Raw genomic sequence first — 72,089 nt, forward strand, 5'->3', positions numbered from 1 at the left:
CTGGAACCTACAGCCATATGGGATGCTGGCACTGCAGGTGGTGGCTTTACCCACTATACCACAGCGCCGGCCCCTGCCACAGCTTTTAAAGCCCAAAGATGGGGCTTGGCAGTGAGGTCTTCAGCAGAGAACTCCAGACACATGAACCTTTCCTTGGCTTTGTTGGAATCGCTTTAAGGAGACATCAATGACTCTGCCAAGTATGAGATGTTTACATTTCAGAATGGAGGTGTTCAAACTTTATGCAAATACCCCGAGATTGTCCTGCAATTCAAAATGCAGCTGCTGACAGGGAGGCAAGTCCTCTGTGACTTCAGGCAGACAAAGGAGAGTGGAAACACGGTGTCCATTAAGGCTCTGAAATTCTGTCAATATCAATTATTCAACAACAGTTTCTTTTTTCCTATATAATTTGGACAGTTCTCATGCCAGCTATTACTTTTGCAAACTATCAATTTTTGACCCTCCTCCTTTTCAAGTAGAGATTCTCAGAGGAGAATATTTGCATATTTAGGAATCACAAGCTCTGTTGCCAGGTGAAGTTCTGGTTACCCATAGGATGTGCAGCTTTTGCAGTAGTCTACATTTTTGAATGCATATTTATTTTTCAGCTTACAAAAGAGAAATATCAATCAAGTGTGCATGACCCAAATAGTGAGTACGTGTTCATAGCAGCAGTGAACACAGCTAAAAAATATGCACTGACAGAACTCTCAGGCACCTGGGCATGGCACACATTGGTCGGGTCCCCTCAACTTGAAGTGAGAGTCCCTTGTTTCCTCGACTAGAGTCTGACTTGACTTGATTGGACCACATCCATCTCCTGCTCATGTTTTGTTCATTCTGTGACTCTAAAAGCCAGCAGGATTTGCACAGATTTCCTTGGTGCTGCTTCTTTCTCAGAACAAACACCTTCTTGCAACTAGCTTTATAGAAAGTCCATCTCATATGCACTCAACAAACAGACCTCACTGGGAAGAAATCCCTTTGTCTAGGCCTACTTTTAGCAATGCAGTAAAACAACCATTTTATTTTTTTCTTTAAAGCAGCCATTTTTTTTCTTTAAAGCACATCCAGCACTGTGCTGTAGCAGATAAAGCCGCCACCTGCAATGCCAGCATCCCATATGGGTTCCGGTTCAAGTCCTGGCTGCTCCATTTCCAGTCCAGCTCTCTGCTATGGCCTGGAAAAGCAGTAGAAACTGGTTCAAGTCCTGAGCCTCTAAACCCATGTAGGAGACCTGGAAGAAGCTCCTGGATCCTGGCTTTGGATCAGCTCAGCTCTGGCCATTGCGGCCATCTGGGGAGAGAACCAGCAGATGGAAGACCTCTCTCTCTTTCTCTCTCTCTCTCTCTCTCTCTTTCCCTCTCTCTCTCTCTGCCTCTGCCTCTCTGTAACTCTGCCTTTCAAATAAGTAAATAAATCTTTCTTAAAAATACTATCAGGAATGTTCAGATACTTAGTAAAAATCTGATCGAGTTTTTAGGTTAATCAATTCTCCTTGATTTTGATTCCGTTACTTGAGCTCTGGGCAAAAACAGAGAGTAGGGAGATATTAAATCAAGTAAAGCTGTAGAAGGGCTTCTAAAGAAGAGAAAAGATTACATGGATAAAATAATCTAATGAAAATGTTCCTGATAACTATGATTTTTGTCTGACTTTAGTACCTTCTCACTGAAGTATGGACAGGGCCAAGAATAAAGCATTGATTTACTGGCCCTAGAGCCAGAGGTAATAATCTGAGGATCAAAAGAAATTAGCAATGTTTTTTCCCAACACCAAACTTTTCTATTCTTTCAAGATCACCATTTTCCAACACACACACACACATACACACACACACACTCATAAGGCTGAAAAAGAAAAACTTCTTTATTATAAAGAAACTTTACTGTTGACATTCAGAATGTCTTTTAATTTATTCTATGGGGCTTCCCATGTCTGTTCTTGAAATTTAGGGTAGAGTTGATGTTTTTCTTCACTAACAGGTAATCAAAATACACCATTGGCACATCTAATCTTAGTAAAATAATAAAAACTTTCAATAATCAAAATTATAGCTACCTTTTTTTCCCAATTCAATCCTAATGTAGGTTGACTATTTACAGGAGAAATAGGATGTGACAGGTACCTGCAGATAATCTGATTTAGTTAAGCTCTCTCTTCACTTATTATGCTAGAAAAGATGGTAATTCACTTGACTTTTGGCATCACTGACACTTTCTAGTCAGGTAGATGGGTCTAAGACAATCTGTATCATCTCTCCTGTGCACATGGACCACCTCTGTTCCATGACATAAACTTAAGCAACAATTGTTCTTACAAACTCTAAGAATACAGGTCACTTAAAAAAGCCATCTCTTTGTCATTCCACTTTCAAAACACGTGGCCAGTCTTGGGCATGAGTCAGATTCAAGTCTGACTCATGAAGCCGGCGCCGCGGCTCACTAGGCTAATCCTCCGCCTAGCGGCGCCGGCACACCGGGTTCTAGTCCCGGTCGGGGCGCCGGATTCTGTCCCGGTTGCCCCTCTTCCAGGCCAGCTCTCTGCTGTGGCCAGGGAGTGCAGTGGAGGATGGCCCAGGTGCTTGGGCCCTGCACCCCATGGGAGACCAGGAAAAGCACCTGGCTCCTGGCTCCTGCCATCGGATCAGCGCGGTGCGCCGGCCGCAGCGCGCCGGCCACGGCGGCCATTGGAGGGTGAAACAACGGCAAAAGGAAGACCTTTCTCTCTGTCTCTCTCTCTCACTGTCCACTCTGCCTGTCAAAAAAAAAAAAAAAAAAAAAAAAAGTCTGACTCATGGCAGGAGTCACTATTTATGCTCCCCAGATAATCTTCTGAAAGCCCCTCTCTCCTGATCATATGAAGGGAGTTGCATCCTGACTCCTTCCCCTTGGAAGTGTGATAGGACACTTAGCACAGTAGCTAGTCTCTGTTTTTGTTTTTGTTTTTATTGATTTTCCATCAAAGTGGCTCCCAGAAAGCCCCAAATAAAGTGACTCTATGTAGAATGAAAATCAGGATCTGATTTTAAATCAATGGTTTTGTAATACGGAGAAACAATCTAAAATAGAGTCTGCTGGGTTTGAAAATCTCTAGAACTCTGAATTGTGCTTAATGAGAATCAGGCTTTGACTTCCACAGCATTTGGGTTTGAAATTCCTCTTGAATATCAGAAATCTTAGTATTTCAACACGACCCATTTCCACGAGCATCAGAAACACACTAGCTACAACACTGTGGAATGTTTTCCCTGTAATTTGCTGTTTTAACATGTTTTTGCTTGGCATTTTCAAATTTTACTATTTCTTTTGCCATTAACTATTTCTAGGGTAGCTTTATGAATTTAAGTTTTGGTATTTGTGCAAGATTTACCTGGTAAGAAAGAATAATTTCTAAAAATTACATTTTAATAAATCTTATCAAAGTTCAGAATATGTTAGGATGAAACCATGCACAGTTTACTTTGTGGGTGATACTTTTCCTTCATACCCACAGAAAGAACTATATAAACTACACAGATTTGCATTCAGAGGGCATGTTAAAACTAAGAGGTAGAATTGACTTAAAATTCTTGGTGGAAGTCAAACCTTTATCATGTAAACATATTTTCCTGTGTAATTTCATGAAAGCTCATTTATTTATCTTGCTAATACTACAGTCCAATATAACTTTATTTCTAAATTCATTTTTACAAGCTATAGCTTTTTGCAAAGATAATAGTAGGAAAGCATTTATAAACCATTGATTTTCATAAATTGGCCCCAATCAGATGTTTAGTAGGCATAGTATTATCTCCAGTTTTTACACTCTTTAAAAAAAAAGCACTGGAAACTTTCATTTTGTTAATATTAAAAAAGGCCAATTTATTAGATTCTGTGTCCTATGGTATTTTGGTTCTAACTTCCCTCCTTGTGTGTGTATATTTGAGTGTGTGTTCATGAGTATAAAGAAATCATTATTTTTTCAGTAAATGAATTTCTGGCCTGAATGCATTTTAGTCCACTTGCTATAATTCAATTTACTTCCTTCTAAAAATAATGCCTCAGTTGCAACCATCTCCTCCTTAAAATCTTCATGCAAGCAAGCTTAGTTAATAAATACAGATTAATATAGCTGAATACCAATTCCCACCTTAAGCCCTCTTTCTTGGAATATTATCATCAGATTGGTTTATGGAGAGAAGAAAACAACAATAAGGTTGGAAGGGTTGGAGACAGTGGTAAAATAGCAATAAAAATAATTATATAAAAATGCTAAAGATATAACATCTGTTTTTTGCTTAGCCCACTGAGCTTGACAGTTCCTGATTTATGCTATAGTCCATGTTTGAACAGATATGAAAAAGGGAAAGGTAAAAGAATGTCTATGTGAGATTATTAAATAGTGCAGGAAAAATAAGAGCCGTTATTACCCTGGCAAGAAAAAGAGAAACTCAGTGAAATTTCTTTCCACAAATTTGCCTTTGTGATCTGCAAGGTGCTGTTCCTCTGCTTACATTCTGTTACTCTGGCAATGCGCTCCTGTGAAATAAAGATTATTAAAGTGCATATGATTATTTTGCTGCTGAGTGAATAAGACAAGCTGCTTCTGAAATGCCTTATCAGAGAAATTCAATTTTAGACCCAATTGTGCTTTTGCCTCCTTCTAGCTTTCTCCTCCCTCCCCTCACTTCAAATAAAGCCATCATCTCCATGGTTACTACATGATATTTTGTTACTCATTGACACCCTGAGTATTTTAAGCTTTCTTTTAATTTCATGAACCCATTTTCCCATTTTATTATAGCTTTAGTCTATTTTTCAGCTATATACTATCTGTTTGGAAATCAGAATGCAATGTGTCTTTGACTTGATTTTTAGTATATAGTAGTAATAAAAGTAATGGGTTCTGAATTAAATATAAATACATATATTACCCATTGGATATGCAATATTTGAGCAAAGGATGAGGCAAAGAGCTTAGATATGGCATAAGGTATATAATGTGTACATATTTTCCTGTGTAACTTTATGAAAGTTCATTTATCTTGCTAATACTACAACCCAATATTACTTTATTTCTAAGTTCATTATCTTTTTTGCAAAGATAATGGTAAGAAAACACTTATAAAACATAGATTTTCATAAATTGGCTCCAATCATATGTTCAGTAGGCATTTTCTTATTGCCAGTTTTCACTCACTTTTAACCAATCTTTAGTCTCTTGGGTGTTCCCCATCCTGTACCACCCTAAGGTGACATTATAGAGATGGGAAGTTCTATAATTACATTGATAGTCACACTTTTGTTGCCTGATACCTCTACATTTCTATTCAGTTATGTAAGATAGTAGAGGAAAGATTCTCGCAAGTCTTAAAATTATTTAATACCAAACTTCATGAGGTTCTCTATTATTAGCCAATTTCCTGAAGAGAGAGTGATAATAGTTTTGCTAGCATTATCTATTGATTTTACAGGAACCTATAGTTTTAGCATGTACACAGTCCAAGCAAAGGCTAAGCAAACACAAATTGGCAATGGTTAGTGTGCATTGTTTTCATGCTATCTGCATGCTGATCTAACTTTCTCACCTAAACTAGTTTACATCATTATTACATCTAGTTGCCTAAGCTGTATTGCACTACATGAAAGGGAAGATAAAAGAGCAGCTGAAAGAGATAGAAGGAAGAATCAAAGAACATAAAACACAAAGTCTTGTATTGAGAAGCTGCACCAATTAACTCCAAATTACTGTGGAAGTCAGAAAAGAGGAGCCTTCAAGGAAAAATATTTGTTGCTGCACTGCATCTTGTTTTAGTGGGTTGTTGTCACTCATGTAACTTGCATTTAAAGCCATCCCTTTTTAAGAACTATGTCTTTTAATCTCTGCTCTTCCCCCTATAGTTTAATTAAAAGACAATGAACCTTTTAAAGTAGTCAAATGGGAAATATAAAATAGCACCATTTTATCAAGTCTTAAGATATTCCTATTCTCAAAGCATGAGAAGACTCCAAAAAATCATACTTGGCACTTTATTATATTCCAGTTACTCTGTGCCATCTCTTCATCAGGGTTCTTGGTTGGAATAGCTAATTGAAATCATAAAGGCAATTCAATCTCAGACTGAGTCCAAAATTTTAAACACAATGGTTAAACTATACCAATCTGATGTATTATCTTGACCATAACGCATGATTCTTAATTTTTAAAATGATATTTTTGTAAATCTGTATTCTTCCTATGTTGAAGTGACACAGTTCTAAAAATTAATGGACTTTCTTTTCAAGGTATTATTTACTCAAATATGTGATAGTTTTAGGGCAAGTCAGCTAAAATAAACTTAGTAAAATGTTAATGGTTGATAAGCAGGCCTAAATGCTTAGCTTTCGTCCAATTCCGTAGCCCAAATCTATTAATTTTGGCAAAGGCACCAAGAAATATCCATGCCATTTGAAATGTTACATGGGAGTCTTTAAAAATGAAGGTCTTGTCTACTCTTTATAGACATTAAAATGCTTCATCCCAAGGACCCCTTTATAGAAAATTGCAACCTGTTCTGTTTTACCTGCTTTGACAGGATGAAGGGCTGAGCTGGCCCTAGAGAAATGGGATACAGAGTCTGAGTAGCTCAAACTTGAGATTTCCAATAAACCCTCTCCACAATTAGAGGAAAGGCATAGAGGAAATTCATTTCATCAAAGAGTTGCAACCCATGAAGAATTATTCTATACTTCCTTACTTATTTCATAACTAAAAATCTAACTAAAATTGTATTCCTTCAATGTTTCACTCCAAGCCAACACAAAAGCTCATTTATAATCAGCCTAGTAAAGCACTGGCATGCACACATGTCCTTTTTATCACCTGACTGTAATACTCACTATCTTAATTCTTGATTTCTTGCAAGCTTAAATAAGCACTACTCTTATACAGTCATTATTATTCTTTAAAATTTATTATTTTATTTGAAAGGCAGAGTTATAAAGAGAGATGAGGAGAGACAGAGAGTGGGAGAGGGAGAGAGATCTTCCATCCTCTGGTTCACTCCCCAGATGGTTGCAAGAGCCAGGACTTAGCCAGGCTGAAGCCAGGAACCAGAAACTTCTGGGTCTCCCATGAGGGTATAGGAACTCATGTACTTGGACCATCTTCCGCTGCTTTCCCAGGCCCATTAGCAGGGAGATGGATTGGAAGTACCACAGCTGGGACTACAACTGGCACCCATATCAGATGCTGGTGCTGCAGGCCAGATATTTAACACATTGAGGTACAGCACTTTCCCCTAGTCATTATTATTCTTCAGCTATAAGTCCAATCACCTAGTATAGGTTGAAAGCTTGCATAGCTTCCTTTTTTTCTTACTGGACTAACAATTGCTACTAAGTAAATAATGGGCATATTTTAGTTAGTTAATAATGCAGGCAAGGCATGAGATTTAAGTTTAATAATTCACCCACAAATTCCTGTATTTGGAATGTTGCTAAAACTTCTCAATATACTACTCAGTTCAGTAATGACAAATCTCACCATCTTTTACCCTTCTGTAAAGTATGTCTGTCTCATTTCTTAGAGTGATTACATGCACAACAGATACCAAGAGTCTGAAATATTAACTTGGAAAAATTGATGCTTTCCCTTAGATTGTAAAAAGTTATTGTGATTAATCTAACATTAAAAAAATATACCAAAGCCACAAAATCACAAGTATGCCTCTTTGTAAGTCATCTACAAATATCATATTAATAAAAATGGAAGAATGGGGAAAAACAAAGTCTCTCATCACCACCTCCTAAACATTAACAATAGCGCAAATGATAATTTATTAGGAAAAATCCCAGCAATTCAGGGAATGTTCCTCAAACACATTCTGAAATCCTATATTACAGTAAACACAAGCTGAATTTCTGACAAATGCGGAAATCATGCAGTCTGTTCCCTTCTCTAATTTCTTATTTTTTGTATGAAAATATAATTAAATTGTACTAATCTGTCAGAAAGGAGATGAGAATATAATGCAAACTTCTCTCAATTAGCATAGAAAAGCATAAAAAAGTGATTTAAAGCTCAGACTCAAATAATATATACCCACATTTGAATACTGATTCTACTGACTACTGACAAGTTCTTCAACAGTCTAAGATTCAAATTATTCTTTTATACAATGACAATCATATAAATTTTGTAGGGTTGCTGTAATTGAATAAAATAGGTAAAATGTTCAGCATAGCAAATGTAATATAGCAAGTAAATATTCAACTGTTAGTTGAAACTGAAAGGGTTTTCCTGTGAGCTGGGGGAAAATCCACTGGAGAAATATTCATTTTTTAAAAAAGTTTTATTTCAAGGGAAGAATAACATACAGAAAGAGAGGGAGAGAGGGAGAGAGGGAGAGAGGCAGAGAGGGAGAGGGGGAGAGAGAGAGAGAATGTCTTTCATCCTCTGGTTGCAAGAGACAGGACTGAGCTAGACTGAAGCCAGGAGCCAGGAGGTTCTTCCAGGTCTCCCATGTGCGCACAGGGATCCAAGCACGTGGGCCATCCTTTGATGCTTTACCAGGCACATTAGCAGAGAGCTGGATCAGAAGTAGAGCAGCTACTCAAAACAGAAAACATTGTATATGAAATATAAAATGGAAAACAAAAAGCATAACCAGGCTCAGAAATAAGATATAAACCTCCATGACCCAACATAGAAAAAGAAATTCAAAGCAGGGTGTAGGGCTGAGGCTACTGGCATGCTGGACCCAAAGAGAAATGATGGTAGCCAGAGGTGGGGCTCCAGTGAGATAAGAACATACGTTTCATAGAAATGGGAAGGAAAGAGTACATGGGATGGCCGGCGCCGTGGCTCAACAGGCTAATCCTCTGCCTAGCGGCGCTGGCACACCAGGTTCTAGTCCCAGTCCGGGTGCCGGATTCTGTCCCAGTTGCCCCTCTTCCAGGCCAGCTCTCTGCTGTGGCCCAGGAGTGCAGTGGAGGATGGCCCAAGTCCTTGGGCCCTGCACCCCATGGGAGACCAGGAGAAGCACCTGGCTCCTGCCTTCGGATCAGCGCGGTGCGCCGGCCACAGTGCGTTGGTCGTGAAAAGAGTACATGGGACATTGAGGCTGGTTCAGGGCTCCTGCTCACCTGAAATAAAATACAGTGGGGGCTGTGGTTGTGGAGCAGTGGATTAAGGCACCCCTTGCAATACTAGCATCTCATATAGGAGTGCTTGGTCAAGTCCCAAATGCTCTGCTCCCAAGTTAGCTTCCTGCCAACAGGCTAGGGTAGCAGTGGAAGATGTTTCAAGCACTTGGGTCCCAGCCACCCATGATGGAAGTCTGGATGGAGTTCCTGGATCCTGGCTTTGGTATAGCCCAAACCTGGCTACTGTGGCCATTTGGGGAATGAATCAAGAAGTGGAAGATCTTTCTCTTCCTGTCTCTGTTACCCTGTATTTCAAACAAACAAACAAAATCTTTAAAAAAGAAAGAAAATGCAGTAGCTGAATGTGTAAACCAATACCCAGTAATACTCTGGGTTGAACATCAAACTGTCATTATAAAACCTATGGACGGGAGTGTTAGGGAATCAGATGCAGGTAATTGAAAAATCATCATAGGGAGTAATGAGCAAAGTCAAATAAAAAGAACACTAAGCTCATAAAACCTCCCACTCAAAATAGGCCTGCAAACCAAAATTCACAAAAATCTAATACAAACAAGGTATCAGGGCAGGTGCTGTGGCATAGTGGGTAAAGTCGCTGCTTGTAGTGCTAGCATCCCATATGGGCACCAGTTCAAGTTCCAGCTGCTCTGCTTCTGATCCAGGTCTTTGCTGTGGCCTGGAAAAGCAATGGAAGATGGCCCAAGTCCTTGGGCCCCTAAAGCCACATAGGAGACCAGGAAGAAGATCCTGGCTCCTGGCTTCAGATTGGTGCAGCTCTGGTCATTGCAGCCAATTAGGGAGTGAACCAGCAAATGGAAGACCTCTCACTCTCTCTGCCTCTCATCTCTCTGTGTAACCCTGACTTTCAAATAAATAAATAAATAAATCTTTAAACAAAAAAAAGCTATCGAACAGAAAGAACAATTGACAGTCAGAAAATTCTATCATTCCATGTAAAATTAGTTTAATTGAAACAGTTTGACAGGGGCCAGTACTGTGGTGCAGTGGGTTAAAGCCCTGGCCTGAAGTGCAGGTATCCCATATAGGTGCTGGTCTAGTTCCCCTGCTCCACTTCTGATCCAGTTCTCCGCTATGACCTAGGAAGGCAGTTGAAGATGGCCCAAGTGCTTGGGCCCCTGCACCCATGTGGGAGACCTGGAAGAAGCTCCTGGCTTGTGACTAAGGATCGGCACAGCTCTGGCTGTTGTGGCCATCTGGGGAGTGAACCATTGGATGGAAGAACTCTCTCTCTCTCTGTCTCTACCTCTCTCTGAAACTCTGTCTTTCAAATAAATAAAATAAATCTTAAAAAAAAAATAAACCATCTGACAAAGATTTAACAGAAGTACATTTACAATGTTTGAAAATATAAATGAAGGAAGAATCTCTGGCCAAAGGCAGAAATTGTAACATCAAAAAGGAAGAATAAAATAAGAACAGGAAGATATGGGTCAAAAGACATGAAGTAGTCAATGAAATTAACTCAATAACATGGATAAACTCTGAACTTGAATTTGAATATACAAAATCCTGAGAAATCAGCCAAAATTGCTATTAGATCTATTAAATGGGGTCAACATATTGTAGAATATGAGACCAATATACTGTACAAAGATCAAATGCATATCAATATGCTACCAATATATGGGCTACAATATTTGAAAATTAAGTAAATAATTCTTTTAAAGTGGCATCAACAAAAATCAATACATAGAAATAAATGTTAAAAGAAAAAGTTATATTTCTATACCTTAAAGTAAAAATGTTAAAAAATCTTAAGAGATCAAAATAAGTGTAAAGATATCTAATGGTTTTCCAGTAAACAGAAAGACCTGTTGACAGCATTGCTCCTCAAATTAATGTATAGATTCAAAAGGATCCCTATTAAAATTCCAGATACTTTCTTTAAAAAACTGACAAACCAATCCTAAAATTTAAGTGGAAATGCAAGGGACCCAGAATACCCCAGGAAATCTTCAGAAAGATGAATAAAGTTGTAGGATTTATAGTTCCTTATTCTAAAACTTACTAAAAAGTTACAGTAATCAAGAATCTGAGGTATTTGCCTAAGGATAAACACATAGTTCAGTAAAGAGAATTTGCCCCAAATGGTGGAGTTAGAATCATGCCAGGGGATCCCAATACAATCCCATCAAGGTGGCATACACCAATGCCATCTCACTAGTCCAAGTGATCAATTTCAGTTCACAATTGATCACACAGATAGGTCTAAGAGTCAAAGGGATCACACAAACAAGACTAGTGTCTGCTAATACTAGCTGATAGAATCAAAAAGGGAGAGAATGATCCATCATGGGAAGTGGGATACACAGCAGACTCATAGAATGGCAGATGTCCTAAATAGCACTCTGGCCTCAGAATCAGCCCTTAAGGCATTTGGATCTGGCTGAAGAGCCCATGAGAGTATTTTAGTCATGGAAAGCCAAGACACCCTGGAAAAAAAAAAAAGACCTAAATGGAAGATCTCTGTGAGTGAGATCCCAGTGGAAAGAATGGGGCCATCAAAGAAGGAGGTACCTTTCTCTGAAGGGAGGAGAGAACTTCCACTTTGACTATGACCCTGTTGGAATAAGATCGAAGTCGGCGAACTCAAAAGGCTTCCATAGCCTTGGCAACTCATGACTAGAGCCTAGGGAGATTACTGACGCCATAAACAAGAGTGTCAAATTGTTAAGTCAACAACAAGAGTCACTGTGTACTTACTTCTCATGTGGGATCTGTCCTTAGTGTGTTGTCCAAAGTGAATTAATTCTATAACTAGTACTCAAATAGTATTTTTCACTTTGTGTTTCTGTGTGAGTGCAAACTGATGAAATCTTTACTTAATACATACTAAATCGATCTTCTGTATATAGAGATAATTGAAAATGAATCTTGATGTGAATGGAATGGGAGAGGGAGTGGGAGATGGGAGGGGTGTGAGTGGGAGGGAAAATAAAAGAAATACACAATTACTCTTAGGTGTTTAATTAATGCTATAACTAGTACTCAAATAGTATTTTACACTTTGTGTTTCTGTGTGTGTGCAAACTGGAAATCTTTACTTAATATATGCTAAAATGATCTTCTGTATATAAAGATAATTGAAAATTAATCTTGATGTGAATGGAAGGGGAGAGGAAGTGGGAGAGGGGAGTGTTGTGGGTGGGAGGGAAGTTATGGGGGAGGAAGCTATTGTAATCCATAAGCTGTACTTTGGAAATTTATGTTCATTAAATAAAATAAAAAAAGAAAAAAAGAGAATTAAGATCCTAAAAGCACACCCATATATTTCTGGTCAATTGAGTGTCAACAAGGGTGCCAAGATAATTTGATGGAGGAAAGAAAAATCTTTTCAACAAATATGCTGTGTTATCCACATACAAATAAATGTTGTAATCCCTTACCTCACAGCATATACAAAATTAAGTCAAAACAGATTAAAGACCTATAAAAATGCTAAAAGAAAACAGAAGGGGGCTGGCGCTGTGGTGTAGTGGGTAAAGCTGCAGCCTGCAATGCCAGCATCCTATATGGGCGCCAGTTCGAGATTCAGATGTTCCACTTCTGATCCAGCTCTCTGCTGGGAAAAGAAGTAGAAGATGGCCCAAGTCCTTGGGCCCTCGCACCCATGTGGGAGACCCAGAAGAAGCTCCTGGCTCCTGGCTTCAGATGGGTTCAGTTCCAGCTGTTGCGGGCATCTGGGGACTGAGTCAGCAGATGGAAGATCTTTCTCTCTCTCTCTCTCTCTCTCTCTCTCTTTCTCTCTATCTCTATCTGCCTCTGCCTCTCTGTAACTCTGCCTTCCAAATAAACAAATCTTAAAAAAAAAGAAAGAAAGAAAACATAGGGATAGTATTCTTCACACTGGCTTAGGGTATGATACCAAAAGCACAAGCAATAAAAGGAAGACTTAATGAACAGGACTTTATCAAAGTTAAAAACTTTTGTTTTTCAAAGGACACCATCAAGCAAGTGAAAAGATAACTGATAGAAACTATTTGAAAATGATATAGCTGAAAAAGAACACATATTCAAAATATGTAAAACACACATAAAAATTAACAATGAAAAGACTAAAAATCCAGTTTTAAAAATGAGTAAAAGATCTGAACAGAATTTTCTCTAAAAAAGATACAGAAATGCCACAAATATATGGAGAGATGTTCATTAGTCATTAATTATTAAGGAGATGGAAACCAAAACTCCAAGATACCACTTCATGTATACAAGGATGTATAATAAAGATACAATAACAGATATTAGAAGGTACACAGAAACTGAAATTTTCAGATATTGCTGGAGTGATTATAAGATAGTGTAGGTATTTTTGCCATTTCCTCAAAATGTTAAATATAGTTGTCTTGATCATCCAGATCAATTCTACTCCCAGACATATACCCAAGAGAAATAAAAATATATCCATAAAAATCCTATCCATCTATATTCATAGTATGATTATTCACTCTCACCGGGAAGCAGAAATAACCCAAATAATCATCAAATGATAACGAATAAATGAAATGTGGTAGTACTATTCCACAAAAGAAAATAATGAAACACAGGCACATGCGACAATATGAACGGACATCAGAAATATTGTGGTAAATGAAAGCAGCCAGTTTCAAGAGACAAAGTACAGCCTGTTGTCTATAATACATACAAATGTTAGGAGAAGGAAATCTATGGAGATAAAAAGTACACCAGTGTACTTCAGATAAATAACCATATAATAATTTCTTAGGAATAAAAAGCACTAACTTAAGGGGCTGGGGCTATGGTATAGTAGGTTAAGCCTCTGCCTACTGTGCCATCATACCACATGGGTGCCAGTTTGAGTTTGGCTGATCCATTTTTTTTTCAAAGATTTTTTTGACAGCAGACTTAGACAGTGAGAGAGAGAGAGACAGAGAGAAAGGTCTTCCTTTTCCGTTGGTTCACCCCCCAAATGGCTGCTATGGCCAGCACACTGCACTGATCCGAAGCCAGGAGCCAAGTGCTTCCTCCTGGTCTCCCATGTGGGAGCAGGGCCCAAGCACTTGGGCCATCCTCCACTGCCTTCCCAGGCCTCAGCAGAGAGCTGGACTGGAAGAGGAGCAACCAGGACAGAATCCGCTGCCCCAACCGGGACTAGAACCTGGGGTGCCGGCGCCACAGGAGGATTAGCCTAGTGAGCCATGGTGCTGGCAATTTTTCAAAGATTTTATTTGTTTATTTGAAAGTCAGAGATACAGAGAGGCAGAGGCAAAGGCAGAGAAAGAGATCTTCCATCTGCTGGTTCACTCCCCACATGGCCGCAAAGGCTGGAGCTGCATGGATCTGAAGCCAGGAGCCAGGAGCCAGGAGCTAGGAGCTTCTTCTGGGTCTCCCATGTGGGTGCATGGGCACAAGGACTTGGGCCATCTTCTACTGCTTTCCCAGGCCATAGAAGAGAGCCAGATTGGAAGTGGAGCAGCCGGGACTCAAACCAGAGCCCATCTGGGATGCTGGCACTGCAAGTGGTGACTTTACCTGCTATGCCACAGTGCTGGCCCCCAGCTGCTCCACTTCTGATCCAGCTCTCTGCTAATGCCTGGGAAGGCAGTGGAGGATGGTCCAAATGTTTGGGCCCCTGCGCACATGTGAGAGACAGGGATGAAGTTCCTAGCTCCTGGCTTCAGTATGCCTCAGCTCTGGCTGTTGCATTTGGGGAGTGTACCAGTGGAAGGAAGTCTCTGTCTCTGTCTATCCCTCTGTAACTGCCTTTCGAATAAAACAAAAGATCTTTAAAAAATACTAAGTTCATGGTGTAACTGCTAAGAAAGGTGATGGGTCTGGTAATGAATTTTATCTACAGTGTAACATTATTATTATCAAAAATTCTGTAGCAATCAGAACAAAATATTAATTTATTAACTTATATAAAAGTCAAATAGGCACTGCTTTGATTAGTCTCCATCTTTCTTTTTAGAGATTAAAATATATTTTAACACACAAAAATGCCATGAACCAATAAATTTAAAGTTTCCCCAAACATCAAAGCTCAAAATGATTTTGTTGTTTTTCAATCAATATATCAAGGGCAAATACTCACTTGAGCCAATATTAGAGTACCAATAAAACTTAAAGGATTCACTTAGTCAAAATGCTACTTTTTTAAAAAAAAGGTGAAATTACTATGCATGAATTCAAGCCCTTCAAAAATCACATGCTCTCTGGCCTTCCCAGTAAAGTGTCACCTGACAAGGTCATTATCAAAGAATGTAGTAATTATTCAGGAATGAGGGAGAACATTCAGTGAGGTATTCTCCCTACTGCTTTCTCTGTTGAAATCACAGAAATGACAACTGTAATTCAATCTTTTTTAAAAGTTACCTATGAGTTTTAAGTTGGGATGGAAATTATTTCTAACTGTATGAACTTTCACATTACACTGTACTAAAAGAAATCCTTCCAGTTTTCTTTTCAATATGACAGTTAAGTAAATAGGAAGTCTTCACTTCTGACCTTTCATAGCTATTCAAAAGAAGCAATTCTGTTTGCCACTATTCCATTTACCAAAGATAAAAATGAAGCAAGTTTAAACACTAATTCATCTCTTTTCCAAGATTTGAATGATTTAAGAAAATTATTATTACAAAAACAAGAGAGAGAGAGGGAGACAGAGGGTAATATTTAGCTCCTAAGCCACAGAAATTAACAGTTTCTTTCCTTCTGGTAACGATGATTTCAATTTCAAAAACAAAATAAAAAGGAGGATTTTTCAGGTTCAAGGGAAACATTATATAAATCTAACCATCCACAACTATTATCATTATATTAAAGTTTAACTTCTTGGCTGGTGCCGCGGCTCACTAGGCTAATCCTCCGCCTGTGGCGCCAGCACTCCGGGTTCTAGTTCCGGTTGGGGTGCTGGTTCTATCCTGGTTACCCCTCTTCCAGTCCAGCTCTCTCCTGTGACCTGGGAAAGCAGTGTAGGATGGCCCAAATGCTTGGACCCTGCACCTGCATGGGAGACCAGGAGGAAGCACCTGGCTCCTGGCTTTGGATCAGTGCAGTGTGCCGGCTGTAGCGGCCATTTGGGGGGTGAACCAATGGAAAAGGAAGACTTTTCTCTCTGTCTCTCTCTCTCACTGTCTATCTCTGCCTATCAAAAAAATACTTTAACTTCTTCGGAAGTTTAAGATTTAACTTTTAATAATATGACAAAATAAACATTAATGTGCAGACTGCATTTCTGTTTGCCAATTTCATTTCCTTTGGGTAAATTCCAAGGAGTGGGATGGCTGGGTTGAATGGTAGGGTTATATTCAGATTTCTGAGGAATCTCCAGACTGACTTCCATAGTGGCTTAACCAGTTTGCATTCCCACCAACAGTGGGTTAGTGTCCCTTTTGCCCCACATCCTCGCCAGCATCTGTTGTTGGTAGATTTCTGAATGTGAGCCATTCTAACTGGGGTGAGGTGGAACCTCATTGTGGTTTTGATTTGCATTTCCCTGATTACTAATGACCTTGAACATTTTTTCATGTGTCTGTTGGCCATTTGGATTTCCTCTTTTGAAAAATGTCTATTGAGGTCTTTGGCCCATCTCTTAAGTGGGTTGTTTGTTTTGATCTTGTGGAGTTTCTTGATTTCTTTGTAGATTCTGGTTATTAACCCTTTATCAGTTGCATAGTTTGCAAATATATTTTCCCATTCTGTCGGTTGCCTCTTCACTCTCCTGACTGTTTCTTTTGCAGTACAGAAGCTTCTCAATTTGATGCAATCCCAAATGCTAATTTTGGCTTTGACTGCCTGTGCTTCTGGGGTGTTTTCCAAGAAGTCATTGCCGGTACCTATATCTTGCAGGGTTTTTCCAATGCTCTCTAACAATTTGATGGTGTCAGGTCATGGATTTAAGTCTTTAATCCATGTTGAGTGGATTAAACCCAGCCATCCCACTCCTTGGAATTTACCCAAAGGAAATGAAATTGGCAAACAAAAAAGTGGTCTGCACATTAATGTTTATTGCAGCTCAATTCACAATAGCCAAGACCTGGAACCAACCCAAATGCCCATCAACAGTAGACTGGATAAAGAAATTATGGGACATGTACTCTATTGAATACTATACAGCAGTCAAAAACAATGAAACCCAGTCATTTGCAACAAGATGGAGGAATTTGGAAAACATCATGCTGAGTGAATTAAGCCAGTCCCAAAGGGACAAATATCATATGTTCTCCCTGATTGGTGACAACTAACTGAGCACCAAAGGGGAAACTTGTTGAAGTGAAATGGACACTATGAGAAACAGTGACTTGATCAGCTCTTGTTCTGACGGTTGATGTGCAATGTAATACTTTATCCATTTTAGTATTTTTTTTTGTTCTAGTACCATTGGTTGAACTCTGTAATTAACACACAATTATTCTTAGGTGTTTAAATTTTAACTGAAAAGTGATCCCTGTTAGGAATTTGGAAAACATTATGTTGAGTGAAATAAGCCAATCCCAAAGGGACAAATACCACTTGTCCTCCTTGATAGGTGACAACTAACTGAGCACCAAAAAGGAAACCTGTTAAAGTGAAATGAACACTATGAGAAATGGTGACTTGATCAGCCCTCACCCTGACTGTTGATGAACAACATAATATGTTATCCCTCTTAGTATTGTTTTTGTTTGTTCTACTTAATACTTTTGGTTGAATACTGTAATCAATACACAATTCTTCTTAAGTGCTGAATCTTAACTGAAAAGTGATTGCTGGTAAATATAAGAGTGGGAATAAGAGAGGGAAGAGATGTGCAACTCGGGACATGCTCAAGCTGACTTGCCCCAAATGGTGGAGTTAGAAACATACCAGGGGATTCGAATTCAATCCCATCGAGGTGGCATGTACCAATGCCATCTCACTAGTCCCAGTGATCAATTTCTGTTCACAATTGACGGTAATGAAAGGACTAAGAGTTGAAGGGATCACATAAACAAGAATAGTGTCTGCAAATACTAGCTGATAGAATCAAAAAGGGAGAGAATGATCCAACATGGGAAGTGAGATACACAGCAGACCCATAGAATGGCAAATGTCCTAACAGCACTCTGGCCTCAGAATCAGCCCTTAAGGCATGCGGATCAGGCTGAAATGCCCATGAGAGTATTTCAGGCATGGAAAGCCAAGACACTCTGGAAAAAAAAAATGACCTAAATGAAAGATCTCTGTGAGTGAGATCCCAGCGTAAAGAACAGGTCATCAAAGAAGGAGGTACCTTTCTCTGAAGGGAGGAAAGAACTTCCACTTTGACCATGGCCTTGTCTAAATATAATCAGTGAACTCAGGGGGCTTCCATAGCCTTGGAAACTCATGACAAGAGCCTAGGGTGATTACTGATGCCATAAACAAGAGTGTCAATTTGTTAAGTCAACAGCAGGAGGCACTGTGCACTTACTGCTCATGTAGGATCTTTGTCCTTAGTGTGCTGTACATTGAGATTTAATGCTATAACTAGTACTTATACAGTATTTTTCACTTTATGTTTCTGTGTGGGAGCAAACTGTTGAAATCTTTACTTAATGTATGCTAAACTGATCTTCTGTATATAAAGAGAATTGAAAATGAATCTTGATGTGAATGGAAGGGGAGAGGGAGTGGATAAGGGGAGGGTTGCGGGTTGGAGGGATGTTATGGGGGGGAAGCCATTGTAATCCATATTCTGTACTTTGGCAATTTATATTCATTAAATAAAAGTTAAAAAAATAATATAACAAAATAAATTGCCTTTTATTGACATGCTCTCCAAGAGATATAATGAAACAAAATGTCATATTCTAAAATTTTCTAGACTTCAGTTACATTCATCTCAGGAATGACAAACAGGTCTCATGCTGGAAGGCAACTCTGAATGACTTAAAAGGACCCTGCTGGGGATACTACATCAGGAAATGTCCCTAGGGCATACAAGTTGATCAGTAAAGTGATAGACTTATTAGGGGAAAAAAAGTAGTGATATGTAGCCAAATGTTTCCCAAATTGGCTTTGTATCTATAGCTAGGGACAAGAAAAACTATCATGTTTATTCACCCATAAATATATTTAAGGATATGTACTAAAATTGGTTCCTGTCAAAATTATTTAAATAAAATTCAAATAATTGCTGACGCATAACATAAGAAACAAATAACATACTGAGGGAAAAGGTAGACTTTTTCAACCAGGAGGAATATATAGGAATTGGTAGCAGGGCTGGAGGGAACATGAGCCACAAAAGGAAGAAACTCAATGATTCAAAATATTATTGCTTAGCTGATTCTAAACATTTTATATAAGTAGAATCATACAACATGTTTTTTTGTGTGTGTGAACAGCTTCTTTCATTTAGCATAATGCTTTCAAAACACATCCATGGGGGTCAGTGCTGTGGTGCAGGGGGCTAAGCCTCTGCCTACGGTGCTGATATTCCATTAGGGGTACAGGCTTTTGTCCCAGCTGCTTCTCTTCTGATCTAGCTCTTTGCTAATGGCCTGGGAAAGCAGTAGAATACACCCTAATCCAATTGCTTGGGCCCTTGCACCTGCATGGAAGACCCAGAAGAAGCTCCTGGCTCCTGGCTTTGTACTGGCCCAGCTCCTGCAATAGTGGCCATTTAAACTAGTGGATGGAAGACCTTTCTCTCTGTTTCTCCCTCTCTCTGTAACTCTGCCTCTCAAATAAATAAATAAAATCATTAAAAAATTCATGTTGTAGCATGTATAACTTCTTCATTCCTTTTTATGGCCACATAATGTTTCATTGAACAGATATATTTGTGATTTTCCATTCATCAGTTGATAGATTTTTATGTTATTTTTAATTTTTAACATGTTTCGTTGGATATGTTAAGTAATATGATTCTCATTTTGTGTTAGAATTTCAAAGCACATGACAATTGATACCCCTATAACATCTATGAAATTGCATAAGAACCATATTTTATTTATTTATTTAAAAGATTTATTTTATTTTTTGAAAGAGTTTCAGAGAGTGATAGAGCCAGAGGTAGGTCTTCCATTTTCTGGTTCACTCCCCAGATGACTGCAATGGCCAGAGCAGAGCTGATCTGAGGCCAGGAGCCAGGAGCTTCTTCCAGGTCTCCCATGCAGATGCAGGGGCCCATGGACTTGGCCACCTCTTCTGCTTTCCCAGGCTATAGCAGAGTGCTGGATTGGAAGTGGAGCAGCCGAGCCTCAAACCAGCACCCATATGGGATGCCAGCACTGCAGGCCACGGCTTTAACCTGCTGTTCCACAGTACCAGCCCCACTACCATATTTTTAAAGCTGTTGAAGATGGAGAAAAACCTATTTTGATACTCAGCAATAAATCCTTACAAATCAGCAGTTACTGAGACTAAATTTACTGGCTTAAGTTGCCTCTAAAAAAACAGAAAAATTATGATTTCTTAAGTACTTAATCTGTTACTGAAGAGATTTCATGTTTAGAATCTGTTCCAGTATAGAAAAAGTATAAAATAACTTGTGAAAAAGAATCATTAAAAGTATCAAGAATAGATGTATTATCCATATTATAAAAGGAAGCCCCACCTATCTCAGATCCAGAAAAATGGGTATTACCACTAGAAGAAGTTATATTCCTCTGGGATCCCATTTCCTCTCAACATATTGCCCAACTACCCAGAACCTACCCAGGAAACAATGGCTGATTCTATCAGTTCCTAGGAAAAGTCTTGACATACCCCTAACACTCTGGCTTGTTTCCCATTTCTACCTCTAAGTAGATTTTTGTTCACCAACTACAGTGAAAAACTATGGGAAGGAATATTTGTGTAAAAGTTTTTCTGTGGACATGTTTTCATTCATCTTGGTTAGCATTGCTTAAGAATGGAATTTATTGGGTCATATGTTAACTCATTTTGGAAAACTGCTTTCCAACTTGGCTGTGCCATTTTACATTCCCACTAGCAATATATGAGGGCTCCAACTACTGCACACCATTGTCAATGCTTGCTTTGTCTTTCTTTTATTAATTGTTCAAAGATTGTTGATCATTTGTATATAAGCTTTTGAAAACTTCAAAACATTTTGGATTTAAGTACAGTGATTTGGTGCTTTTATTGCTGTGATTTTTTAAAGAATATACTCCTTTTATAGGCCACTTATGAGGTGTATAATGTATAATTAATCTCTTCAGTTCTATGGGTTGTCATTTCATTTTCTTAATGGAGTTCTTTGAAGCATAGGTTTTAATTGCGATGAAGTCCATTTTGCTATTTTTTCTTTTGTCATTTGTGCTTTTGGTGTCAAAGCTAAACACACACACACACAGAGATTTATTCTTATGTTTTCTGCTAAAAAAGTTCTTTAGTACTAACCTTTAAATTTAGGAATTGGATCCACTTTGAGATATTGTTTGAGGTAGGAGCCAAATTTCATCTTTTTGCATGTGGATACAATGTTATTTTCCCATTGAATTATCTTGCAGGACAGCCAGCATTCAATTAACCATAAATGTAACAGTTTGTTTCTGCAATCCCATTCATTCATCTGTCTGTCCTTATGCTAGACCAGAATCTGATTACCACAGCTTTGTGATAAGCTTTGAAATTGGGACCACATTGTTAAGAACTACTTAAATTTGAATGAAATACAGTTTATTTTTAAATATTTATTTTCAATCCTGCAACAATGATGAATTGTTGGATCTAATCTTATGTGTGTGTGTGTGTGTATTCTTTAGCTTCCTATACAAAAACTAGTTTTCCATCTTCTTTTTCTCCCAATCTGAATGCATTTTTCTTGTTAAAATTCCCTGGCTAGAAGTTCTAGTACAATGTAAAATAGTAGTATTTGAGAGTAGATATCCTCATGTTTTTCCTGATCTTCCCGAAAAGCAGTCTTTCTCCACAAAAGATGATATTAGCTGTGTGGTTTTCATAAAGGCTTTTAATCAGGTTGAGCACTTTTCTGGGTACTTCTAGTTAGTTGAGTGATTTTATCATGAAAGGAGGCTGAATTTTATCATTTATTCTACATCTATAATAATCAGGTAACTTTGTCCTTGATTCAGCTAATTTGATATATTATATTAATGGATTTTCAGATGTCAAACCAAACTTATTCCTGACATGAATCCTATTTTGTCATAATATGTTTAAATTATTATTTTAATATTGCTGATTTGGTTTGATGGTATTTTATTGAAGACTTTCTCGTCTATATTTAATAAAGACTACCGGTTAGGAGTATATTTTGATGTTTTTGTCTAGCTTTGGTAAAAGGGCAACACTGCCTTATAGAGTAAGTGGGAAGTGTTCCCTCCTCAGGTATTCTTGGAAGTGTTTGTGATGTTTTGATGTTACTGTTCTTTAAACATTTGCTACAATTTCTCAGTGAATCTTTCTTGGCCTGGGCTGGTAGAAAGTTTGCTAATTCAATTTCTTTACTTGTTACACAATCTATTCCGATTTTTATTTCTTCTTCATTAAGTTTTGGAATTTGCATGATTTTAATTATTTAAATTGACTGAGACTTACTTAATAACCAATTTTATAACAGGACTATTTTAGAGAATATTCCATGAACCTTTCAGAAGTCTGTATTCTGCTGGTGTTTGAAGGATTTTTTTTATTTTTTTAACTTTTATTTAATGAATATAAATTTCCAAAGTACAGCTTATGGATTACAATGGCTCCCCCCCATAATTTCCCTCCCACCCGCAACCCTCCCATCTCCCACTCCCTCTCCCCTTCCATTCACATCAAGATTCATTTTCAATTCTCTTATTCCTATATTTCTTTTTTTTGGTTCTCATTTTGGATTTATTGAACTTGAGGTACCATTTAGAAATCTACAAAGAAGAATTCAACAGAAAGTTGAAAGTATCCAGAGCTTGGAAAGATGCCCAAGCTAGAAAGAAACAGGAATGTAAAACAACATATGGCCAAATAAGTCATGGTGAATTAGGGGGTGGAATGAATGAGAAACTACATATAGCATTAGGATGGGTCATACAATGAAGGTCATTGAGGAGTCCATGAAAGAATCATAACACAGTTAGTTCTTGGTAGAAACTAATGAAGAAGAATTGCCAAGAGAAAATCATGGACAGTAGTTGCAAAAATGGCAAAAAGATTTTAAAATGGGACAAACATGTAGCATAGTAGATAAGATGCTAGTTAAGCTGCCCTAGTTCCACATCAGAGAGGTTTTGTTTGATTCACTATTCCGGCTCCTCATTACACCTTCCTGATCATGTAGACCATTGTAGTCTAGCAGAGTGTACCCCTAATTTGGGTGACTTGGGCCAGTATCCATCAAATTCTAGCTGCTCTGGGCATTTGGGGAGTGAAAGAGTAGATGAGAACTCTGTATATGCCTGTCTCTCTCACTTGGTCAATCTGTCTCTCTAGCTCTCAAATATGTAAAAAATTAAAAATACATTCAAGTACAAAGGGTAGAAAGTAGTCTTTAAATCTGACTAGAAATTAGTTATTGGTAAATTTCTTAAATGCTAAAGTGAGTCTATATTGAGTTGGTTAAAGAAAAAAAAGAAATGCAAATATTCTCTTGAAAATATAGCTTGGACAGTTGGCAGTATAACTTGCACATATGGAAATATATGGAGATTTATTTAAGGATCTGCAGTACAGCCTCCATGCATTCTCAGTTCTATCCATCAAACAAGCATTTCTCTAAATAATTATTGGCAATAATCTGGTGTGAGTTTTCAAACCACAGTATAATTATCAAAACTAAATAGAAGTAAAGTTAGTGAAAATACAAAATGTTCTTTCTATATTTGAATGTATTCATTCATAGCACATTTATTTCAAATATGAACTTACTAAACCACACATTAATAAAAAAGTTAGAATTGTCCATGAGTTCTGCTGTATCCTATCTGCTTTCCAGGAAGATGGGCTGTCTGCAAAGAAAATATAGGGATCATCCTCCTTGTTTAGTTATGGATGGCTGCAGTGCAGGAAATGTAATCTTATGCTCCCTTGATTCACCAGGTCAGGTTCATGAGAAGGACTTTCTAGGCTGCCAAAAGATATTGCAAACTTTTAACAATAAAACAAAAAGAAAATACCAAAATGTGCAATACAGAAATGTCAGATAAATTTCAAAGGATTTCCAACTAGATTCACAGGTGACTTCTCATTAGAATCTCTATGGCCTATGAGAGAATGGAGAGACATAGTGTGAGTCTTAAGAGAAAAAAAATCCGTCCACTGAGAATACTATACCCTGCAAAGTACTCATTTATGTTGAATGTGAAGTAAAGACCTATCAAACAAAAAGAAACTGAATTTGTCAACACTCACCCAGCCTTACAAAAGCTGTCAGGTGTTATGAGTTGTGATTTACAGCAAAAAGCTTTTCTGTAGTCATAACATTCATGAGGTTATTCTCCTGTGTGAATTCTCTGATGGATTTTGAGTTGTGATTTATAGCTGAAGGCTTTTCCACAGTCATTACATTCATAAGGCTTCTCCCCTGTGTGAATTCTCTGATGCATTATGAGATGTGACTTCTTGCCAAATGTTTTCCCACAATCATTACATTCATAAGGTTTCTCCTCTGTGTGAATTCTCTGATGGATTATAAGTTGTGACTTATAGCTGAAGGGATTTCCACAGTCATTACATTTATAAGGCCTGTCCCCTGTATGAATTCTTTGATGGGTTATGAGTTGTGACTTAGAGCCAAATGCTTTTCCACAGTCATTACATTCATAAGGTTTCTCACCTGTATGAATTCTCTGATGCATTATGAGATGTGACTTCTGGCCAAAGGCTTTCCCACAATTTTGGCATTCATAAGGTCTCTCCCCTGTGTGAATTCTCTGATGGATTAAAAGTTGTGACCTATAGGAAAGGCTTTTCCACAGTCATTACATTCATAAGGTCTCTCCTCTGTGTGAATTCTCTGGTGAATTTTGAGTTGTGACTTATAGCTGAAGGCTTTTCCACAGTCATTACATTGATAAGCTTTCTCCCCTGTGTGAATTCTCTGATGTCTTCTGAGGTCTGACATTTGGACAAAGGCTTTTCTACAGTCTTTACATTCATAAGGTCTCTCCCCTGTCTGAATTTTCTGATGGATTATGAGTTGTGACTTATAGCTGAAGGCTTTGCCACAGTTATTACATTCATAAGGTTTCTTTCCTGTGTGAATTCTCTGTTGCATCATGAAATGTGACTTCTTGCCAGAGGCTTTTCCATAGTCTTTACATTCATTAGGTTTGTCCTCTGTGTGAATTTCCTGATGTCTAATGACATCTAACTTCTGGTAGGTGGCTTTTCCACATTCATTACACACATGGGAGTTTTCCTATGTGGAAGTCCTGTGAATGATGGTATGGCAGGACTTAAACCTGAAGGATTTTCCACGAGGCTTACATCCATAGGGTTTTTTCTGTATATGTTGTCTCTGATTTATTGCAAGATTTGATTTGTAAATAAGAGGTTCCACATATCCCATATCTTCATAGAGTTCCTCTCCTGTGTTGATTTGTTGATGCTTACTGAGGTTAGTATTTTTATGAAGAGTCTTTTCTATTTGAGTTGTCTTTCCAACAGTGACAGTTGACTTATTACAGGAATCTCCCATATGGACCGTGCCAAATCTAAAGAATATCTTCTTCTTTTTGAAGTCTTTCCCTTGTGCACTATGTTCAAATGAAGGCTTCATAGTCTGAATCTTGTGATACTCACTAAGAGGCTCACAGCACTGGGCAGAGTTCTCAGGTACCTTAGCGGCATCAAATTTCTCTCCAGCTTACAGCTCATCATGCCCACAGTGGGGAAACACATTGTGACACACGTTGCATTCCTCAGGTTTCATTGATGAATAATTTCTTTTTTTGTTAATCAGCTTTGAAACATGACTTGAACTTAAATTAAGTCTTTTTATTGACATAACTCTTTTGGGAGTTGATGTCTTGTTATTTGTAATAACATTCTGCTTAAAAATGTTTTCTTGAATTTCCTGGTTGGTTCTAATAATGTCATCACTTTTCATGGCAACTGGAAGGTTCTGATTTAGGAATTCGCTCACCATCCATGGCTCTGCTCCTTGCTCCAACTTAAAGATCAAGTCGGGTTTGGTAATGCAGTGTCCCAAGAAGAGCAGGCTGCTGTAGGTCTCCAGCATCTCATCCCTGTACAGGATTTTCTGAGCTTTGTTCATGTTCTGCCATTCCTCCCAGGTAAAGTAAACAGCCAGGTCTTCAAATGCTATCATCACCGTGGAATGTCCAGGGAGCACGTCCTCTTTCTTCCGGACACATGAGGCGCAAAGCAGAGTGTGGGGCAGAGAAAGTCCCCAGCACATGGGACCCACAGGCAGCAAATGAAGAGGCACAGCAGCAGTGGGTGGGAGGCTCTGGGTGTGTCTCTTATTCCTATATTTCAAAAGTGCTTCACATTATTCATATTTAATGTATTATTTCATGTTTATTTACATTGTATTGGTCCTCTTTGCAATAATAGGCTAAAAGATTCACATCAGATACTGTGCATTCATAATTTCATACTACATTCAAATATTTCCATTAATGGGTTAAAAGGGTTTTTTTTAGATTTACCCATTTGAAAGGCAGAAAGAAAGAATGAGAGAAAAAAGAAAGAGCATGCTCCCCTCCCCTTGTTCACTCCTCAAATGTCTGCAGTGGCTGGGAGGCCAAAACCTGGAGCCAAGAACTCAATCCAGATCTCTCAGTGGGTGGCAGGAATTCATCCTCCAGAATCTGCATTAGCAGGAGGCTGGAATGAAGAGCTAGAGCTGGGAATTAAAGTGAGTTACTCCTATATGGGATACAGGTAAGTTTTTTTAAGATTTGTTTATTTATTTGAAAGGCAGAGTTATAGAAGGAGAGAGAATGGCCAGAGCTGGGCTGATCTGAATCCAGAAGCCAGGAACTTTTTCTGGGTCTCCCATGTGGGTGGGTGACCCATGGACTTGGGCTATCCTCCACTGCTTTCCTGGGCACATTATCATGTAGCTGGATGGAAGTGGAGCAGCTAGAACTCAAAATAATGCCCATATAGGAGGCTGGTGCTGCAGGTGGTGGCTTTACCTACTACACTGCAGCAGTGACCCTGGATACAGGCATTTTAACCAGCATCTTAACTGCCAAGGCAAATGCTCACTCTAGGAAGTTAGTTTTTGAAAGCTTTATGTATTGCAAATACCCTTAGCAAATTATTATATAGGTTGCATTTTCTTCCATCTAAGATAAAGCAATACAGGCTATTGTTATCAAAAAATTATTATTCAGTTTACTTGAATGGATTAGATTCAGGAAATAAGAAAGTTCAAGGTGCTATGATAAGTGCAAAAATTTGGAGCATTTCCATAGTCACAGTAGGTATGGGAGAAAGCGTGTGGATGGTGGCAGGCTGTCAGCAAAATCTTTCTAGTAGAGGTGATATGAATGTTACTTTGCAGTAGGACTAAAAGTCAATTAAGTAAGACCTGGGGTGTAAAAGTGGGAATCAGGAGAATTAGGTTTTCCTGGAAGAGCAAATGGCATGAAAAAATAAAACAGCATGGTCTGCTTTGAGCACTAAGTGTTGTGTTGTATTGATGCAATAGAAAATAGTGCAACTGCAATGTGCTTTAAGCTGCCTCTTACATATCACTTTTTTTTTTGACAGGCAGATTTAGACAGTGAGAGAGACAGAGACAGAGAGAAAGGTCTTCCTTTTTCCATTGGTTTACCCCCCCAAGTGGCCACTATGGCTGGTGCGTTGTGGCAAGCACACTGTGCTGATCTGAAGCCAGGAGCTAGGTGTTTCCTCCTGGTCTCCCATGCGGATGCAGGGCCCAAGGACCTGGGCCATCCCCCACTGCACTTCCAGGCCACAGCAGAGAGCTGGACTGGAAGAGAAGCAACTGGGATAGAATCTGGCACCCCAACCAGAACTAGAACCTGGGGTGCCAGCACTGCAGGTGGAGGATTAGCCTAGTGAGCCATGGCACTGCACATATCACTATTAAAACTACTAGCAGGGTTGGTATTATGGCACAGCAGTGTAAGCCTTTGCCTGCAGTGCCAGCATCCCATGTGAGTGCCGGTCCCTGTCCTGGCTGTTCCTCTTCACATGCAGTTCTCTGCCTTGGCCTGGGAAAGCAGGAGAAGATGGCCCAAGTGCATGGGCCCCTTCACCCACGTTGGAGACCTGGAAGAACATCCTGGCTCCTGGCTTTGAACTGCCTCAGCTCTAGACATTGCAGCCATTTAGGGGGTGAACCAGGGTTGGAAGACCATTCTCTCTATCTCTGTCTCTCTCTCTGTAACTCTACTTCTCAAATAAATAAATAATTTTTTGAAAATAAATAAATAAAATCATTAAAAAATACCAGCATGGCTGATATCATATATAAGGTAATGAGTAGCAAAAGATAAAAGTCAACATATTGTTTTACATTTCATGGAATAATTTCAGTTACCCTTAGATTCTGAAAAGCAATGTAAATTGAAAACTTGAACATTCTATTAACAGCCATAGCCCTAACAAGCATTTTACTACTGAGAATTAATGCAATTTACTTTGTAGTTTTATATGCTTAAGTTGAAATGTTCATTTGCAATCACTGAAAAGTTTAGAACACTGACAAACCTCTACCATTCTGCACTGTTTTCTTAGAATGACTGCACATGCTTCTACAAGTTTGTGTCATACAATAATGCCTTTTTTAATGCCACTTAATGAAAAGTGAATATAAGAAAACTCTTAGCTTACTTCTAATTTCACTTTTTAAAAAACCACCGGAATATATGTAAAATTTCTATTTCATGTTTATAAAGAATATTCATAGATTGTTACCTCAGTTCCTTATTTTTTCTTCTATAGTTTTACCTACTTCTCTGTGGAAGACAGACTTTCAATTATCTATCACAATGTTTTTATTTATGTGTCCTGTATTCAACAATATTTCAAAAATTCTCTTTCTCACCCACCTTAAGAATAAGATAGTTCATATGAAGAGAAGTAGCTCATGTTGGTAATCCCTTTATGCAGACTTAATTCTTTTTGCTCATTCAAATAATCTTGGGCAAAGGTTTATGAACTAGAGTCACACTGAGAAAAGGTCCTCTCAGGCCTGTGAATATCCACTGCCATGGCTGTACTGGCTCTCCCCATCTGTTGGTTTCAATCCAATACATTCAATATGGCACTGATTCAGAGAGTAGGAGTGAATACTGTGTATTAGGATAGTAGCTCCATCATTGGCCACTTTTATAATTTGAATACAGTATATCATGACTACTGGGGACTAAGAAAATACAATCAAATAAGAATACATAAATACAATTAGTTTTATTGAGATGTTAAATCCATTATTTTACTACTCTCCCTGCTTTTCACTTCAATGTTCCATTTCTAAAGTGCCAAAGTATAAACACTATATTTCTTAATTTTCAGAATTATCTAGAACAAATGGTTGCTTTTTTAACTTTTATTTAATAAATATAAATTTCCAAAGTGCAGCTTATGGATTACAATGGCTTCCCCCCATAACTTCTCTCCCATCCGCAACGCTTTCATCTCCTGCTCCCTCTCTCATTCCATTTACATCAAGATTCATTTTCAATTCTCTTTATATACAGAAGACCAATTTAGCATATATTAAGTAAAGCTTTCAAAAGTTTGCACCCACACAGAAACACAAAGTTTAAAACACTGTTTGAGTATTAGTTATAGCATTCACTCAAATTGTACAACACATTAAGGACAGAGATCCTACATGAGGAGTAAGTGCACAGTGACTCCTTTTGTTGACTTAACAATTTGACACTCTTGTTTATGGTGTCAGTAATCACCCTAGGCTCTTGTCATGAGATTCCAAGGCTATGGAAGCCTTTTGAGTTTGCTGACTCTGATCTTATTTAGACAAGGCCATAGTCAAAGTGCAAGTTCTCTCCTCCCTTCAGAGAAACGTTCCTCCTCCTTTGCTAACCTGTCCTTTCCACTGGGATCTCACTTGCACAGATCTTTCATTTAGGTTTGGGTTGTTTTTTTTTTTGTTTGTTTGTTTGTTTTTTTGCCAGAGTGACTTGGCTCTCCATACCTAAAATACTCTCATGGGCTCTTCAGCCAGATCCAAATTCCTTAAGGGCTGATTCTGAGGCCAGAGTGCTGTTTAGGACATCAGTCACTCTATGAGTCTGCTGTGTATCTTGCTTCCCATGTTGGATCATTCTCTCCCTTTTTGATTCTATCAGCTAGTATTAGCAGACACTAGTCTTGTTTGTGTGATCCCTTTGACTCTTAGTCCTATCCTTATGATCAATTGTGAACAGAAATTGATCACTTGGACTAGTGAGATGGCATTGGTACATGCCACCTTGATGGGATTGAATTGGAGTCCCCTGGCACATTTCTAACTCTACCATTTGGGGCAAGTCAGCTTAAGCATGTCCCGAATTGTACATCTCCTCCCTCTCTTATTCCCACTCTTATATTTAACAGAGATCACTTTTCAGTTAAATTTCAACAGCTAAGAATAATTGTGTGTTAATTACAGAGATCAACCAATAGATTTAAGTAGAACATAAAAATACTAAAAGGGATAAATTATAAGTTGTTCCTCGACAGTCAGGACAAGGGCTGATCAAGTCACTGTTTCTCAAAGTGTCCATTTCACTTCAACAGGCTTCCTTTTAGGTGCTCAGTTAGTTGTCACCAATAAGGGAGAACATATGATATTTCTCCCTTTGAGACTGGCTTATTTCACTCAGCATGATGTTTTCCAGATTCCTCCATTTTGTTGCAAATGACAAGATTTCATTGTTTTTACTGCTGGATAGTATTCTATAGAATGCGTGTCCCATAATTTCGATTTTTTTAATTAAGCATTTATTTATTTATTTATTAACTTTTTTTGACAGGCAGAGTGGACAGTGAGAGAGAGAGACAGAGAGAAAGGTCTTCCTTTGCCATTGTTTCACCCTCCAATGTCCGCCACAGCCAGCGCGCTGCGGCCAGCGCACCACGCTGATCCGATGGCAGGAGCCAGGGCCAGGTGCTTTTCCTGGTCTCCGATGGGGTGCAGGGCCCAAGCACCTGGGCCATCCTCCACTGCACTCCCTGGCCACAGCAGAGAGCTGGCCTGGAAGAGGGGCAACCGGGACAGAATCTGGTGCCCCAATCAGGACTAGAACCCGGTGTGCCGGCAACACTAGGCGGAGGATTAGCCTAGTGAGCCGCGGCGCTGGCTTATTTATTAACTTTTATTTAATGAATATAAATTTCCAAAGTACAGCTTATGGATTACAATGTCTTCCCCCACCCAGTGACTTCACTCCCACCCGCAACCCTCCCCTTTCCTGCTCTCTCTCCCCTTCTATTCATATCAAGATTCATTTTCAATTCTCTTTATATACAGAAGATCAGTTTAGTATACATTAAGTAGAGATTTCAACAGTTTGCACCAACATAGAAACACAAAGTGAAAAATACTGTTTGAGTACTGGTTATAGCATTAAATCACAATGTACAGCACATTAAGGACAGAGATCCTACATGAGGAGTAAGTGCACAGTGACTCCTGTTGTTGACTTTTAAAATTGACATTCTTGTTTATGGCCTCAGTAATCACCCTAGGCTCTTGTCATGAGTTTCCAAGGCTATGGAAGCCTTTTGAGTTCACTGACTCTTATTTAGACAAGGTCGTAGTCAAAGTGGAAGTTCTCTCCTCCCTTCAGAGAAAGGTACCTCCTTCTTTGAAGACATGTTTTTCCCACTGAGATCTCACTCACAGAGATCTTTCACTTATGTCTTTTTTTTTTTTTTTTTTTTTTTTTTTGCCAGAGTGTCTTGGCTTTCCATGCCTGAAATACTCTCATGGGCTCTTCAGCCAGATCCAAATGCCTTAAGGACTGATGCTGAGACCAGAGTGCTGTTTAGGACATCCGACATTCTATGAGTCTGCTGTGTATCTCGCTTCCCATGTTGGATCATTCTCTCCCTTTTTTTATTCTATCGGATAGTATTAGAAGACACTAGTCTTGTTTGTGTGATCCCTTTGACTCTTAGTCCTTTCATTATGATCAATTGTGAACAGAAATTGATCACTTGGACTAGTGAGATGGCATTGGTACATACCACCTTGATGGGATTGATTTGGAATCCCCTGGTATGTTTCTAACTCTACCGTTTGGGGCAAGTCAGCTTGAGCATGTCCCAAATTGTACATCTCTTCCCTCTCTTATTCCCACTCTTATATTTAACAGGATCACTTTTCAGTTAAATTTCAACACCTAAGGATAACTGTGTATTAATCACAGAATTAAACCAATAGTATTAAGTAGAACAGACAAAGAAAAAATACTAGGAGGGATAAAGTATTAAGTTGTTCATCAACAGTCAGGGCTATGGCTGATCACGTCACCGTTGCTCATAGTGTCCATTTCACTTCAACAGGTTTCCTTTTTGGTGCTCAGTCAGTTGTCACCGATCAGGGAGAACATATTGTCGCTCGCTCCACAGGCTCTCAGAGGAGCGGCAACGGATTTGCTGTTGTTTCTTTCCCCGGTCCTCCCTGGATTAGCTGCTGCCCCCCTGCCAACGCAGAGGGGTGGCACCCCTGCTGCTTCCCCCGCTTCCACGGAGGAGCAGCACACCACTGGCCAGCTCCCTCAGGGGTTCCTCAGGTGTTCCCCCCGCATGTTGTCTCTCCTCCTTTATAGTCCTTTCTGCCAAACTGTGCTCTCCTGGTGTTCATGCAGTCCACGTGCTGAGCACGCTGTTCTCCTCCAATCAGAGGTTGGATCGGGAATCAGCTATTGGTAAGGCAGCTGTGTAGGATTTGTTTACTCTCTCTCAGCACCATATGGTGGGAGATCAGGCACATTGAGTTAGTCTTAGTTCCAGTAGTTTAGTCTAGTCTTGGTAATCTCAGTATTTGTCCTCAGTATTATTTGTCCACAGTTTTAGTACTTATTTGTCTCTCGGGTGACGGGCCCTGCCATGTTATGGGAGATGGGGCCTGCTCCCCACTGGGCCCTGCTCCCCACACATATAATATTTGTCCCTTTGGGACTGGCTTATTTCACTCAGCATGATGTGTTCCAGATTCCTCCATTTTGTTGCAAATGACAAGATTTCATTGTTTTTTACTGCGGTATAGTATTCTAAAGAGTACATATCCCATAATTTCTTTATCCAGTCTACGGTTGATGGGCATTTAGGTTGGTTCCAGGTCTTGGCTATTGTGAATTGTGCTGCAATAAACATTAGGGTGCAGACCGCTTTTTTGTTTGCCAATTTTATTGCCTTTGGGTAAATTCCAAGGAGTGGGATGGCTGGGTCGAATGGTAGGGTTATATTCAGGTTTCTGAGGAATCTCCAGACTGACTTCCATAGTGGCTTGACCAGTTTGCATTCCCACCAACAGTGGGTTAGTGTCCCTTTTTCCCCACATCCTCGCCAGCATCTGTTGTTGGTAGATTTCTGTATGTGAGCCATTTAACCAGGGTGAGGTGAAACCTCATTGTGGTTTTGATTTGCATTTCCCTGATAGCTAGTGATCTTGAACATTTTTTCATGTGTCTGTTGGCCATTTGGATTTCCTCTTTTGAAAAATGTCTATTGAGGTCCTTGGCCCATCTCCTAAGTGGGTTGTTTGTTTTGTTTTTGTGGAGTTTCTTGATCTCTTTGTAGATTCTGGTTATTAACCCTTTATCTGTTGCATAGTTTGCAAATATTTGTTCCCATTCTGTCAGTTGTCTCTTCACTCTCCTGACTGTTTCTTTGGCAGTACAGAAACTTCTCAATCTGATGCAATCCCAATAGTGGATTTTGGCTTTGACTGCCTGTGCCTCCTGGGTCTTTTCCAGAAACTCCAAGCCTGTTCCAATATCTTGAAGAGTTTCTCCAATGTTCTCTAATAACTTGATGGTGTCAGGTCGTAGATTTAGGTCTTTAATCCACGTTGAGTGGATTTTTGTGTAAGGTGTAATGTAGGGGTCTTGCTTCATGCTTCTGCATGTGGAAATCCAGTTTTCCCAGCACCATTTATTGAATAGACTTTCCTTGCTCCAGGAATTGGTTTTAGATCCTTCATCAAATATAAGTTGCTGTAGATGTTTGGGTTGATTTCTGGTGTTTCAATTCTGTTCCATTGGTCTATCCATCTGTTTCTGTACCAGTACCATGCTGTTTTGATTACAACTGCCTTGTAGTATGTCCTGAAATCTGGTATTGTGATGCCTCCGGCTTTGTTTTTGTTGTACAAGATTGCTTTAGCTATTCGAGGTCTCCTGTGTCTCCATATGAATTTCGGCATCATTTTTTCCAGATCTGAGAAGAATGTCTTTGGTATCTTGATTGGGATTGCATTGAATCTATAAATTGCTTTTGGGAGAATGGACATTTTGATGATGTTGATTCTTCCAATCCATGAGCCCAGAAGATTTTTCCATTTTTTGGTATCCCCTTCTATTTCTTTCTTTAAGGTTTTGTAATTCTCATCCGAGAAATCTTCAACGTCCTTGGTTAAGTTTATTCCAAGGTATTTGATTGTTTTTGTAGCTGTTGTGAATGGGATTGATCTTAGCAGTTGTTTCTCAGCCGTGGCATTGCTTGTGTATACAAAGGCTGTTGATTTTTGTGCATTGATTTTATGTCCTGCCACTTTGCCAAACTCCTCTATGAGTTCCAATAGTCTCTCAGTAGAGTTCTTTGGATCCTCTAAGTAAAGAATCATATCATCTGCAAAGAGGGATAGTTTGAGTTCTTCCTTCTCAATTTGTATTCCTTTAATTTCTTTTTCTTGTCTGATGGCTCTGGCTAAAGCTTCCAGAACTATGTTAAATAGCAGTGGTGAGAGTGGGCATCCCTGTCTGGTGCCAGATCTCAGTGGAAATGCTTCCAACGTTTCCCCATTCAATAGGATGCTGGCCGTGGGTTTTTCCTAAATTGCTTTGATTATATTGAGGAATGTTCCTTCTATACCCAATTTGCTTAGAGTTTTCATCATGAAAGAGTGTTGAATTTTATCAAATGCTTTCTCTGCATCTATTGAGATAATCATATGGTTTTTCTTCTGCAGTCTGTTAATGTGGTGTATCACATTGATTGATTTGCGAATGTTGAACCATCCCTGCATATCAGGGATAAATCCCACTTGGTCTGGGTGGATGATTTTTCTGATGTGCTGTTGTATTCTATTGGCCAGAATTTTATTGAGGATTTTTGTGTCTATGTTCATCAGGGATATTGGTCTGTAATTTTCTTTCAGTGCTGCATCTTTCTCTGGCTTAGGGATTAAGGTGATGCTGGATTCATAGAAAGAATTTGGGAGGATTCCATCTTTTTTGATTCTTCTGAATAGTTTGAGAAGAAATGGAATTAGTTCTTTAAATGTCTGGTAGAATTCAGCAATGAATCCATCCAGTCCTGGGCTTTTCTTTGTTGGGAGGGCCTTTATTATTGTTTCAATTTCTGTCTCAGTTATGGGTCTATTTAGGTTTTCTATGTCTTCATGATTAAATTTATGTAGATAGCATATGTCCAGGAATCTATCCATTTCTGATAGATTTTCCTGTTTGCTGGCACATAACTCTTTGTATTAATTTCTGATGATTCTTTTTATTTCTGTGGTGTCTGTTGTTACATTTCCTTTTTCATCTCTGATTTTATTGATTTGGGTCTTTTCTCTTCTTTTTTTAGTTAGTTGGGCCAATGGGGTGTCGATTTTGTTTTTTTTTTTTTTCAAAAAAGCAGCTCTTCACTTGGCTGATTTTTTGTAATTTTTTTTTGATTCAATCCTGTTAATTTCTTCTCTGGTTTTAATTATTTCTCTTCTCCTACTAGATTTGGGTCTGGTTTGCTGCAGTTTTTTCTAGGTCCTTGAGATGTGCTGAAATCTCATTTATTTGGTACCTTTCCAATTTCTTGATATAAACACTTATTGCTATAAACTTGCCTCTCAATACTGCTTTTGCCATATCCCATAAGTTTTGATATGTTGTGTTGTTATGCTCATTTACTTCCAGAAAGTATTTGATTTCTCTTTTGACATCTTGTATGACCCAATGTTCATTCAGTAGCATGTTGTTCAGTCTCCATGTGTATGTATACTCTCTAGGGTTTCCTGAGTTGCTAATTTCCAGCTTCATTCTGCTGTGGTCTGAGAAGCTGCATGGTATGATTCTAATTCTTTTGAATTTGTTGAGACTTGCTTTATGGCCTAGTATGTGATCAATCCTAGAGAAGGTTCCATGCACTGCTGAGAAGAATGTAAAGTCTTTAGATGTAGGATTGAAAGTTCTGTAGATATCTGTTAGATCCATTTGGGCAATAGTGTCGATTAAATCTGCTGTTTCCTTGTTGATCTTCTGTCCGAATGATCTGTCTATTACTGAGAGTGGCATATTGAAGTCCCCCAGTACTATTGTATTGGAATCTAAATCTCCCTTTAAGTCCCTTAACATATCTTTTAAATAGACTGGTGCCCTGTATTTAGGTGCATATACATTTATAATAGTTACATCTTCCTGTTGAATTGTTCCCTTAATCATTATATAGTGCCCCTCTTTGTCTCTTAACAGTTTTTGTGTTAAAGTTTATTTTGTCTGCTATTAATATGGCTACACCTGCTTTTTTTGGTTTCTGTTGGCATGGAATATCTTTTTCCAACCTTTCACTTTCAGTCTGCATGCATCTTTGTTAGAAAGATGTGTTTCTTGTAGGCAGCAAATAGTTGGGTTTTGTTCCTTAATCCATTCAGCCAGTCTGTACCTTTTAACTTTAGAGTACAATCCATGAACGTTCAATGTGACTATTGATATGTAGTGACTTTGCCCTGCCATTTTCCCAAAGATATTTTCTAGTATATGCTTTGAGCATCCCATGCTCCTTTACTGGTAGGTTTCCTTCCTTTACCTTCTTTCATATTGATGGCCATGTTTCTGTGTTTCTGAGTGTAGCACATCTTTAAGCATCTTTTGCAGGGCTGAATGAGTGGCAGCAAACTCTTCAATTTCTGTTTGCTATGAAAGGTCTTTATTTCACCTTCATTCACAAATGAGAGCTTAGCAGGATATAATATTCTGGGCTGGCAATTTTTTCTCTTAGCACCTGGGCTATGTCTTGCCATTCCCTCCTAGCCTGTAGTGTTTCTGATGAGAAGTCTGCTGTGAGTCTAATTGGAGATCCTCAACCTAAGTATTTCTACTGACTCTCCGTCTCCTCTCAGCTGCCTTCCTACCCTCCACCACTGTTGCTCATCTAATTCATCATTTTCCACGAACCATGGTGATGCCTTGGCAATGGCCCTAGTGAATGCACATACCGTAGCCTCCTTAATGGGCGTCCCCATGGTCTTTAACAAGTGGCTCAGCAGCAAGCGCAACTTAGTAGTGGATGGAGTGTTACCCATTACTGCTAAAGACAACTCCCACCTTGAATCCGGCGTTCATTCACAACTCCCGCCCTGTTACTGGCATTCTACTCCCTGCCTATTAGGGGGTCTCTTACAGCCCGCTTTGGAAGCTATATATTTTCTTTCTTCTGTCTTCACCAACAGTACCACAGTCTCTGTCCTTTCCTTTTATACTGCCTGCATTCCTGTGTGTACGCACGCTTACCTTCGTTTCTGCCCTATTCCTGCGATTCACGAAGCGATCCAAGTCACGGCACCACTCTTGTCGCTCCCTCAACCGCAAAGGAATGACGCTGCTCGCAGCTGATCGGTCTTACATAGACTTTTATTATGAGAGAGAAAATAGCGGGGACAGAGGTAGAGAGAAAGGAAGGAGGAAAAGAGAGAGAGAGAGAGCCTCCTTCCTCAGCATATGACTTATATACAAAATCCAACCAATCAGAAGTGGGCTAAAGTCCATGCACGGAGCACTCCAATCCGATGCCTGTTCACGCAGAATTCATGCACTCCTGGGCCAATCAAATGAGATGTCACGTGGTGGGCAGGCTCTTCGTGTGGTCCTCGGCACCATCTTGTTGTTTACAACACTCTATACCCTTTTTGGAAAGTCCCTCTTAGTCAGTTACATCCAGTGGAAAGAACTATCCCAACTGAAACTAAAAATGTCCGCTTTAGCAAACGCAACATGGCTGCCAGGCCAAGCCTTAACTCAGAGGTCCCATGGTAGGCCTACCCATGGGTCCCCACATCCTTGATCAAATATAAGTTAGCTGTAGATGTTTGGGTTGATTTCTGGTGTTTCAATTCTGTTCCATTGGTCTATCCATCTGTTTCTGTACCAGTACCATGCTGTTTTGATTACAACTGCCCTGTAGTATGTCCTGAAATCTGGTATTGTGATGCCTCCGGCTTTGTTTTTGTTGTACAAGATTGCTTTAGCTATTCGAGGTCTCCTGTGTCTCCATATGAATTTCGGCATCATTTTTTCCAGATCTGAGACGAATGTCTTTGGTATCTTGATTGGGATTGCATTGAATCTATAAATTGCTTTTGGGAGAATGGACATTTTGATGATGTTGATTCTTCCAATCCATGAGCCCGGAAGATTTTTCCATTTTTTGGTATCCTCTTCTATTTCTTTCTTGAAGATTTTGTAATTCTCATCATAAGGATCTCATCATAGAGATCTGTACTGCAAAAGAAACAGTCAGACGAGGCAACCGACAGAATGGGAAAAAATATTTGCAAACTATGCAACTGATAAAGGGTTAATAACCAGAATCTACAAAGATATCAAGAAACTCCACAACAACAAAACAAACAACCCACTTAGGAGATGGGCCAAGGACCTCAATAGACATTTTTCAAAAGAGGAAATCCAAATGGCCAACAGACACATGAAAAAATGTTCAAGATCACTAGCAATCAGGGAAATGCAAATCAAAACCACAGTGAGGTTTCACCTCACCCCAGTTAGAATGCTTCACATTCAGAAATCTACCAACAACGGATGTTGGCAAGGATGTGGGGAAAAATGGACACTAATCCATTGTTGGTGGGAATGTAAACTGGTAAAGCCACTATGGAAGTCAGTCTGGAGATTCCTCAGAAACCTGAATATAACCCTACCATTCAACCCAGCCATACCACTTCTTGGAATTTACCCAAAGAAAATTAAATTGGCAAACAAAAAAGCTGTCTGCACATTAATGTTTATTGCAGCTCAATTCACAATAGCTAAGACCTGGAACCAACCTAAATGCCCATCAACAGTAGACTGGATAAAGAAATTATGGGATATGCACTCTTTAGAATACTATACAGCAGTCAAAAAAATGAAATCTGCTCATTTGCAACAAGATGGAGGAATCTGAAACACATGCTGAGTGAAATAGCCAGTCCCAAAGGGACAAATATCATATGTTCTCCCTTATCGGTGACAACTAACTGTGCACCAAAAAGGAAACCTGTTGAAGTGAAATGGACACTGTGAGAAACAATGACTTGATCAGCCCTTGCCCTGACTGTTGATGAACAACTTAATACTTTATCCCTCCTAGTATTTTTTTCTTGTTTGTTCTACTTAATACTTTTGGTTGAATTCTGTAATTAATACACAGTTATCCTTAGGTGTTGATACTTAACTGAAAAAATGATCCCTATTAAATATAAGAGTGGGAATAAGAGAGGGAAGAGATGTACAATTTGGGACATGCTCAAGCTGACTTGCCCCAAATGGTAGAGTTAGAAACATACCAGGGGATTCCAATTCAATCCCATCAAAGTGGCATGTACCAATGCCATCTCACTAGTCCAAGTGATCAATTTCTGTTCACAATTGATCATAATGATAGGACTAAGAGCCAAAGGGATCACATAAACAAGACTAGTGTCTGAAAATACTAACCGATAGAATAAAAAAGGGAGAGAATGACCCAACATGGGAAGCGGGATACACAACAGACTCATAGAATGGTAGATGTCCTAAACTGCACTCTGGCCTCAGAATTAGCCCTTAAGGCATTTGGATCTGGCTGTAGAGCCCATGAGAGTATTTCAGGCATGGAAAGCCAAGACACTCTGGCAAAAAAAAAAAATGACCTAAATGAAAGATCTCCGCGAGTGAGATCCCAGTGGAAAGAACAGGTTAGCAAAGGAGGAGGAACGTTTCTCTGAAGGGAGGAGAGTACTTCCACTTTGACTATGACCTTGTCTAAATATGATCAGAGTCAGTGAACTCAAAAGGCTTCCATAGCCTTGGAAACTCATGACAAGAGCCTAGGGAGATTTCTGACGCCATAAACAAGAGTGTCAATTTGTTAAGTCAACAACAGGAGTCACTGTGTACTTACTCCTCATGTAGGATCTCTGTCCTTAATGCGCTGTACATTGAGATTTAATGCTATAACGAGTACTCAAACAATATATTTCACTTTGTGTTTCTATGTTGGTGCAAACTGTTGAAATCTTTACTTAATATATACTAAACTGATCTTCTGTATATAAAGAGAATTGAAAATGAATCTTGATGTGAATGGAAGGGGAGAGGGAGTGGGAGATGGGAGGGTTGCAGGTGGGAGGGAAGTTATGGGGGGGTAGCCATTGTAATCCATAAGCTGTACTTTGGAAATTTATATTCATTAAATAAAAGTTTAAAAAAAGCCAATCTGCAGGATTCCAAACATTCTGTGCAGGATAGTGGGTAACATGGCTGACTGAAAACTGTCTCATTCTTGCTAATATACATACAGCAAATTTCTCTCAGAACACAGTAAGATATGGAATGAGCAATAACTGGGTAGCAACACAATCTATTCTGGTACTCGACAGTAATAGAGTTTAGCACAATCTATTGAAAATTGGAATTTTATGAGTTTTTATTTTTTTAAAAAAAAGATGCCACTGCAGCATAAAGGCAATGAAAATAAAACAGTGATAAAAATGCAAAATTTAAGAAAAATCTCTGGAGACCTTAATTGTCTATAAATTTATCTTTAAATTCAATGCTTATGAGATCAAAGTAATGCTAATGCTTTCTATTCATTTTTCAAGCATGCCCTAACATCCTTAAAGATTAAAAGGATCAAGAACTGTCAAGATCATTTTCAAAATGAATGAGTGTATGAAAATATCCTAGTAGCTGCTAAAGCTTCTTATGAATTTCAATGTAACTATTTATAGTAATTAGAAAAGTATGTGATGTTTGAATCACTAATGGAAAAGCCAAGTAGGCCAGAAACATATCTGTGTTAACACAGAAAACTTTACATAATAGAGTGGGAAAGAAGTATAAGTAAACACATTTTTAATGCTGAAGAAACTCTCTTTTTTGCAAAAAATGAAACTGTCAATAATACATTAAAGTACTCACAAACATGACAACCCTAAAACATAAAATTTGATTCAAAAATAATACCATATAATAATTACTATGTCAGCCTGATAACATTGCCAAACATGCAACTAATAAAGAATTATATTTAAAAATAAATTAAGAACACCCATTTTAACAAGTGAAACTGCAATAAAAGTAAAAACAAAAGCAAAATACAACATACATAATGAATGCACAAAAAAGAACAGCTGACAGTTCAAATATAAGTATACACAACGAAAGCCCCACCTCGCCTCCAGCTAAGGGAAGAGGAAAATGAATAGTAACTATGATGGTATAACTTTGGAGAATAAGTGGATAAAATAAAAAGAACAAAATGTTCAACAAAGTTTAGTCATTTTTTTCTTCTAACCACTTGCCATATGCAAAAACACATATTGCCGCAAAAACACATATTGCCACAAAAATAAGTAATATCGTGTGTGCACACATGCACACACACACACACGCACACACTCAGTAGCCTAATAAGCAATAATAACAAAAACTAGAGACACTTACATTTCCCCTAAGTGAATAGGAACAGCAATTTGTTTCCTTACTAAACTATTGAGTATAGACCAGTTCAAGATGAATAACACTTGCCAAGTTGACTATTATATCTATAGTATAACAAACTATTGTATTGAAGTTTCAAACATGTAAATTAGCTTATAAATTTGAATTGTGCATCACCATATGAAGAAGTATGAAATACACCTAGTATTAATATATACCATGTGCAAGAAGGTGATTATTTTTAGTGTTAAAAGGAAAAGTGTTAAATGTTTTTAGTGTTAAGAGGATTATTTTTAAGTGTTACAAGGAAAGCCAGCACTATTACACAGTATATTACACTGTCATCTGCAGCACCGACACCCCATATGGGCATAGGTTCAAGTCTTGGCTGCTCCATTTCTGAGCCATCTCCCTTCCCTGATAATGCATCTGGGAAGACAGAAGATGATGGCCCAAATATTTGAGACCGAAAAGAAACTCCCAGCTCCTGGCTTCAGCCTGGCTAGCCCTAGCTGTTGCATCCCCTTTGAGAGTGAACAAGAGGATGGAAACTCTCTTTCTCACTGCCTTTCAAATAAATGATAAAATATCATATATTATCATAAAATTGTGGGGAGCAACTTGGACTAGACTAAGTTACTGGAATTAAGACTTATTCTATGCATCTGCTCTCCCACAATATGGTGCTGGGAGAGGAGTAAACAACTTCTACACAGCTGCCTCCAGTTAGACCAATAACCTGCAGGAGCTGATCCTGCTCCTGATTGGAGGAGAGCAGCGTGCTCGGCGTGTGGGTAGCAGAGTTGGGATTGGTGGAAGAGGACTATAAAGGAGGAGAGAGACAACATGCACCAGGAACATCTAAAGGGAACATCCAGATAACATCTGAGCAGCCCCCGAGAGAGCCGGCCAGCGGTGTGCCGCTCCCCTGCGGAAATGGGGAAAGTGGCAGGGGGAGCCGCCCTTCCACGGAAGTGGAAGGATCGGCAGCCAACCCGGGAAGGACCAGCAGCAAACCCGGGAAGGGCTGAGCAGACAAAAGAACAGCGCAGGGTCTAGTGTCGTTCCTCCACGAAGAGGGGGAGCGACATAAAATAATATGATAAATTTTAGAAGTGTTGAAAACTCTGATATGTCAGTTGTATGATAATCTTTTTGCATTTTTGGAAATATAAAAAGTAGCATCAATTGGCTTATAATACAAATATCAGAAAGTAAATAATTGATTTATTAAGGTCAATTATATATGATACTCATATTCTAAATTCCTATTGCTTTTCACACCAAGAATTTTAATAATGCTATAATTGTCTATGAATAAATAAACAAAGTTATTAGTTTTCTCCAGCATACTCTTTCAGCTGAAAGGAGAAAAAAGAATGATCATCAATGCTGAATATATCAAGGGAAATACTTCTCCATGCAGTTTTACAATATATATTGTCAACCTTTGAAAGCTCCTGATGCATTTGAACTCAAAATTCTGTTTTTTTAAAAGATTTATTTATTTATTGAAAGTCAGAGTTACACAGAGAGAGGAGAGGCAGAGAGAGAGAGAGAGAGAGGTCTTCCATCTGATGATTCACTCCCCAATTGGCCACAATGGCTGGAGCTGTGCTGATCTGAATCCAGAAGCTAGGAGCTTCCTCTGGGTCTCCCATGCGGGTGCAGGGACACAAGGACTTGAGCCATCTTCTACTGCTTTCCCAGGCCATAGAAGAGAGCTGGATCAGAATTGGAACAGCTGGGTCTCAAACTGGTGCCCATAAGGGATGCCAGCACTACAGGCTGCACCACTGCACCCACCCCAAATTATATTTTTTCAACATTTATTTAATAAATATAAACTTCCAAAGTACAACTTTTGAATTATTGCAGCTTTTCCCTCAATAACCTCCCTCCCACCTGCAACCATCCCATCTCCCACTCCCTCTCCCATCCCATTCTTCATCATGATTAATTTTCAATTATCTTTATATACAGAAGACAACTTAGTATATACTACATAAAGATTTCAACAGACTGCACCCACAAAGACACACAAAGTACAGAGTACTGTTTGAGTAGTGGTTTTACCATTAATTTGCATATTACAACACATTAAGGGCAGAGGTCCTACATGGGGACCAGGTGCACAGTGACTCCCATTGTTGATTTAACAATTGACACTCTTATTTATGTCAGTAATCACCCGAGGCTCTTGACATGAGCTGCCAAGGCTATGGAAGCCTCTTGAGTTCACCAACTCTGATCTTATTTAGACAAGGCCATAGTCAAAGTGGAAGTTCTCTCCTCCATTCAGAGAAAGGTACTGCCTTCTTTGATGGTCCATTCTTTCCACTGGGATCTCACTCACAGAGATCTTTCATTTAGGTCAATTTTTTTGCCACAATGTCTTGGCTTTCCATGCCTGAGAAACTCTCATGGGATTTTTAGTCAGATCAGAATGACTTAAGGGCTGATTCCTAGACTAGAGTGATGCTTAGGGTTTTTGCCATTCTATAAGTCTGCTGTGTATCCTGCTTCCCATGTAGGATCATTCTCTCCTTTTTATTCTATCAATTATTTGCATACACTGGTCTGATTTATGTAATCCCTTTGACAATTAATCCTATCTTTTCAATCAATTATGAACTTTAACTGATCACTTTAACAAGTAAGATGGCATTGGTACATGCCACCTTGATTGGATTGAATTGGAATTCCCCTGGCACATTTCTAGCTCTATCGTGAGGGGTAATTCTAATTGAGTATGTGCCGAACTGTACATGTCCTCCCTCTCTTATTCCCACTCTTATATTTAACAGGGACCACTTTTCACTTAAATTTAAATGACTAAGAATAATTGTGTGTTAATTAAAGAGTTCAACCAAAGTATTAAGAAGAATAAAAAAAAACACTAAAAGGAATAAAATAATAAGTTGTTCCACGGCAGTCAGGACAAGGGCTGATGAAGTCACTGTTTCTCATAGTGTCCATTTCACTTCAATAGGTTTCCTTTTAGGTGCTCAGTTAGTTGTCACAGATGAGGGAGAACATATGATATTTGTCCCTTTGGGATTGACTTAGTTCACTCAACTTGTTTTCCAGATTCCTCCATTTTGTTGCAAATGACTGGATTTCATTTTTTTACTGCTGTATAGTATTCTAGAGTACATATCCCATAATTTCTTTATCCAGTCTTCTGTTGATGGCCATTTTGGTTGATTCCATGTCTGAGTTATTGTGAATTGAGCTGCAATGAACATTGAGGTGCAGACAGCTCTTTTCTATTTGCCAATTTAATTTCCTTTTTGGGTAAATTCCAAGGAGTGAGATGGCTGGGTTGTATGGTAGGCCTATATTCAGGTTTCAGAGGAATCTCCAAACTGACTTCCATAGTGGCTTTACCAGTTTGCATTCCCAGCAACAGTGGGTTAGTGTCCCTTTTTCCCCACATCCTCACCAGCATTTGTTGTTAGTTGATTTCTTTATGTAAGCCATTCATTATAATCAAAACAGCATTGTATTGGTGCAGAAACAGATGGATAGGCCAATAGAACAGAATAGAAACACCAGAAATCAATCCAAACATCTACAGCCAACTTATATTTGGCAAGGACCTAAAACCAATTCCTGGAGCAAGGACAGTCTCTTCAACAAATGGTGTTAGGAAAACCGGAGCTCCACATGCAGAAGCATGAAGCAAGACCCCTACCTTTCACCTTACACAAAAATTCACTCAACATGGATTAAAGATCTAAATCTATGACTTGACTACATCAAATTATTAGAGAACATCAGAGAAACCCTGTAAGATATAGGCACAAGCAAAGACTTTTTGGAAAAGACCTGAAAGGCACAGGCAGTGAAAGCCAAAATTAACATTTGGAGTTAATTGCATCAAATTGAGAAGTTTCTGTACTTCAAAAGAAACAGTCAGGAAAGTGAAGAGGCAACCAACAGAATGGGAGAAATATTTGCAAATTATGCAACCAACAAAGGATTAATAACCAGAATCTACAAAGAGATCAAGAAACTCCACAATAACAAAACAAACAACCCACTTAAGAGATGGGCCAAGGACCTAAATAAACATTTTTCTTTTTTTTAATTAATTTTTTTGACAGGCAGAGTGGACAGTGAGAGAGAGAGAGACGGAGAGAAAGGTCTTCCTTTGCCTTCAGTTTACCCTCCAATGGCCACCACGGCCAGCGCGCTGTGGCTGGCGCATGGCACTGATCTGAAGCCAGGAGCCAGGTGCTTCACCTGGTCTCCCATGCGGGTGCAGGGCCCAAGGACCTGGGCCATTCTCCACTGCACTCCCGGGCCATAGCAGAGAGCTGACCTGGAAGAGGGGCAACCGGGACAGAATCCAGCACCCCAACCGGGACTAGAACCCAGTGTGCCAGCGCTGCAAGGTGGAGGATTAGCTTATTGAGCTGCGACGCCAGCCAATAGACATTTTTCAAAAGAGGAAATCCAAATGGCCAACAGATGCATGAAAATATGTTCAAGACCACTAGCAATCAGTGAAATGAAAATCAAATTATATTTTTAATAATTAACCTAAGGAAGCATTAAGAGCTAAAAATGCATATGTATAAATGTCTTCATTGTTTTAAAACCTCGAAATATATATTGCTGAATAGTGTGGTATGGACTGGTTAAATATTTTATATGTTGCAACATATTAAAATACTGTTCTCAGGGTCAGGCCTGTAGCCTAGCAGTTTAGATGCCTATCTGGGTGCTTGTATCCCATGTCAGTGTGTCTGGCTTTGAGTCTCAGTTCTATTGCCATTTCAGGCTCCCTACTAGTATACATACTTGGAGGTAGCAGGTGATAATTCAAGTAGCTGAGTTATTGCCACTCACAATGGAGACATAGGCTGGGCTCATGGCTCTGGTTTTGGTCCCAGGTCAACCCCAGAATTTGCAAGCATTTGGGGAACAAACCAGACAGTGAGAGTTCTGTCTGTCTTTATGTCATCCATCCTACCATCTCTCTGCCTGTTGAATATATAATATGAAATAAAAATACTGCTCTCATCAAATATACACTATATAAATAAACTATATGTAAACAAAAATAAAAATATCAAAAGTCTATTATATATTATATTCACACTGAAATATATATGTGTGTAAAGGCACAAAGGTTTATCTCAAATGATATAGTTTCTTTTTTAATTTTTCTGAACTTTCCAAATGTTTATATTGATAATATTTTACATATTTTGGTGTGTGCATGCAGTTATATGATTAGATAAAGAATTGTCAAAAGTCACCCACAATCACTTTTAACTACATAATTTTCCACAAATACTCAAGAAGGATGTCCTTGTGCTTTTGTAGAGTTACCACATTAGTATTCATATGGCTATGCTTTAGAAGAGATTACTGTGAATTAGGTAATAATGTTGCATGAATATTAAGTTTTTTGGCTTTCATAATCATTATTATATGGATATTACTTTAAAAGGCATATTTTTCTTAGAAACTAGACACAGAACTACTTGATAGTAAAAGGGTAGTCTTCACTTCTCTTCAATGGTTTGGGAAAAATACATACACACATGAGAGAATGATGCTGCCAAAGCTGCAAAATGGAAACAATTGACACACTTAGATAATCATGTGTAGAGATTGCTAAGTCTATTCTTAAATTTAAAAAACCAAAACCTCAAAATAAATAATTGCCACAAGAAAACCCCAACTCAAGGTAATAATTCAAGAATTAAATTTGCTTTGGTATCTGGCATTTCACTTGTTTCTCATATAATTAAACATTGACAATAATAATGTAGAGTGAGGGAAAGAGGAGGATGAACGAGATGGATATATGAGGACTCAAAAATTATAGAGATTTGAGAAATCTCTATATACTTAATATATATTAAAATATATCTATATTTACAATGTGATACTTCAATACAAAACAATAAGAAAATTGACACAGTTTGAGTAGCACATATTGTGAACTATCACAGTATCTGGGACTGGCACTTTGGCACAAAAGATTAAGCCAACACCTGCAATGCAGATATCCTGTATGGGTACTTTTCTGTGGCACAGTTGTTCCACTTCAAGCAAGCTCCCTGCTAATACACCTGGGAGAGAAACCAAAGGTGGCTTAAGTACTTGGGCCTTTACATACCTTGGGAGACATGGATGGAGTTCCTGGATCCTGGCTTTAGTCTGATCCAGCCAGTTGACTACTGTGCCCATATGGGAAGTGAAACAGTGGATGGAAGATCTGTCTCTCCCTCTGTCTCTAAATTTGACTTTCAAATGAATATATATCATTAAAAAAGAAACTGTTTAAAACAATGCTATGTGTCTTCTCACTCACGTCCATAAAGCATGCTTGCAAGGCTATGTAGACCCTCAAGGAGTATGAGGTCCAACAATAATTTCAGATTCTGCTATATTTGATCAGGAAAAAAGGAAGATTCCAGATATTTAAAAAATTATCTGAGGGACTAGGTAAAGTCTAGGAAGCCACTTTTAGAAGCCAGATCAGGGGATCTAATGAAGAAAGTTCCTACCAATTATTGTAAACTCTGAGAGCTTCTACTCATGACTTCCTGAGAACATTTGTATTCCTCCAGATTACTGACTGCTTAGTATCTCCTATCATTATCCTGTTCTAATGTTAGAGTATGCATGTATGTATCTAGAAAAATAAATACATGAAGGTTTTTCCACCATATATGGTTTTGATGCATATATTATATATGAGACTAATTTTAAAAATCATGAGTAAATGAAACTAAAAGATATCTATTTTGTTGAAAACTTTGAATTCCATGCAGTTTTTTCATAATAAGTATTTTTTCTGAACTTTATAAGACTTCTCATAATGCATGAATTTAATTTTTTGCAACAACTTTTATATTAATAGCCTACAGACATTTTGAAACATGTGTACATGTATGTTAGTGACTCTACAATTTTTTTCTCATTTCATATTTAAAGTTGATTATACAATTTGTCTTTTTACATTATGAGAATCGTTTTACATTAAAAGAATCAAAAAGCTATTTGGTGACCAGAAGACTTACACTTTCTAAATATTCACATGATTCATATTATATAGCCCCTATGGCACTAAGTAGCTCAACTGGACAATCTTGACTTCCAGTAGAAACATCAAAATATCATATGCCTATCTCTATAAGACTGTTAAGAAATTACTTTCATGCTTTCCAAAATTTCTCATTTTGGCCTGCGCAAATGAAACCAATGTATTCTGCCTAGGTGAACTTATAAGATAGAAGCATCTTTGGTCTTGAAGTAGCATACTATAGTGAGGTGCACTACATTGGATATGAAAAGCAAATAAAATCTGTGTGTATGTAAATTTGGCTACAATTGTGAGTTTTTGGTCATTTTAAATAAAACAGGTTTAATTTATAATGGGTGTTAAAATAATTTTTGTTTTAATGACATATTTTGTGTGTTTAGTGTCTGCAAATTCTAATTATTTATAGTTCCTCTTAGAAACAGGACCATAGAAATGTTAATAAGAAGCATTTATGCATAATATTAATTATTTACCAGTTCCTTTAATATTAGCTGATTTGCAAAATCAAATGTATAATGTAATCTTATTTAGAGCAGAAATTTGTATATTCTTTATTGCTAAGCACTCTCTCTGTTCATAGTAAAGCTTGAGAGTAATATGTTCTATTGAAAGAATAAACATAAATCAAAAATAATAAATTAATAACACCATGCAATTCTGAAAAGTGGGAGAAGCCTTGACTGGATAATAGAAACTTTGATGGTAATTACTAAGATTTCATCTGAATGAACTAAATTACAAAATTGTGAACAGTATTTTTCTAAGATAAGGGATAAGCAGCAATATGTGATTCATTTCACATGCTTTTTAAAATATTTTATTTATTTATTTACTCAAAAGTCAGAGTTTACAGAGACAGAGGGACAGACAGAGATATTCAATCTGCTGGTTCACTACTCAAATAGCTGCAAGGGACAACTCCGGGACAGCCTGAAGCCAAGAAACTTGAAAAACATCTGGATTTCCCACATAGGTGGCAAGGGCCAAGCATTCAAGCTCCATTGTACTTCTTTCCCAGGTGCATTAGCAGGGAGCTGAATGAGAAGTAGAGCAGCAAGCTGACATAACCAACTGTGTCATAATGCCAGCCACTATCATGTATTTTTAGTTGTTGATTTTATATACAAAAATCAAATGTAAATTTATTTTATGTTTGATTATTATTAAGTTGGATTCAGAAGTCTTTACCTATGATATCTACTCATTGTCCAATTTGAAAAAATATCTCACATCAATCTAACAGCTACTTTACTACCTAAAAGATCCTTTGTCTTTTGTGATAAATCACTTTCATATTCATTAAGCATTCTTCAAATGTGACTTTCAGGTTTTCAAAGAATTGGAACTATTCCTAGATATGTGCTCATGTTTTTGGAAAGGACTAAAACTGAAAAGTTCTCATTTGGATATTTCTTGTTTATCTTACTTTCTTCCCTAGCATCTCTTATTATGCCCTAAATATGATTTATATTCATTAATCCTTTTTGTAGAGTCTGATTCATCTCCAGCATCCAATCAGAAACTTCCTACCTTTCAAAATAATTTTTCCTTTACAATTTGTTAGTTTCTCTGCACTATGCTAGGTTTGAATATGGTTTTCTCCATAACACATGTTGAAATATGATTGTCTTTTAGATGGTATCAGGAAGTGAGGACTTTCAGGGGTCATTAGGTCATTTAGGATTCATGTTGTCCTGGCAGGACTGGGTTTCTTCTCAGAGGTGTGTGAGTTATTGCTCTTGCAACAATGGATTAGTTACTTCAAGGACAAGTTGCTTTGAAGCCTGGGAACTCTACATGCTTTGTCTCCTGTATGCATATAGTTACCTATCTGCCAGATGCTGTGGCCATGCTCTAGAACCCACTGGCTTCCAGAATCAGCAGCCAAAATCAACCTCATTATAAATTACCCAGTTACAGCAACAGAAAATGAACTTAGTGCTGTAACAACCTCCCAATTATCTCTTTCATTGGTGCAATAATATCCTCCTTGTTTTGCATAGCTGTAACTTAACCTTATGTTAAGCATTGACATTCAAGTCAAAATGATCTTGTAAAAATTAACATAATTTTTATTGTACTCACCACAATGGAGAAATAAATATCTGAGTTCATGGGTGTGCTAAATATTCTGATTTGATCATTGCAAATGGTATTCATGTATTAGAACATCATATTGGGCTGGGGCCATGGCTCACTAGGCTAATCCTCTGCCTGCAATGCCGGTACCCTGGGGTTCTAGTACCGGTTGGGGAGAAGCATCTGAAAGAGCAGACAATTCACTAAGCCACAGAGGCATGGTTTAAAGATGAAATCCATCAGAGGAGAACACCAAGTATTTTTACAAAAGACTAAAAATAAATGCAGAAAGGCAGGAAATCAGAATAAGAAAGAAAGCATGATTTCCCCAAAGAAACACGACAACATATCAATATTAGAATGTGAAGATGAAGGCCAGCACCGCAGCTCAATAGGCTAATCCTCTGGGTTCCAGTCCCAATTGGTGTGCTGGATTCTGTCCCAGTTGCTCCTCTTCCAGGCCAGCTCTCTGCTGTGGCCCAGGAGTGCAGTGGAGGATGGCCCAGGCCTTTGGGCCCTGTGGCCACATGGTAGACCAGGAGAAGCACCTGGCTCCTGGCTTCAGATGAGCGTGTTGCACCGACCGCAGCCCGCCGGCCACAGCAGCCATTGGGGGGTGAACCAACGGCAAAGGAAGACCTTTCTCTCTGTCTCTCTCACTGTCCACTCTGCCTGTCAAAAAAATTAATTAATTAAAAAAATGTGAAGATCAAGAGATTGATGAAATGCCTGAAAAGGAATTCAAAAGAATAGAGATACCTTGGAAAGATAAAAATAGATATACTATAAGATGAGCATTCTCACTCTTGAAAATTTACCCAAGGGAAATGAAATCAGCATATGAAAAAGTTAATCTTATGAGCATAACAAAAACTGAAAATATATCATTGTAAAAATTGAGAGGGAATGAGAGAGGAAGAATGAGGAAGGATGGAGGTGTTGGTCAGAGGGAGGGTAGGATAGAAAGTATCACTATGTCCCTAAATCTGTATATATTAAATACATTAATGTTGTTTACTTTAAATTTTAAAAAATTAGAAAAAGATAAAATCTAGGGTCCCCCTTTGCAATTAATAAGACATCTTGGAAGCTAACAAGTTCTATATCCACTTTCATTGTAACTAGTAGCAAAATAGCCAGGTTATTTAGGCAGATGCCTTTAAAATACACTTTAATTTTCATAACAATGTTGATTTTACTTATTGCATTAAGGTGATTTTTTCCTAACATAACCCTATGAAGTGAGTTGTTATTCATATTTTGTTAAGAATATTTACTAGTATCATGTATTTGGTATGTTGTAGAAGCAAGATTCAAATTACAGAAGATCAGTATCAAAAAACACAAATTAGCATTGCATAATCTTTGGAGTCATACTCACTTTTTAATGATACCTATTCATTTTAATACCAGTACATGAAATTTAATATACATAATGCCTATATTATATATTTGTTACTATCCTTTTTGTATTCATATCTATGTGTTTTCAACTGGAAAATAGGTAAACTACATGTCTGAGGGAAAAATAATGTTAGGTCCCTCTACCATGACTGATAAGACACACAGTGAAGCACACTATCTTTAATTCAGTTCTTCCCTCTGAACTCCATAGCAATCATTCCTGAGAAGTCATTACTCACAATCAACATGTTTGAACTAGTCACTACCAAACAATTAAACTTGGCTTGAGGATGGAAACCCATTGCTAATATTCTATACCATTTATACTATTTATCTTCTGTTATGAGTAAATTTTTTACATATATATATCAATGTTTAATGTTTTAATTACTATTTATGCCATTAAGAGAGGTTAAATATGTTTTCGGAGCATATACAAGTTTATTTTAATATTGCATTGTTTATTTTCCTATTATAACTTAGGAGGTGATGTGATTCTTTCAACATAACATGGTATTTTTATTTTTTTATAGTTTTTTTTTTGACAGGCAGAGTGGACAGTGAGAGAGAGAGCCAGAGAGGAAGGTCTTCCTTTGCCATTGGTTCACCTCCAATGGCCACTGCAGCCGGCACGCTGCAGCCAGTGCACTGCACTGATCCAAGGACCTGGGGCATCCTCCACTGCACTCCCCGGCCACAGCAGAGAGCTGGACTGGAAGAGGAGCAACCAGGATAGAATCTGGTGCCCCGACCGGGACTATAACTTGGTGTGCTGGCACCGCAGGTGAAGGATTAGCCTGCTGAGCCACGGCGCCAGCTGGTATTTTTATTTAAAACTATGAGATAGTGGAGGTGGAGCCAAGATGGTGGAACAGTGAGGGCACGCACTGATAGTCTGGGGAAAGATAGTTTAATAAAAGTGGAGTTACTGTAGCCACAAGAAAAGGCTCAGCAAAAAAATTGCAGAGGAAACTCTTCTGGATCTAGTGGATGTGACACAGAGGACCTACGGGGAGAGCAAGGTCACCCACCACGTGGAAGCTGAGCCGCAGGAGCCACAGCACCATGGAAGCCGTGCAGCAGAGTCTGGCAGCCAGAGCTGGAAGGGGAGGTGAGATAAAAACTTCGGTAACCCAAGACATTGGCGGGGAAAGGCAGAAAGAGCCTAGAGGGAATGAAAGCCCCACTGGGAAAAGTTCACCAGGTGGACTGGAGGAGAGAAAAAATGAACTAATAAGGAAAACCAGCACGGACATTAGCCTCTCTCTCCACTCACCTTACAAAGCCGAGCAAGACAAAGAGCAGGTGCCATTTTGTGTATGTAAAGCGGTGCCCGCCATTAGCCAAGCAGAAAAACCTGACTCTGGTGGGGAGAAATAACAGGAGGTTAAGACCTAGTTAGTGAAAGTGAGGAGCTAATGAACTGAGACTGTGAAAATCTGAGGGGCGGGCGAGAGAACTCACCAAGTACACAAACTCAGTAACTTGGGCAAACTGGTGAGACTGTTGAGAAATTTGAGACAACATTGAGGGCTGCATAAACTCTGTGTGGTCCCAAGGGTAACCAGACAAATACCCACAGGGGCCAGATTTCATACATCAACTACCCTCAATTCCACTCAGCTGTGTGGAATTACTTCCCAACTGAGTCAGAAAAAAAAAAGAGAGAGCAAGAAAGCGAGAGAACAATCTGGGTGAGTCACCTTTGGCACACCCTTAACCCTGAAGAACCAAACAGAGCTCTCTGGCCACACCCATCAAAGCCTCTAAGGATCCATCAAAAGCAGACAGTCCACTTAATCTAGAGTCACAGTATAATGAGAAGAAACCAAAGAATATCTCCAATATGCCAAACAACAAACACAGAAACCGAGGTAACAAGAACAAGAAAGACACTATGATGCCCCCAAATGAAATAGACACCCCAATTCAAGATTATGAAGATGATGAGATAGAAGAAATGCAAGAAGAGGATCTCAAAACATTGATAAGAACATTAAGAAGTTCTCAAAAACAAATTGTTAAACTACAGAAATCCTTAATGGACAAGATAGAAAATCTCTCTCGTGAAAATGAAATATTAAGGAGGAATCAAAATGAAATGAAACAACTAGTGGAACAAGAAACTGTGATAGTGATGATAAATCATAATGAAATGAAGAATTCAATTGATCAAATGACAAACACATTAGAGAGCCTTCAAAACAGAATGAGTGAAGCAGAAGAGAGAATATCAGATTTGGAAGACAGAGAACAGGAAAGGATACAGTCAAACCAAAGAAAAGAAGAGGAAATTAGAAATCTAAAAAATATTGTCAGGAATCTTCAGGATACTATTAAAAAATCCAACATTCGGGTTCTAGGAGTTCCTGAAGGCATGGAGAGGGAGAAAGGATTAGAAGGCCTTTTTAGTGAGATACTAGCAGAAAATTTCCCAGGTTTGGAGAAGGACAGAGACATCCTAGTACAGGAAGCTCATAGAACCCCTAATAAACATGACCAAAAGAGATCCTCACCACGTCACGTTGTAATTAAACTCACCGCAGTGAAATATAAAGAAAAGATCCTAAAATGTACAAGAGAGAAATGTCAGATTACTCTCAGAGGATCTCCAATTAGACTCACAGCTGACTTATCATCAGAAACACTACAAGCTAGAAGGGAATGGCAAGACATAGCCCAGGTACTAAGAGAGACAAATTGCCAGCCCAGAATATTATACCCTGCAAAGCTCTCATTTGTGAATGAAGGTGAAATAAAGACCTTTCACAAAAGAGAAATTGAAAGAATTTGTTGCCACTTGTCCAGCCCTGCAAAAGATGCTTAAAGATGTGTTACACACAGAAACACAGAAACACGGTCATCAATATGAAAGAAGGTAAATGAAGGAAATCTCACAGCAAAAGATCACAGGAAGTTCAAAACATATATTAGAAAATATCTTTGGCAAAGGGCAGGGCAAAGTTACTACTTATCAATAGTCACATTGAACGTTAATGGCCTGAACTGTCCAGTTAAAAGACACCAATTGGCTGACTGGGTTAAGGAACAAAACCCATCTATTTGCTGCTTACAAGAAACACATCTTTCCAGCAAAGATGCATACAGACTGAAAGTGAAAGGCTGGAAAAAGATATACCATGCCAACAGAAATGAAAAAAGAGTGGGCATAGCCATCTTAATATCGGACAACATAAACTTTACCACAAAAACTGTTAAGAGAGAAAAAGAGGGGCACCATATAATGATCAACGGATCAATTTAACAGGAAAATATAACAATTATCAATGTATATACACCTAATTACAGGGCACCGGTTTATTTAAAAGATTTGTTAAGGGACTTAAAGGGAGACTTAGACTCCAATACAATAGTACTGGGGGATTTCAATACTGCACTCTCAGAAATAGACAGATCAACAGGACAGAAGATCAAAAAGGAGACAGTAGATTTAAATGACACTATACCCCAAATGGATCTAACAGATATCTACAGAACTTTTCATCCTACACAGAAAGCATTTACATTCTTCTCAGCAGTACATGGACCCTTCTCTAGGACTGACCACATACTAGGTCATAAAGCAACTCTCAGCAAATTCAAAAGAATTAGAATCATACCATGCAGCTTCTCAGACCATAAAGAAATGAAGTTGGAAATTAGCAACTCAGGAATCCCTAGAGCATATGCAAACACATGGAGATTGAACAACATGCTCCTGAATGAACAATGGGTCATAGAAGAAATCAAAAGAGAAATCAAAAATTTTCTGGAAGTAAGTGAGGATGACAGCACAACATACCAAAACTTATGGGATACAGCAAAAGCAGTGTTAAGAGGAAAGTTTATATCAATAGGTGCCTACATCAAGAAATTGGAAAGGCACCAAATAGATGAGCTATCAATGCATCTCAAGGATCTAGAAAACCTGCAGCAAACCAGACCCAAATCTAGTAGGAGAAGAGAAATAATTAAAATCAGAGAAGAAATTAACAGGATTGAATCCAAAAAAAATTACAAAAAATCAGCCAAATGAGGAGATGGTTTTTTGAAAAAATAAGCAAAATTGACACCCCATTGGCCCAACTAACTAAAAAAAGAAGAGACCCAAATCAATAAAATCAGAGATGAAAAAGGAAACGTAACAACAGACACCACAGAAATAAAAAGAATCATCAGAAATTACAACAAGGACCTGTATGCCAGCAAACAAGGAAACCTATCAGAAATGGATAGATTCCTGGACTCATGCAACCTACCTAAATTAACCAGGAAGACATAGAAAACCTAAACAGACCCATAACTGAGACAGAAATTGAAACAGTAATAAAAGCCCTCCCAAAAAAAGAAAAGCCCAGGACCAGATGGATTCACTGCTGAATTCTACCAGACATTTAAAGAAGAACTAACTCCAAGTCTTCCAAACTATGCAGAACCATCAAAAAAGAGGGAATCCTACCAAATTCTTTCTATGAATCCAGCATCACCTTAATCCCTAAGCCAGAGAAAGATGCAGCACTGAAAGAAAATTACAGACCAATATCCCTGATGAACATAGACACAAAAATCCTAAATAAAATTCTGACCAATAGAATACAACAGCACATCAGAAAAATCATCCACCCAGACCAAGTGGGATTTATCCCTGATATGCAGGGATGGTTCAATGTTCGCAAATCAATCAATGTGATACACCACATTAACAGACTGCAGAAGAAAAACCATATGATTATCTCAATAGATGCAGAGAAAGCATTTGATAAAATTCAACACCCTTTCATGATGAAAACTCTAAGCAAATTGGGTATAGAAGGAACATTCCTCAATATAATCAAAACAATTTATGAAAAACCCACAGCCAACATCCTAGTGAATAGGGAAAAGTTGGAAGCATTTCCACTGAGATCTGGTACCAGACAGGGATGCCCACTTTCACCACTGCTAGTCAATATAGTTCTGGAAGTTTTAGCCAGAGCTATTAGGCAAGAAAAAGAAATTAAAGGGATACAAATTGGGAAGGAAGAACTCAAACTATCCTTCTTTGCAGATGATATGATTCTTTATTTAGCGGATCCAAAGAACTCTACTAAGAGACTATTGGAACTCATAGAAGAGTTTGGCAAAGCAGCAGGATATAAAATCCATGCACAAAAATCAACAGCGTTTGCATACACAGGCAATGCCATGGCTGAGGAAGAACTTCTAAGATCAATCCCATTCAAAATAGCTACAAAAACAATCAAATACCTTGGAATAAACTTAACCAAGGACGTTAAAGATCTCTACGATGAAAATTACAAAACCTTAAATAAAGAAATAGAAGAGGATACCAAAAAATGGAAAAATCTTCCGGGGCTCATGGATTGGAAGAATCAACGTCATCAAAATGTCCATTCTCCCAAAAGCAATTTACAGATTCAATGCAATAGCAATCAAGATACCGAAGACCTTCTCAGATCTAGAAAGAATGATGCTGAAATTCATATGGAGACACAAGAGACCTCGAATAGCTAAAGCAATCTTGTACAACAAAAACAAAGCCGGAGGCATCACAATACCAGACTTCAGGACATACTACAGGGCAGTTGTAATAAAAACAGCAAGGTACTGGTACAGAAACAGATGCATAGACCAGTGGAACAGAATTGAAACACCAGAAATCAAGCCAAATATCTACAGCCAACTTATATTTGATCAAGGATCCAGAACCAATCCCTGGAGTAAGGAAAGTCTATTCAATAAATGGTGCTGGGAAAATTGGATTTCCACATGCACAATCATGAAGCAAGACCCCTACCTTGCACCTTACACAAAAATTCACTCCACATGGATTAAAGACTTAAATGACCCGACACCATCAAATTATTAGAGAGCATTGGAGAAACCCTGCAAGATATAGGTACCGGCAAAGACTTCTTGGAAAATACCCCAGAAGCACAGGCAGTCAAAGCCAAAATTAACATTTGGGATTGCATCAAATTGAGAAGTTTCTGTACTTCAAAAGAAACAGTCAGGAGAGTGAAGAGGCAACCGACAGAATGGGAAAAAAATATTTGCAAACTATGCAACGGATAAAGGGTTGATAACCAGAATCTACAAAGAAATGAAGAAACTCCACAACATCAAAACAAACAACCCACTTAAGAGATGGGCTAAGGACCTCAATAGACATTTTTCAAAAGAGGAAATCCAAATGGCCAACAGACACATGAAAAAATGTTCAAGATCACTCGCCATTAGGGAAATGCAAACCAAAACCACAATGAGGTTTCACTTCACCCTGGTTAGAATGGCTCACATTCAGAAATCTACCAACAACAGATGCTGGCGAGGATGTGGGGCAAAAGGGACACTAACCCACTGTTGGTGGGAATGCAAAGTGGTGAAGTCACTATGGAAGTCAGCCTGGAGATTCCTCAGAAATCTGAAGATAACCCTACCGTTTGACCCAGCCATCCCATTCCTTGGAATTTACCCAAAGGAAATGAAATTGGCAAACAAAAAAGCAGTCTGCACCCTAATGTTTATTGCAGCTCAATTCACAATAGCCAAGACCTGGAACCAACCTAATGCCCATCAACAAAAGACTGGATAAAGAAATTATGGGATATGTACTCTTTAGAATACTATACCGCAGTAAAAAAAAACAATGAAACCCAGTCATTTGCAACAAGATGGAGGAGTCTGGAAAACATCATGCTGAGTGAACTAAGCCAGTCCCAAAGGGACAAATATCATATGTTCTCCCTGATTGGTGACAACTAACTAAGCACCAAAGGGGAAACCTGTTGAAGTGAAATGGACACTATGAGAAACAGTGACTTCATCAGCTCTTGTCCTGACTGTTGATGTACAATGTAATACTTTATCCATGTTAGTATTTTTTTTTGTTATAGTACTATTGGTCGAACTCTGTAATTAACACACAATTATTCTTAGGTGTTTAAAGTTCAACTGAAAAGTGATCCCTGTTAGGAATTTGGAAAACATTATGCTGAGTGAAATAAGCCAGTCACAAAGGGACAAATATCATATGTTCTCCTTGATAGGTGACAACTAACTGAGCACCAAAAAGGAAACCTGTTAAAGTGAAATGAACACTATGAGAAACGGTGACTTGATCAGCCCTCACCCTGACTGTTGATGAACAACTTAATACGTTACCCCTCTTAGTATTTTTTTGTTTGTTCTACTTAATACTTTTAGTTGAATACTGTAATCGATACACAGTTATTCTTAAGTGTTGAAACTTAACTGAAAAGTGATTGCTGGTAAATATAAGAGTGGGAATAAGAGAGGGAAGAGATGTGCGATTTGGGACATGCTCATGCTGACTTGCCCCAAACGGTAGAGTTAGAAACATACCAGGGGATTCTAATTCAATCCTATCAAGGTGGCATGTACCAATGCCATCTCACTAGTCCAAGTGATCAATTTCTGTTCACAATTGATCATAATGATAGGACTAAGAGCCAAAGGGATCACATAAACAAGACTAGTCTGCAAAAACTAACTGATAGAAAAAAAAAGGGAGCGAACAATCCTACATGGGAAGCAAGATACACAGCAGACTCATAGAGTGAACGATGTCCTAACAGCACTCTGGCCTCAGAATCAGCCCTTAAGGCATGCGGATCTGGCTGAAATGCCCATGAGAGTATTTCAGGCATGGAAAGCCGAGACACTCTGGGAAAAAAAATGACCTAAATGAAAGATCTCCGCGAGTGAGATCCCAGTGGAAAGAACAGGTCATCAAAGAAGGAGGTACCTTTCTCTGAAGGGAGGAGAGAACTTCCATTCTGACTATGACCTTGCCTAAATATGATCAAAGTCGGTGAACTCAAAAGGCTTCCATAGCCTTGGCAACTCATGACAAGAGTTGAGTACTGATGCCATAAACAAGAGTGCCAATTTGTTAAGTCAACAGCAGGAGTCACTGTGCACTTACTCCTCATGTCCTTAATGTGCTGAACAGTGATTTAATGCTATAACTAGTACTCAAATAGTATTTTTCACTTTGTGTTTCTATGTGGGTGCAAACTGTTGAAATCTTTACTTAATATATGCTAAACTAATCTTCTGTATATAAAGAGAATTAAAAATGAATCTTGATGTCAATGGAAGAGGAGAGGGAGCGGGAAAGGGGAGGGTTGTGGGTGGGAGGGAAGTTGAGGGAAAAGCCATTGTACTCCATAATTTGTACTTTGGAAATTTATATTCATTAAATAAAAGTTAAAAAAAAAACTATGAGATAGTGAATGAGGTTGACTACCAAAATACATACATTTTTCTCTGATAAAAAGTGCTACAAGATATATTTTTCTACAAACTTCCTAATAATGACAATATACTTAGGATATTGTTTGCTTTAAACTTTCACATACTTAACTATATAAATTTTCATAATAACTAGAACCAGCATCCTGGTGTAACTGGTAAAGCCACAGCCTGCAACACTGGAATCCCATAAGGCCACCTGTTCAAGTCCCACCTCTTCCACACCCTATCCAGCTCCCTATTGGTGGCTCAAGAAAAGCAGCAGATGAGAAGATGGAGTGGGGTACAGGCCCCTGCCACCAATGTAGGAGATCCAGATGAAGCCTCTAGCTTCATCCTGGCCAGTCCTGGCCACTGCTGCCATTTGCAAAGTGAATCAGCCAATAGAAGATATCTCTCTCTCTCTCTCTCTTCTCTTTTTCTGTTTCTCCTTCTCTCTCTGTAACTGCCTTTCCAATACATAAGAAAATCTTCAAAAAAAATACAGAGTGACTAGATTTTCCTCCTTCAGTGTAATTCTGAAACAAAGTGACTCATAAATTATATTTAAACAAAGTGAGAAAATATGGCCTTTTTGAACAAGATGGCACCAAAACAAAGAAGCTCCTGCCCCTTCCAAAGTGGATGTCAAGGCAAATGCTGAGGACAAGAAAACAGCACTGAAAGCTATCCACAGCCACCTATAATAGAGAGACAGGGAGAGAGGGAGAGAAAGGGAGAGAGAGAGAGATAGAGGGAGGGAAGAAGGGAGAAAGAGCAAAAGAGAAGGAAGGAGAAGTAGTAGTAGTAGTAGCAGTAGTAGTAGTAGTAGAAGTTGGGGTGGACAAAGAGGAAGAGGAGGAAAAGGAAAAAAAACATAGGGAGGGAAGAAGGAAGAAAGGAATGAAGAAAAATAAAACAGTGTAACTCTGGATGAAGCCCAAAGATCCCTAAAAGTGCACCTCCAGGAGAAACAAGTTAGATTAGCATGCCATCAATTCCCCTGACAGCAGAGCTTCCATGAGGAAGACGGAAGACCACACACACTTGCATTGCTTGAGGATGTCAAGGTCAGCTATCACCAGATCAGACAAGCTGTGAAGCAACTCCGACTTAGATGTGGCCAAGGTGAACATCCTGATCAGGCTGCTGGAGAGAAGAAAGCATTTAATGAAATGGCTCTGGATTATGCTGCTTGGATTTTATAGCAAAATTGGAATCATCTGAACTGGGTCCAGAGGACCAATTCAAAGTACCCAATTTCATCATTAGCATAAAAGCAATAAAAATACAGCAGGAAGTAAGTTTGAGAATGTCTTCTAGATCATGGTAAAGGATTTAAGTTTAGTTCTGAAATAATGGCAATCAGAGAATTCTGTAAGTGGAATGACATGCCTTAATTTCATTTGAAAGTAAATTACTCTATTTTCTAAATTAATAATAAAACCAGATAGAGATTATTAAAAAATGGAAAATTATGCAATTGAAGTAAAGACAATAGAGCTGCCTATTTCAATAACCCATAATAAAAATGGTGATTACATGGACCAGAGCGCTAGGAAAGGATAGGGTCAAAAATTGTCATATAAGGGAAATATTTCAAAGACAGTAACAGGGAGGTTTTTATGTATTAATTAGTTTATGTGAAAGGAAAAGAGAGAGAAGATGATTGATGAGTTGATGAGCATCACTACGATTATTTGCAGTTGAACAATTGAAAATTGAAATTCTCAGCTATTGAGATGAATGTCAGATTAGAGAATGTTCTTATTAAACATTTAAATGGGTTATTGTACAGCAGATTAATAGAAGTGAGTAAAAAGAAGAGGTCCAGAATAAATATATAAATTTAGGATTCATTGGTACATAGCTAATTTTTGTTTAATTTTATTAAGTATTTATTTATATATTTATTTATTTGAAAGGCAGAGTGACAGAGAAAGAGACAGAAAATGAGGGAGAGACAGTGAGGTCTCTTTTTAAAAGATTTATTTATTTATTTGAAAGAGTTACACAGAGAGTGAGTAGAAGGAGAGAGAAAGAGAGAGAGACAGAAGTCTTCCATCTGCTGGTTCATTCCCAATGGGCCACAATGGCTGGAGCAGAGCTCATCTGAAGCCAGGAGCCAGGAGCTTCTTCCAGGTCTCCCAAATGGGTACAGGGATCATCTTATACTGCTTTCCCAGGCCATAGCAGAGAGCTGGATCAGAAGTGGAGCAGCAGGGATTCGAACTGGCGCCCATATAGGATGCCGGCACTGCAGGCGGCAGCTTTACCTGCAACACCACAGCACCCAAACACCCTGAGAAAGGTCTCTAATCTGCTGATTTATTTCCCAAATAGCCACAAGAGTTAGGTTTGGGCTAGGCTGAAGCCAAAAGACAGGAATTGCATCCTGATGTCCCACATGCATAGTGGGGGCCCAAGAATTTGGGCCATTTTCCACTGTCTATCCAGGTGCATTAGCAGGGAGATGTGTTTGAACCAGAGCAGCAGGGATTCAAATCAGCACTCTAACATAGGATGAGGGTATTACAAATAGCAGCTTACCATATTGTGTCACAACACAACACTGGCCCCTATTTTCATTATTTAAAAAAATTAACTTAAATAAAAATTGTAAGTATCCATCAGATATATTTATTTCAACATACACATAAATTATTTAATGCCCAATCAGGCTAAATATATCTATCTTTTTAAACATTATCATTTACTTTGATAGAAATGTTTAAAATCATTTCTTATAGTGTTTTTATAGAAAAATGCGCAGTATGGAGTCGGCACTGTGGCACAACTGGTTAATGCCCTCGCCTGAAGCACCAGCACCCCATATGGGCACTGGTTCTAGTCTGGCTGCTCCTCTTCTGATCCAGCTCTCTGTTTTGGCCTGGGATAACAGTAGAAGATGGCCCAAGTCCTTGGGCCCCTGCTCCCACATGGGAGACCTGGAAGAAGCTCCTGGCTCCTGGCTGCAGATCAGTGCACCTCCATCCATCACAGCCATCTGGGGTGTGAACCATCCAATGGAAGACCTCTCTCTCTCTCTCTCTCTCTCTCTCTCTCTCTCTCTCTCTCCTCTCTATGTAACTCTGACTTTTGAACAAATAAATAAATCTAAAAAAATGTAAAAAATTTTAAAAAGTGCAGTAAATAATCATTACCTAGGGTGACCTTGCTGTGCAATAGAATATCAGAACTTCTTAATCCTATCTTAGTCTTTGCATCCATTAAATAACCTTTCCTCATCCATATATATTATTTTTAAAATGCATTTATTTGAAAGGCAATGGCCAAGAAAGACATAAAGAGGGCACATCAGAGAGTGTGTCTACCTCTTGGTTCACTCACAAATGTCCACAATAGCAGTTTTAGGCCAGTAAGAAGTCAGAAGTCAAGAATTCCATCAAGGTTCTCACATGTGTAGCAGGAACCCAAACACTGGGTTGTCAACTGCAACTTTCCAGGCACAAAACCAGAAAGCTGAGTCAAACGTGTGAAGTAGCCTAATTTCAAACCAGGCACTACAATATCACATGCAGGCATCCCAAGTGATGGCATACCCACTTTACCATAATGTCTAACCTTATAGATGATATATAAAACCATGGAATTGAAGATATTATCCATGCACTTAATTGAGTACAGAGAGGAAAAAAAAAATAAAGGCAGGAGTTTTTTCAAGGGAAATGGATTTTATAGAATAAGAATAAGCAGAAAATGAGATTGGAGATAGCTAAAGAAAGAGAAAAAATAAGTGAATATGGATATTCCAGATGTTAGGTTCAGAGGATATTTCAGGGAGATATAATTATTAGCTAATTTCACTGTTAGGCTGAAAAAGGAGAGCTGATAATTGCCAATTTGACTCTGCATGGTTAGGTAGATAATTGGTGACCTGGAATAGTACAACTTTGGTAGAATGATGGAGAAGCATATGACTTGAATACTTGCAAAGAAAGTGTGGAATCAAATCCAGCAAGTTAAAACATTTCCAGCTAATCTGTTGTGAAGGAAGTAGAGAAATGAGATTAGTACAAAAAGTGTTAATGGATGTCATGGACAAATTTTTAAAGAGACCCTCATGACACACAGTTCCTGATATTTATACCACTGTATAAACCTCTCCTAATGCTTGTGAATTACTTCAAAGTTATAGTTATGGTGAAAGTGAGGGGTTGTCGCTCACCTTATTACCTCGTATTATAAAAGATTCTATTGCTTACAGATTCTTTCTAAAGTCACCCACATACCCTAGTGGACTTTTAAATAGACTGATCCTGAGGTGAGCACTTAGATGAGAACCCTGCCATGGCCAGCATCTTGATTGCTGCTTTGCAAATGGCCAGCTCCCTCATACCCTGATGTGCTGACACAAAGAATTTATTAAATAAAAAATTATAAATTTAAGCTTCTAAGTTTGTGCTAATTTGTGTATTCATAGAAAAAAAAGAAAGAAGAAATCCAGGGATATAGGGAAAAAGTCAGAACAACTGCAAAAATCTACTCAGTTAATCTATAGAAATTAGAAAAGGAAATCAGAGTATATATTTTGATATTTGGTTACATGTGACAGGAGTCTGAACTTTTCCTTAATTTTAAATTTTTTGGGGGGTCAGTACCTCCATGAAGTATCATGTTTTCTCACAGCATCATATAGATACAATAGATGCTTCACCTATTTTGTCCCCATATTTTGCACCTCCAAAACTCACATGGCCCCTTTTTTATGCCCTTTATATTTTCTATCCCAAGCCAGCCAACTGCCTGGATTCTCCTGCTAAACAGCACTGAAAAACCAATAAAAATGCTCTGAAGTAGTAGACATGATAGAGAATAAAAATTTGAACTTCTTCAAGGAGAACACCATAGGACAGGGAAAGGAGTCTTGGACTTTTCAGGTGTGATGAGATGCTATTAAAGATTTTTGAATATCAAGATATATTTATTTTAAATCAAATCAGGCTGCCTGCTATTATTGAACAGGATAGATGTGTTGGACAACAATTATATTGCTTATGGTCTTTATGGTCTCTGTGTTTGCTTGGAATAACAGAGAAATTATGCACCTGTAATATAGAAAAGAGTAGAGGATGTCCAAAAATATAGGAACATGGGAGAATTGAGTGTGTTGAGGACAAATAGACAAAAAACTGAAACTTTGAGGCAAGATAGATAATAAAGAGATCTGGGTTTCCATTTGACTTTATTTCAATTTTTATTTTGAAGGAGTAAAGGGAGGAGAAAGTTATGAAAACTTCTGATATAGCAGTAAAGCATATATTAAGTATGAGTGGTTGTAATTGTTCATAATATAATGAACAAAAATTGATTAATGAAATATGTGCATATTCTAAAGAATAAATTATATAGAATAAAGAACAGCATTAACAAGAACAGATAGAATTGTTGTCAAGATGGCATGTATTGGCTATTTTTTATCATATTCTATAAGACTAAACAGTGACATTATTGCTGTACATTTCATGACTTTTAAAGGCATGAATTACCATGTTGGCTAGTTTTTCATAAGGAGATGCACTTTACCAATTAATGTTTTTCAGGAAATATAGTATCTAAAATTCAGGCTTTTTAAACGTGACAACATAGGAAAGAAGATAGAATCCTTGTTTTGGCTATGACATGTATGAGCTTAAAAACTGACATTCCTGATTTTCTGAGAAGAGAGATTTGGAATAAATTGAAAACCAACAACTTTTCTGATAACCATCAGAGAACAGAGATCACAGGACAAACGTGCCTCTCGAAATCTCAAGAGACAGAGCATACTGAAAACAACCACTGAGATGTTTATCTGAGGAAAAAGATACTGGAGATTTACACTGATAAGGACACTTTATGACAGTTTTAGTGAATTGATGGAAGCTAAGTGTAGATTGGCTTGAGACTGAAAACTCCTTTGAGCCACAGTCTTGGGGTACTCCACATTTTTGTGAATTTCAGTTCCAGGAACCACATCAATTTCTCACAGTAAAGAGATGAGAAAGGTCTTTATTCAAGCAGCAGGAAGAGGGAAACAACCATTTTGAAATATGCTCCAAAGTTTCTTCATGACAAGCTCCTCCTTTCCAAGAGAAAATAAGTTTATCAGGACCTCATGAACCTGGAGAATGGCAATGAGACAATTCCAAATCTCTTTAGTCTTACTGTGTCACCCAGAAAGATAAGCAAAAGAATCTAACAACTACAAAGATCAAATCCCCAGAATTCAGTAACATCATGGAATACTTTGCTCAGCCATATTTTATGTCACATCAACAGGACTCCTCCAGTAGAGCAGTAATGAGTAAAAATGGAAAGAGCTATAAAACAGATACTGTATTTAAGAAAAATTCTTGGGAAGAAAAAAAAGGATTAATCAGGAAAAATGGGAAACAAAACCAATGAATAATATAAAGTAAGAAAAAAATTTACACATTAGTTCCACATATTAACAAAAACTGTAAGCCATATTAGAAGCCAAGAGAAATCTTAGTTTGAAAAGATCAACTAAGAAAAAGGATCAGATCTAGACAGGATGTGTTTTTGGAAATTAGTAGATAAGAAATATGTAATAAATACAACTACATGGTAAGGACTGAAATGAAAACATGTTTACAAATGCAAATATAGTGGGTAACGTAAGCAGAAATATGATAATGTTAACAAAGAATCAGCAGAAAATACTGAACATCTAAATAACTGTACACAAATGAAAAAACAATGCCTTTTTTAGGCTTATCAGTAGACTGCACTCAGTCAAGTGGTGAAAAATATCAGTGAGTTTGAGACATGCCAACAGAAACATCCCAAAGACTGAAAATGGATGAAGTTTTCCCAAATTAAAGATAGATTCTGAACTATGGATCCCAGAAGCCTACAGAACAGCATTCAGGATAAAAGGTATGCAAATTAACACAAGGTCAAATCATATTAAACTGGAAAAAACCCTAAAGTGAAAATCTTGAAATGAAATAAACTGGAAGAAAATGATTACATTAACCTTAAGGAGGTGGAGGGGAAGGAATGTATTGGATTTCTCTTCAGAAGCCATGTAAGCAAGGAGTGAAATATTTAATCTATTGAAAGAAAAACAGACTTAGAAATTTATGGATAATGAAATTATTCTTCAGGAAGTAGAAAAAAGACATATGACAAGAAAGTAGAGGAGGTTTATCATAAAATAAGTTATTCATAGAAAAGAAAAATAGTATAGTTCATAAAGCAAAGATTTACATAATGAACAGTGTCAAGGAGGAAATAAATGAGAGTAAAAATAAATTTTTATTTCCCCTATCCTTAATTGACCTAAATGACAACTCTCAAGTTATAATAGAAGAAACATTAGGTGATTTTAATATATACATAAATTAAATGAGTGAAAATATTATCATAGATATCAGAGAAGATAATATTGATAATATCTTGATACGTGTCATTTAGACTACCCAGGATATACCATACTGTTATTTAAAAGTGCACTTAGACTAGCTGTAAATGCATATCAAAAATTCTAGCACAATCCCTAAAAATCATTTTTAAAGAAGTATATTTGTTAAAATAGAAGAAAGAAATGTACTTACAAAGTGAACAATTAAAATCTGAGAAAGCAGAAATAAGATAAAGATAGAAAAGGGAAACAAAGAACAGTAATAATGAATAGAAAAGAATCACAAACAGACAGGGATTAAATGATGCCAATAATCACTATAAATGTGACTATTCTATCAGCTTAAAGACATGGATAACCACAGGTTAGGGAGACATAAAAACAAGATCCTTCTACATGTTGTCTCTAAGAAACCCCCTTTAAATATGAGGGCACAGACATGAAAAGAGAAAGAGCACAATAACACTAATATAAAAAACCCCCACAAAACTGGAATATCTATGCTAATTTCAAACAAAGGATATTTCAAGGCCAGGTAAGTTATCTGACATATCAAATAATGATCTCCTGTAAGACAAAAGTCTCTTTAGTATGTTAGTAGCTTATATCAGAGCATCAAAATACATGAGGCCAAAACTGAGAGAACTATAAGGAAGAATAGACATCATATTATACTTGGAGATTTCCAAACCTGTATTTTAGTAATTTATAGATTCTGCAAGTTCAAACTCAGAAAACATATTTGAAATGAACAAGATCATTAATCAAAAAGATTGAATTAACATTCATATAATATTTCAGCCACCAACAGCAGAACATTCACTCTTCTCAACTTCGCATAGATAATGAAAAAAGATAAACCACATTTTGGTGAATAAAATATACCTTAATAAATTAGTGAAATAAAAATTATTCAGTCTATCAGTTGATGATGATTTAAACTTGAAATCAGCATTTGAAATATAGTCAGAAAAATCTCAGCATATGTGGAGATTAATGACACATTTTAAAATAATACTTCTAAATTTGTTAAAATATATTAAGGGACAGGCCAGCACTGTGGCATAATGGGTAAAAGCCACTGCGTGCAACACTGGCATCCCATGAGGGTGACAGTTTAACTCCCAGCTGCTCCACTTCCAATCCAGATCCCTGCTAATGTGCCACAGAAAAGAGAAAAAAATAGCCCAGTCCTTGGGCCCCTGTAACCACATGGGAGTCCCAGATGAAGCCCCCAGCTCCTGGTTTGGGCCTGGCCCAGTTCTGGCCATTGCAGCCATTTGGGGATTGAACCAGAGGATGGATAATCTCTCTCTCTCTCTCTCAATCTCTCTCTCTCTCTCTCTCTCTCTCTCTCCCTCTCCCTCCTCTCCCTCACCCTCTCTATAATTCTCTCAAATAAAAATTAAAAAGAAAAAAGAATTAAGGATAAAAAAGCAAACTCAGGCACAATAGCAACAAAAATAATAAAATACTCAGTAATACTATTAACCAAAGAGGTGAAACACTTCCATACTGACAATTGCAAAATATCAATGATAAAATTAGATACACAAATAGGAGATCATCCTCTGATCATGATTTGGAAGAATTATTATTATTAAAATGAAAATGCCATATAAACTGATCTATGAAATCCCTACAAGAAGATCAATATCCTTTATATAAATACAGGAAACAATTCTAAAGTTTAATTGTAACCACAATATAATATAATAAGCACACAAACTTGAGCAAAGAAAGCACTGGAGGAAGATATAATTCTTCTTGATTTAAAAATGAATTACAAGGGTGGGCACTGTGACGTAGTGTGGTAAGCCTTCACCTGTGGTGCCAACATCCCGTCTCATCCTGCTGATCCTCTTCAGATCCAGCTCTCTGCTATTGCCTCAGAAAGCAGTGGAAGATGGCCCAAGTGATTGGGCCCCTGCACCCTCATGGGAGACCCAAAGGGAGGTAATGTCTCCTGGCTGTGGATCAACACAACTCTGGCCATTATGCCCATTTGGGGAGTGAACCAAAGGATGGAAGACCTTTCTCTCTGTCTCTCCTCTCTGTCTATAACTCTAACTCTCAAATAAAGAAATAAAAAAAAATTAAAAATGATTATAATGCTACAGTAGTAAAACAACATACTACTGGCCTAAACAGACTATGGAACAGAATAGAGATCCCAAAAATAAATCCATGCACATACAGTGAATTGGTCTTCAAAAAGAAGCTACTGCCATCCACATGAAAGACCTGGATGAAGTCCCTGACTCCTGGCTCTTACACTCTCTCTCTCCTTCCCTTTCTCTCCCTGTCTCTGTCATTCTGCCTTTCCTGCAAATAAAACAAATCTTAAGAAAATGATTCTATAAAGGTATGCAGGGGGAAAGCTTAACATTAACATGGCAAAGATTTTTTGGATATGACTGCAAAAGTATTGGAATAAAAGCAAATATAGACAAGTGGGGTTACATCAAACTAAAAAGCTTCTTCACAATAGGCAGCAATCAACAGATTGAAAAGACACTCTGCAGACTGAGCAAAAATATTTCCAAATGCTACATATAATAAAATGTTAAAATCCAAAATATATGAGATATTAAAATTCAAAAGTTAAGCAACTTAAAGGCAAATGGATAAATACCCAAATAAAAATGGTCTTGCAGGGAGACAAAAATAGTCTGAAAAGCCCTGTAAAACTAGAGGAGTAATTGAAGAAATAGTTGTTAATATCATCCCAAATCACAAAGTAACAGATCCAAATGGTTTTACTAGTGAATTATATCAAATGCTAAAATGAAGAAATATACTATTTCTCTGAAATCTCTCCCAAAACAAAGAAGCAGAGGGGACACCTCCTAATTCATTTTATTCAGTCAGTGTTACAGTAAAACCAAACCACATAAAATCATAACATGAAAGAAAACTCAGCCTTAACTCTTATGAATATAGGTCTAAAATCCTCAACTATTAGCAAATTAAATACAATAATACATAAACACAACATGCACTGGAGAAATGTTATCAAAATTGAGTTATATGAGGCCAATTCAAGATTCAAAAGTCAAAAATTGTAACCAAACTATGCACCAATAAAAGAAGAAAAGCTATACATTATAAATTGTTGAAGCATTCAACAAAATCTAATACACATTTATTGCAATAACTCTCAGTAAATAAGGAATAAGGAGCATTTCTACAACTTTATAAATAGTATCTACAAAACAACCCTATAGTTGACATCATACATAAAGGTAAGAAACTGTAGCTTTCTCCACCATCAAGAACAAAGAATGGATGCTACTTCAGAACTTTTCTATGCAACATCATAATGTTAAACCTAGCTAGTGCAGTAAGAACTAAAAAGGATACCAAAGAGATAGAGTTTTAGGGAAGCAACTAAATGTTTTCACTGATTATTGTACCATCTATCCCCAAAATTCCTAGGTACCGAGAAAAAAATTCTGAACTAACACACTTATAGCCAAATTTCAGGCTAAAATGCTAACATACAAACATCAATTGTTTATATTTATACTTAGAATGTATGATTAATGATAGAATATCATTTAATTAGCATAAAATGAAATATTTGGATACAAAATATATAGAAGATGTACAAGTGCAATATCAGAAAACTCTCAAAAATAATAAACTATATAATAAATTCAGGAGCCAGCACTGTGGCGCAGCAGGTAAAGCCACCACCTGCAGTGCCAGCATCCCATTTGGGTATTGGTTCCTGTCTGGTGGCTCCACTTCCAATCCAGCTTTCTGCTGTAGTCTGGGAAAGCAGTAGAAGATGGTGCAAGTCCCTGGGCCCCTGCATTCACTTTGGACACCCAGAAGACACTTCTGGCTCCTGGCTTAGATTGGCCCAGCTCCAGCCGTTGCAGCCATCTGGGGAGTGATTCAGTGGATGGAAGACTTACTCTCTCACTTTCTCTCTCTCTCTTCCTCTCTCTCTCTCTCTCTCTCTCGCCTCTCTGCCTCTCTGTAACTCTGCCTTTCAAATAAAT

The 72,089-nt window shown here is 38.1% G+C and overlaps 2 pseudogenes; one reads left to right on the forward strand and one right to left on the reverse strand.

Annotated features, from left to right (window-relative positions):
• Positions 1–141: 141 nt before the first annotated feature.
• LOC127489072 (inducible T-cell costimulator pseudogene) lies at positions 142–788 on the forward strand (annotated as a pseudogene).
• A 23,557-nt stretch (positions 789–24,345) lies between these two features.
• On the reverse strand, positions 24,346–37,425 carry LOC138848293 (uncharacterized; annotated as a pseudogene).
• Positions 37,426–72,089: the final 34,664 nt, after the last annotated feature.

Source organism: Oryctolagus cuniculus, chromosome 21, assembly GCF_051225735.1.
Source record: "Oryctolagus cuniculus isolate XC-2025 breed Fujian yellow rabbit chromosome 21, ASM5122573v1, whole genome shotgun sequence".
Taxonomy (NCBI): Eukaryota; Metazoa; Chordata; class Mammalia; order Lagomorpha; family Leporidae; genus Oryctolagus; species Oryctolagus cuniculus.